Genomic DNA, 72,089 nt, shown 5'->3' on the forward strand with positions numbered 1-72,089 from the left:
CACAATATATGCCAGTGTTACTATTGTAAATCGCTTTCATGATGCTTTGCCACAGTAAATCATTTTGATGCTGTCACGCCCATAATACATGTCAGCAATGCACCTGTAATTCACTTACATGATGCTGTCCTCACAAGATGTGCCAGCACTGATCCTTTAAAACACTTTCATGAAGCAAAACTCAATGTATGTCACCAGGTAAATCACCTTCATGAAGCTTTGCTCACAATATATACCAGCCACTCCAGGGTAAATCACGTTCATGGAGCTGAAGTTTCGCCCTACAATATATGCCAGCTGTTAGGAAAGATTTCTGTAAGTGCAATTTTTCTTCCACATTATGCCCCCCCTCATCTTTTTGTTTTCGTTTGGCTGACCTAACCTGCCTTTTTACAGTGGAACACAGCCTTCAGCTGCGCTTCCCTGGGCTTTTTTTCATTTGTTATGGGGAAACAGAAACGTCCTTCAGACTGTCAGTAATGGGAAACTATGTTTCCCTTAGTCTTTGACTTTGTTGCCATTCTTTGGCTTTTTTCTGTGCGCCAAGTACCTAACTGTACCGCACACAGGGATCTTTTCATTTTAATGCCATAGACACACTCTGAGGAATTTATGGTAGTGAGACAACTAGGCCTTAGAAGAACTGGTGGCAGCAGTTTACTTTACTGGTATTTTTAGTTATTTTTATCGTACCGTACCGCGTTTATCGTGGTTGGTCCCTGACGGTGGCCAGTGCTGAAAATGGACATGCCATGAAGTCTTTTGTTCTGTCCTTTGACCATCTTGTCCCTTAACCTTCCCCCAGGACGAGCTGACCCGGGGCTTCCTTATTTGGGTATGCAGCCTCCCACGAAAACCAAATCTTTCGCAGGCTCCTGCATGTCATGTGTGCTAACGCCCATGAAGAGGGTTGGGACTGTCTGGTCCCAATCCACACTACTGGTGCCAGGATATCTGGTGTGCCTGAATAACTGAGAGCACTGTGGGCTGTGATTGATCCACGCCTGGTCTGCATGCAAGAGAGCAGAGCTTCCATTGACCGTCAAAATCCGAGCACGGCTCGAAATCTGGATAAGAGAAGGGGCTCTGCATCCGTTCCAGGTTGATCTACCGGAGTTCACACCAAACTACAAAAGGAGCCAAGTATCCTGTAAGCTGAAGCAGACCCCTGGACCCGGTGGGGATGTGTTGGAAGGTTTGCCACCCTGAGCCAGCTGCTGTCCCGTTCAACTTCTGCGTTGTTATAAATCTTAGAAGGCCTGAAAGAGCGCTTCGACCCTTTGGAGTAGTGGGAACAACTACGCTCAGCACCTTCTGATTTCCTCCCAAAAGAGTTTTCTCAGAAGTGTTCTTGGGCCGTCCAGTTAACTGGATACTGCATAGGTGCACCGCGATTCCGAGTTGCGACTCAGAACTTGGGGAATCGATAACTTGTGGTCCTCGCCGTCTCCCGCCAAATATCAAAAGTCTAGCTCCTCTGGGTCGCGAATTAGGAGAGTGTGTTACGCCGCAAACCTTTGTCGTCCCTGTGTCACTACGCTGTGGTGACGATCACTGTGGGTGTCTTACCTGTCTGCTTCCCTGAACCCTGAGTCCTGTGGCACAAGAATTTTCTTCATCCTCCCTTCATGAGCAGAGTAAAGGCTACTATCCCGTCACAGACGGCCATCCTGTCCCGCAGCCCATGAGAGCTGGAACGACAAGCAACTGCAAGGTTTGAACCTACCAGCGACCTTGACTGAACTGGCGAAGTTTGGTGCAGAATTTGCCAAGGGGTGTTGAGTACTGGCTTAATTTACCGGTGGCCCATGGCACATCCATTGTACTCTTACGCACAAGGATTCCTTAAAGATCCTCACTTTGGCAGGGATAGCCTGTGCTCCCTAACTATTGCCGAATCTCGAAAGTCACTCTGCCTGTAAGGGTAGACCCACCTCAAATATTAGGACTTTATTCTTCATCACCTCAAGCCCCTTCCTGAACTGCTACAGCCCCTCGGAAAGGTAGCATTTTCACTCCTTGCACATGACCGTGCATTGTAAACGGCCTGCTGTACTTTTGAGCACAAGGCTCCCCACTTCGTAGGGTTCGACTGCTTAAGATAAGGTTTGGACTCTGAAGTTTGCCCAATGCAATAATTGTGTTAACTCCCCTTCTGATACAGGTTGTGGAGGTGTTTTCCCCCATCTTGCATTAGGCTAAATGTGATTGTATATATGTTCAATAGTGATACGCTTGTGTGGTAACTGTTGCGCTAATACTGTGATTATTCGTGTTTGATTATAAGTCCTATAATAAATGTATATGTATTTTTATATACACCTGGCTGAGAGTATTCTGTGGCTCATTAATGTGTGTGCTCATTGGGGGCTTCTGATCACTCTCACCCCTCCTAAGACCTAGTCTTGACAGCCCGCCAAGCTACCTTGATTGATCTGGGTTGTCCAGAAGGTTCCCCTGTTCCACTAAACTAGGGTGGCTTCCTAGACCTCTGCCCACCAGGTCAGTTTTTAGAAATCCATCTTAGCACCAGCTATCTACATACTGTAAATCACTTTGGAGATGTTGCACAGGCAGTATATATTATGTTACTGGGATTTACACCATGCACAACTGCCATTTGTATGCTCTCCGTGTGTTTTAGTGAAACTAAAAGAGAGGGGGTTGGGTTTGGTTAGGCTGAGAGGGCAAAATGCAAAATAACATTGCTGGTGTGTAGATGCTGCAGGCCGAAGGTGCCCTGAGTTCTGCATGCAGGACTGGTTCTAGGTGTTTGTGTAAAGAGCACAGAGGCTTTTGTGTCAAGAGGTGAGCCTCATCTATCCTGGGATGCTAGGCAATGTCTGTGTTGTGCGCGTTGAATGTACAGGTAGGTGTAGCATTCTGTTTGATGTCTGTTGTGAGAGTTATTCAATTGCTGTGAGTGACTGGCTTAATTGATAAGCATATCGAGTATTTCAGTGTAGAGGTTGAAAGTGTTAGGTTAGTGAAGGAGAACCTGCACTTCCTATCCAGCCCAGCAATAAGGAATCCCCCTGCAGGTGTAAGGAACTCATGGTGGTGACAGTAAAGACAGACACAAGTGATCACAGTTCAAGGATGTTTATTACACTGTATAAATGGGTTTGAAAACTGCCTAATCTAAACCTAACTCTAAAATGGAAGCAAGCTATGACCATCAAATAATAATAAGACAGTCCTAGTGGCATCTTGTCAAATAAAAGGACCTATACAAAAATAATTCTATTGCCATTCCTTACAGCTCATTTCAAAAAGAGTGTCGGTTAATGATCACAGGAAAAGAAAGAAGGGTTCACCAAACCATAAGTCAAGAAGCTATGGCTAGGTCTCCCTTCCCCACGTTTTTAGCATGGTACAAGGCAGGACCTTTGAGCACAGCACACTCCTGGACCTCACCAACATTCGTTTACAGTTTGTTTCCAAAATATCAAAGCCTTCTGTGGCCAAGTCTCTTTCACACAAAGTCTCTTGCCTCAGAGGACCTGATATGCCATAAACAACAAACAAAACATTATTTCAATAAACCTTGACAGGGCGATTACTCTTCACCTTAGGATCCCCCTCAACCGGGCTCTGATCCTGCTTGCCACATGGTCCTCCCTCAGTCGGGTTCACTACAGCCTTCTTTGGACAATATCACCATTTGCAAGATTCTAGAGTCTTACGGGGTAATTCATAGAATAAATGTGCGCCGAAAAGGGGAGCGCAAGCATGAAAAGCTCAGCGCACGCATGCCAAAGCCGCGCACACAGCCGTTGATCGATTCATGGAATGAGCCTGGCTAGTAAAAGCTGGGATGTGCGCCAAATCTGTGGGTGGCGCATGCGGGCGCACACGTCACTAAACGGCGTGCGCTACGCGCACAGGCAAAGCGCACATAGCGTAGCGCACACAAGAAAAGTGGGCAGAACACGGGGCATAACACACGGAATAGGGAACAACTCGTGAAAATGTGGGCATTACGGGGGAAGTACAGGAGGTAAATGATCGCAACGCCCACACGCGCGCTAACAACACATATTCATGGAATCGAACAGGGGAAAGGCATGCGCCAAAAACAACGCGCTAATCCTGAAACACGTACGCCAGCAGGAAGCAGGCGTAAGCGGCCCGCGCAGCATAAAAGTGCACGCAAACAACAAACAAGCTCAGACGCTACGGTGAATATACCGTTCCTCGCAGCAGCGGTTGTGGGACACCGCAGGAGGTGGAGGATAGTCAGGCCCCACATTTTATTACCCAGGACCAGCTTTTTTGGGATGCCAGATGACCAGGTGTATGGGAGGTACAGGTTTCCACCACACATAATCCTAGACCTGGTGAGGGAGTGGGAGGATGACCTCACATCACCCACCCTGTGCTCGCAAGCACTGAGCTCCTTGGAAAAGGTGCTCAATGTACTGCACTTCTTGGCTACTGGTTCATTTCAGCAGACAAGTGCCATAGTGGGGGGTGTGTAGCAGGCCACGCAGTCACGCTGCCTACACCAGGTGTTGGCCATCATGACTGTACGCCCCTCAGTCCGCAGGCACATATACATGCCCAGAACACCTGCAGAAAGGCAGACTGTTGTCCAATAATTGTACGGGGTGGCACACTTCCCCAAAGTCCTAGGTGCCATTGATTGCACCCATGTGACTCTACGTCCACCCAGGGCCACTGAGCATATCTATTCGAACCGCAAGCACTGGTATTCCATCAACGTGCAGGTTGTATGTGATGCCAAGGGAATCATCACCTCAGTATATGCCAACTATCCAGGGTCCAGCCATGATAGTTTCATATTCAGAATGTCACCCCTAAACCGGGACCTAGAAGCTGGCCGGCATAGCGACACATGGCTAATTGGTGAGTATAAATGCATCTGCACATGCATGCATGTCACAAACTGAGAAATGGGAAAACCCCACTAATGACAACCATTATCACCTCCCCAGGGGACAGTGCCTACCCTCTGAGCACCTACATGATGACGCCATTCGGAACCCCACCACACCACCCGAGGTAAGATACAACACAGCCCATATTGCAACCCGGGGTATAGTGAAGCGCACATTCGGAGTGCTCAAGTCACGCATTCGCTCCCTTGACCACTCTGGTGGGCAGCTGCTATATGCGCCCCCAGTAGTGTGCAGGATCATAGTGGCAGCATGTGTCCTGCACAACGTTGCAACCCGGCGGGGCGTGCCAGTGGACATGGTGGTGCCCCCACGTCCCCAACCACATGCACGGCTGCTGCGCATGGGAGGTGAAAGGGCATGTGGTGAGGCAGCCCGGACCCAGCTTGTGGCAAATTACTTCACCTAAAATCCCACCCCTGTGGAGTGGACACAGGCCTGGCACATACCAGCTCACAATCAATGATGATGACAAAAGGGACAGTCAACTGTCACAACCATACCAGCCTGAGATTGTTCACCTGGAAGTGCTACATTGTGTGCATCCCTAGCTACTCAAAGACACCCAATGCTGTGTCACAAAAAGGCGCACATTAATTCAGCATGAAGGGCTACCTCCTTACAAAATATCACATCAAAATAGTGGCATGTCACCCAACACCTCCCCAACACACCATGGCATGCAAGCAATGTGAAAGCAACCAAATGAATGCACAACACATGACACAAGTGTCACAAAGTGCACTGTCCTAAATGGAAACAGGCCACAGACAATTTGCTCTCAATAATGAATAAAAAAACAACACACATGAACAAATACTTACCAGCAAGAGAAAACATCAGTACATGATCAAACAGTGGCAATACATTACAATAAAAAATAAAAGTAGTGCAAGTGTCACAACCTGACTAAGGCAGCACATCGACCCCTTCCAACTGCAGATTGTTACTGGAAGGCAAATGTATCAGTGAACTGCATACAACATGAACTGCATCTGCAAAGTAGATGGGCTTGTTAAGACATGAAGAAGGTACATGTATATAAAAAGTCAGGGATGTAGAACCATACATAAATCCACCATGCAGTGGAGATTTCTACAACAATACCCACTAGGGATGTATACACAGTTTTGACTACAGACTGTCCACACAATTTATGGGAGCCCAATGTCACTATGTAGGTTACTGTCACTTGGTCACACCCTTTGCAAGCCCATGGAAAGGGGAAGCAAGAGAGGTGTGTGTGTCAGGAACACAAGCATCTAACCCAAAGACAGGACAAGTCTGCTTGTGCCCAGCTGGAATACACAGTGGATGCCTCCGGGAGCCACACAAAGCAACACACTGTAAAAAAAAAATATTTTAAAAAAAAAGAAAAAATCAAAAATGGCGATGTGTGTACCAGGGGGGGGGCACCCAGGAGGGACGAGGTACAGAGTGCACCCCAACACCCACATGCGTGGATGTTGAGAAAAAACAAAAATACCTCCATGGGCTCATGGAGTGCACGGCTACGCTACAGTGGGAGAACTGCCGTCCCTGTCATCACCCTGTGGTGGTACATCAGAAGGTGGCCGTGATATGGGAGGCAGACCACGCAAAGCCCTGGCATGCTCCTCCATGGCAGCAAGCATGCGGGTGTGAAAGGTTTGGTTCTGCAGGATGATGGTACGGAAATCCCCATGCAGCACCTCACGGATAGCACGCATTTCTGTCTGCATGGCCTCGCGTGATGCCCGGATCTCCTGACGGGTTGCCTGGAGCAGCTGAGAGTATACGTGTCAGCTGCTCCAGCTGCTGTTCTGCCCTTGTACTCCGGGACACCTCAGGTTCACCCAGAGTATCTCTGACGGACCTGTGTTCTAACCTGAGGGCTTCCCTGTGGGCCTGTGACTCTACAGATATGGCTGTGCGCAGAGTCTCCAGTCCAGGCCGACGGTCCCTGTCGGATGCCTTACTGCTTGGTTGCCTCCCAACCATGGCAATGATGTTGTTGTGCATATGGGACTTGCAGTAAACAATTGTCCTGGGCAATTGGGGTGAAAGGGGTAGGGTACTAGATGGAATTCGTATCCTAGTGCTCTAGCAAGGCTGTCTGTGACCCCTGGGGGAAGATGACGGGTCACGCAACGTACAGGAACCCCGAAAACAATATTTAACGTGCACACAACCCCTGGTAGACCACGCACCTACCGCACTACGCTGTGGCACCCAGAAACACAAAAATAAGCGTACGTGTGGTACACGCAGCCTACAATTACCTCTGAATGGGTACGTGACCCACGGGGGCAACCACAGTTGGAAAATACATGTGCAACTCACCGTCTGCCTGGAAAAAGAATGTGAAAAAGACACGTGTGTGCACATTGGCAACACCCCCGCCAAAAGAAGAATTGAACGCCGTCTGAGTAAACAGGGAGTACGAACTGGAACCGTTGTGAAGTTATTGCGTGTGAACCGACAAGAAGTACAAGAATTACCCGCACGCTCTCCACAAAAAGCACGTACAAGAAAATGGCGTCCTACACGTACCTTTTAAGCCTTTTAAGCCAGCCCACACGTGCAACATCACTTACCCGCGTACGCGCTAAGGCCCTTTCCTCCAATGACATGCAGTGACACCCAGACATGCAGTTTTTGCACGTGTACCATCAACATGCACCCGTGTTGAGGGAAACGCCCTTGCGCATCACGTCACAGACGTGCTTATGCGCTAAGGGCCTTTCCTCGAATTACACGCAGACGTGCAGTTTTTCCATGTGCCAAATCACTCCCTATCAAGCTGGCCTTGCAACAACACATGGAAGACCACGCTCCTGCCCAGAAGGCCATTTTCCTGCCCCCAGATCCCCGAGCACGCTCCCACCTGCCATCTGCTGCTGCCTGCCCATGTGCCCTGCTGTATGGTGCCTGCACGTCACCCATCTGCAGGGGTGCAGTCGCTGTGACCACCCCTGCTGGAACAGAAGACTCCCGACTGGTATACCATTGCTCCACAGCCCAGCCCCAGGACCCAGTTGCCCACACACACCTGCCTCTGGGGTTGCCATGTCGTTCACAACACCATCTGGCACCACTGGCAACCCCCAGCCTGAGAGGCAGAGGGCTACCAGCTTCAGTGGCAGAGAAGTTGGTATCCTGGTGGAGCAAGTCCTGGGGCAGTATGAAGCCCTCTTTGGAAGTTTGCGCGCCAACAATGAAGGACGGAAGAGGATCAGGATGGACATCATGACTGCCATCAACGTGGAGCGGGTGGCAGTCCACGACATTCAACATGTCCGGAAGCGCCGGGAGGACTTCAGGTCCAGGACCCTCAACAAGGCCCGGTGCCTCTTGAAGCCAGCGGATGCCGAAGGGTGCTGGGTCCGCCTAACCAACAACCAGATGAGGGTCCTGGAACATATACGCCCAGTGCTCCACCTCCTGGTCCTTGAGAGGCAGACCCGTCTGGAGTCGAGCAATAAGTGTACATGGATACTGATTGGACGCTGTTCATGTTGAGGTGTGGCAGGAATGTGCAGGTTGTACATATGTCTGTGTAGGGCCATGTATGCATGTGTATGTACAGGAAAATGAGCCTGCCGCATGTGAGTCCTCTCATGTGTGAGACACATAGATGGTGTATGTGTTGGTAAGCATGCTGGCCAAATGCAGGTGTGTGTGCACACATTTTTACATTTCTGTGTATGTACAGTGGCATGGTTGTGGTGTCACACATGGATGGTGGTTCCACCTGCATGTATCTGCACTATGTACATGTGCATGTGTGTTTATTTGACAAGTGTGCAACTGTGATACACCATGGATGCATGTGACAGTGACATGTAGGAGGCTGATTGCCAGATGTGACATGGATGGCGATCTTATCACTGCGACAGGTGGTGGAGATGTACAGATCCATGTATGTCTGGTGGCATGTGTGCATGTGTTCTACACTCCCTGTGTTGCATGTGAGGTGAGGCTCACCTTCGGCTGCTCATGCTGTTTTTGTGCATGGATGCTGCTGCCTGGTGCAACATTCCTGTTGATGTGCTCATGTGTGTGAGTTCCAATGACATGTGTGTTGGGGAGTGTGATGCCATGCTGAAGTTTGACACTGCCACTCATGTACAACTGTGATGTGTTTATCAGACCATCGTACAGTGCCCTGATGCCTGTGTTCTATCTCTCCCTGTCTGCAGCGTCAACTGATGAAGAGGGCGGAGACGGTGCTGTGGAGAAAAACGGCAGGGATCGCACCGCCAGCCGGAGACGCAAGGCCCAGCCATCCTCCCATGTTGTCATCTCTTCGGGGAGTGAGGAGTCTGGTGCCGCGTCCGTGGCCGCAGCTGCCGATGGTAGGTCCAAGAGGCGGAGGTCATAGGTGGACTCCTCGACAGCAGAAGAGGCAGCTGAGACCCCACAGGGTCCGGTGGAGGAAGATGGCACGGAGTCATCCAGGTTGGTGGGGGGTTTGGTTGAGGAGGAGGCCGTGTAAGGGGCACACACAGGGTCTGGAGAGGGGATTCCACTGGTGCTAGTGGTGCAGTCCAGGGGCAGGGACAAGAGGCAGCACAGGCCGCCACAGAAGTGCCTGTGTGTAATCCTGTCCCCGATCCTGTTACTGCATCATCCAGCACCAGCAGGGATGCCTACGTCCAGACCCGTTTTCAGGGAGGGGATGAGTGCACGATAACTGTCCTTCCTCTCCCTGCGGACATGGCAATCCAGGACCGTGTTGAGCCTGTCCTGGCTGGGATGGTGTTGCGTCAACGGGGCATGCGAGATGACCTGTTGTGTTTTCGTGAAGACACTGCACGTCATCTTGGATGCCTCATTGACCGTGTCGACCTACTAGGACAGGTCACCAGTGCTGGATTCCTCCATATGCTGGACCTTATAACGACGCCCTCCTCACCTGAACCCCCTATGCGCCAGTTGTCCTCCATGCCATCTTCCGGCCCATGTATCACCTGGGGACCCTGTGGAGCTGCCTCTGACCCAGCAGCCAGGCTGGTGGAGGACACATCCCTGCCACAGTCGGGAGTCGGAGGTCCAGCAGGGGTGGCCACCCCAACAACTGCACCCCAGCAGGAGGAGGATGTGCAGGCATCAAGAGGCAGGGCACAGGCATGGCAGCAGCAGGCTCAAGGTAGGAGCGATGATGGCTCAGGGCCATCAACATCAGAGGGGCAGGCATCGGCCGGAGGCAGGAGGACCCTGGATTGGGAGTGTCTTCCGAGTGGCAGCGGTTGGGCTAGCACATAGATGCGGAGCGGCGGCGGGCCGAGTGCCTCGAGGCAATTCGCAGGGAGTTGGAGTTGGACATGGCGTTATCCCTGCAAAACCTCGGGGCCATGGAACAGGCCCGCCTCCAGGACATAGAACTGGAGTTCGATGAAGTCTGGCCCGGGAAATCGGCAAGTGAGCCGTAGGACTTGCCCGCCACCATTGTATATAGTTAGTTAGTGTTAGGTTTCATTTATGTTTTTCTTTCATTTGGGGCGCTTGGACTATGCCCCACCTTTTTGTAGATAGTTCTTTATTAGGTTGTTTTTTTTGTAGGTTTGATTTCAATGGTTGGGCTCATGGACCCTGGATTTGTTATTTGTGTAACAGTGCATTTATCATCATTTTTTTTTTTCACCATGGAGCAATGGATTTTACTTATTTCTTTCCCTTTGGATTTGCTTTGTTGGACGGAGACTTTGGACACATTTTCATTTGGATTTATTTGGATTCTGATTTCATATTTTTTTTCATTTTGGGACATGCTGCATTTTATTTCTTATTTCCTTTATTGTGTGTTTTCATTTGATTCCCTTCATTTTGTGTTGAATACATTTTTGTTTCATACTTCAATGTGTGTTATTCTCTCCTTGGTTTCATGCATGTCACGATGTGGGTTTTCACATTCACTGGCACCTATTGTGTGTGTGTGACGGACATGTGTTGATGTACATACATGCCATTTGGGTTGTATCATGTAATGGGCATTTCAATGTGGGGTGGATGTAATACTTGGTTGGTTATTTGGGCAGGGGTGGCGTGCAGTGGGATTTGGGTCGCCATGAGGGCCATGATTGTGGATCATGTTGACGTGTTGGGGGGGACATGTGTCGGGGCCTTCTGGCAGGTGCCCATCACTGCTGGGTGGGTGGGGGTGCAGGGGAACATGTGTCAGGGCCTGCTGGTAGGTGCCCGTCACTGCTGGGTGGGTGGGGGTGCAGGGGAACATGTGTCAGGGCCTGCTGGCAGGTGCCCGTCACTGCTGGGTGGGTGGGGGTGCAGGGGAACAGATGTCGGGGCCTGCTGGCAGGTGCCCGTCACTGCTGGGTTGGTGGGGTTGCAGGGGGACATGAGTCGGGGCCTGCTGCCAGGTGCCCGTCACTGCTGGGTAGGTCAGAGTACAGGGGGACATGTGTCGGGGCCTGCTGGCAGGTGCCCGTCACTGCTGGGTGGGTGGGGGTGCAGGGGAACATGAGTCGGAGCCTGCTGGCAGGTGCCCGTCATTGCTGGGTGAATGGGGGTGCAGGGGAACATATGTCGGGGCCTGCTGGCAGGTGCCCGTCACTGCTGGGTTGGTGGGGTTGCAGGGGGACATGAGTCGGGGCCTGCTCCCAGGTGCCCGTCACTGCTGGGTAGGTCGGAGAACAGGGGGACATGAGTCGGGGCCTGCTGGCAGGTGCCCATCACTGCTGGGTGGGTGGGGGTGCAGGGGAACATGTGTCGGGGCCTGCTGGCAGGTGCCCGTCACTGCTGGGTGGGTGGGGGTGCAGGGGAACATGTGTCAGGGCCTGCTGGCAGGTGCCCATCACTGCTGGGTGGGTGGGGGTGCAGGGGGACATGAGTCGTTGCTCACTGGTGCATGGTGACATGTGGGCTGGCTGGGGGGCATGCCCAAGGTGGATGGGCTGCCTGCGGGGCATGGCCAGGGGTGCAGGGTAGTCCTCTGTGGTGTGGGCTGCTTGCAGGGCCTGGGGAGGGGGAGAGGGCACACATGGGATGACCCACACTGCCAATTTGCATGTGACACTTCCTGCGCACCCCCAAGATACATGTACCCTGGTCGCACAAGGCCTATCACGTGTGATACTCCCCGCGCACCCCCGGTAATACACGTACCCCGCTTGCCCAGCAAAATCGCGTGTGAAACTCCCAGCGCACCCCCAAAAATACACATACCCCGGTCGCACAAGGCCTATCACGTGTGATACTCCCTGCGCACCACCAGTAATACACGTACCCCGCTCGCCCAGAAAAATCGCATGTGAAACTCCCCGCGCACCCCCAGAAATACACGTATCCCGGTCGCACAAGGCCTATCGCGTGTGATACACCCCGTGCACCCGCAGTAACCCCACTCGCCCAGCGAAACCGTGCATGAAACTCCCCGCGCACCCCCAGAAATACATGTACCCCGGTCTCACAAGGCCTATTGCGTGTGATACTCCCCGCGCACCACCAGTAATACACGTACCTCGCTCGCACAAGGCCTATCGCGTGTGAAACTTCCCGCGCACCTCCAAGATACATGTACCCCGCTCACCCAAGGCTTATCGCGTGTGAAACTTCCCGCGCACCCCCAAGATACACGTACCCCGCTCACACAAGGCCTATCGCATGTGATGCTCCCCGCGCAACCCCAGTAATACACGTACCCCACTCGACCAGCGAAATCACGTGTGAAACTGCATACGCACCCCAAAGTACACGTACCCCGCTCGCCCAAGGCCTATCGCATGTGAAACTTCCCACGCACCCCAATATACATGTACCCCGCTCGCACAAGGCCTATCGCGTGAGATACTCCCCGCGCACCCCCAGAATACACGTACCCCACTCGCACAAGGTCTATCCTATATGATACTCCCCGTGCACCCCTCAGAATACACGTACCCCACTCGCCCAAGGCCTATCGCGTGTGAAACTTCCCGCGCACCCCCCTAATGCACTGTACTGGCCCTGTGAACTGGTGCAGGGTTAGCACGGCCCTTTGCGCTGCATTGGGGATTTCAATGCCTTATCCTTGCGCAAGGGGCGTTCTTGGGGGCGTAACTGGCGCTGTGGGATGTTCTCTGCGCCAGCGCTCAAAATGGCTTTGATATTCAATTAATACGCAGTGCGCCAGAATGCTGTTTAGCGCACACGGCTGGCGCACGCTACGTCTCTGCGCTACTCACGTGCACTGCCTCTGCGCTGAAATCTATGAATTACCCAGTTAATGTCTTTTTAAACAATCATTCACTGTGGACATCCCTCGATCGGGTTCACCAACCGGAACCCTTGGGAGGTAATACCAGTTCTAGTGTACAAGTGACCACGGTATAGGCATAACCCACTCTGGTGGCTAAAATGTTTAGATAACAATTTTTAGCTCCGAATTATTAGTTTTGTAGATCTTACTGCATAGGTATCCTGCGAAACGTAACTTTGAGCATGCCAAGAATAATTACACTAAGGAGACGAGACTCTGATATGACAGAACCAGTGCTAGGTGGTGTCACAATTAGAGGTCGACTGTTATTTTATACATATGTTTTTCCCTTTCTTCCAGAAACCTTTATCCACTAAGAGGAAACCTGAACCATAACATGTGAAAGACAACTGAGCGCACCCTCCCTTTCTCCACACGATAAGCCTAATGTGGGTTAATTGTTTTGCCCCATAGGTGGGGCAGCAAAGAATTTAAGGCTTCATGCTGATTGCCGCCTCTTCTCTTTTTTCTCTCCACCTCCTCCCGTGTAGGTTTGGACCCGTAGCCTTACACTTTGACTCTGTCATTGCTCTAATATTATAGTGCCACTGACATAGGAAGGCATTTCTGACTGTTGACTGCCATCAAAACTGTGGTTGGTTCCCCTGAGGAAGTCCACGATGACAACCATTACCCAATTCTAGATGGATGAAACATGTTGGGTGAAATACACTGTAAAATGAGCAGTGTTGTTAAATAACATATTAGGTTGAGTGTTTATCCCCTTAAATTAGGGGGAGTCTTTTCTCTAACTAAGTCCAGTTAGGCATCCCCAAATTGAGGAGCCATTCTGGTTCTGTTAACCAGCGTGCTTTTTTTGCACAGTCTTGCATTTTGTAATTTGAACTTTATATTGTACTGTGTGGTTTTTTGATAAGACATCACTGTTGGTTTTTTGGATTTGTAGAGGTAGGGTGTTTTATTATTATTTTTTCTACATTCTTTCCACTAGGGTTGTATTTTTAGAAACAAAAATGTTGTACTGTCCAGGGGCCAGATTACAGAAAGGTTGCAACAAGGCAAGGGCAAAGTTGCACAGTATTAGCACTAGGGCAAAGTTTGCCCTATTTTTAAAAACAGTGGCACACACTAGAAAACTACTGCACCATGACAAGGGCAGTTTGGCATGTTAAAAGCACCAGGGAAAAAATTGCCCTAATACAAAAAAGATGCATTTCTACTGCATTTTTGCAGCAGGGCAAAGTTTGCCCTAGTGCTAATACGGAATGGTATTAGCACTAGGGCAAACTGTGCCCTGATGCAAAAATGCATCAAAAATGTATCTATTTTGCACTAGGGCAATTTTTGCCCTGGTGCTTTTAATATGCCAAACTGCCCTTGTCATGGTGCAGTAGTTTTCTAGTGTGTGCCACTGTTTGTAAATAAGGCAAACTTTGCCCTAGTGCTAATACCGGGCAACTTTGCACTTGCACTGGTGCAAAGTTTCTGTAATCTGACCCCAGGTGTTCTATATGTCAGTATTGTTTTTAACTCGTAGTTTGTGATGTATTTGTGAATATTTTTTCAAATAAAATCTATGTAGATGATGAAAATGTATGACTCAGTACCTATTTGGTGCATGGGCTGAGTGGTCTAAATCAAACAGGAAGGTGGTGAGAGACATTTGGATTCTTTAGTTGTTGATTGTCCCTCAACTTCATTTGGGCCGAATCCCGGTGTCAGTAATTGGCCCTCCTTTTCTCTTCTGGTTGTAGTTTTCTGACAATACATCAGGAAATGAGGCAACTACATCTGTTAGATCTTCTTGATGTTGGACAGATAGCTCGGGAGGAACAACATCAAAGTTATCTATCTCTTCAGGAACCAGACAGGCTAATACTTTGGCACAGGTGGATGGCGGGTTCTCTTTCCACTCTTTCAAGAGATTTATGTGATGAAAATGGACACATTTTGTAACATGAAATATTTGAAATATTTGTAATATCTGCAGTCCGGGTATTAGATAGTTGATAGGCCACGGGGCATCTTGCACCTCTAGATCTTAAGTATAGGATCACTGTGGAGTACCATGCACAGTACTGATAGAATATATTAAGTGTTACACTAGTATTTTTCACTACCGAATAACTAAATCAAATAATGAAAAAAGAAAAAAGGACTCTCTTTCCTCCCCCAATATGGCGCATGACTATGCACACATTGCAACATGCCGCTAGTAGCGAAAAACGCTGCATAGACATCCAGATACGAAAAACGCAGGAAGATACACGGCATCCACGTGACTTTGTAAAAAGCGAAACGTGGAAACTGATGCAGCTGCTGATGTAACACACTAGTAGAGAAACCGCCGACTGGACGAAGAAAAACTGGGGCAATGATCATAATCTCACTCAGGTAAGCCCCAATACAAAGCTATATAACAATGCACACATAATGATTCTGCTACCTATAATGCAGATCATATATATTTAAAAATAACCTGGTAATGAAGTAACATAGGTGCGCAAACCTGAAAGTTCTGGCTTTCTACGTTCTACGGTCATGTTGAGTCACCTTCCTGGGTGAAGTGAAAGATGTTGGAGAGGCCTGAAATCCAAAACAAGAAAATAAGCATAGGTTCACACATGAACCAGAGACTGATTAAGTGGACTAATTAAAATTGTTCAGAAGCGATCTCTAATATGGACAAAAGCAGTAATGTGCCGCTCGAGAAATACACATATGGAGATATGGCTAACACATGCTCATTTGTTTTGGAGCTGTGCCATACGGAGAGAAAACCTTTGTGAACAACACAAATGTAATTGGTCGAAATACAACCTGCAAGACCAGGTCAGTATTCAGCCTAAACATATAAATATAGAATGAAAGGTCATTGCCCACATGAGGCTGTAAAAAGTAACATTCTTTACTTATAAACAGATATCTGCGGAGTCAAAACAGAAGCATTTAGTCTTGACACGTTAGCCCGAGTCCAAAGGCATTGAAAATCAGGTCCCTATTCATCATAGCGAGATAACATTCTAAATAACAATCACAATACCGGTTTAAGTTGGTTTTAATACAATTATGGTTATTTGTCTGTTTACATTGCAGTGTAAAGACACAGAGAAATCTAATGGTGTCCCGTGATTGAGTCACGACACAAAAGAAATAGTTCTGTCGTGAGGAAGGCCCAATAAAATATAGTCAAAAAGTGTTAGAGATAACGCCTAATAGACACATGGGCTGAAACATATGTGGACCATTTTTTAGGCCTGACTCAAGTGCATTACTTACCTGGCGGCCAGACTGTAGGGGTCTCCACTGAAATAATTGGCATTATTACTTGTGTATTATTTTGTCTCCAAATGACACTATCTGTAAACAAGAAGTGTCTTTGAAGAATAGAGTTTCTTTGTCTGTTTTTGTTCTGTATGCCAGATTCAATAATCTATTATATATGTTATATAAGAATCTAAGTCACATACTTACCCCACCTAGAAAACGTTTCTCGGATGATAAGAAGCTGGACAGTACTTTCTTGGTTTAACATTTTATAAACAAAAGAATCTGTTTTTTACCTGTTTGTTTTAAGCATTGAATAACATTTTTTTTTGTAATAAATGTGCTTGTTGTTATACAGTGAAAAATTATAAATTCACAAAGTATAATTAGTGTTGGCCTAAACCAATCGAGCAGATGCAGGTAGGGGCAACCAGTACACTTTCACTTTTGTACATGTTTTGCAATCTTCCCGCAATTGTACTGGTCCCCCGATAGCAAAAACAGGGAAGTACCCAATCACAGACTACAGCAACAGTAAAGACAGACACAAGTGATCACAGTTCAAGGGTGTTTATCAAACTGTATAAATGGGCTGAAAAAATGCCTAATCTAAACCTAAATCTAAGATGGGAGCAAGCTACAACCATCAAATAAAGGCAGTCCTAGTGGCGTCTTGTCAAATAAAAGCGCCAAAACTAAAAAAAACTATAGCCAATCCTTACAGCTAATTTCAAAAAGAGTGTGGGATAATGTTCACAAGAAAAGAAAGGAGTGTTCACCAAATGGTAAATCAGGATGGTATGGCTGGGATTCCCTTCCCCACATTGTTAGCACGGGACATTGCAAGACCTTTGAGCACAGCACACTCCTGGACCTCGCTAACATGAGTTACAGTTTGTTTCCAAAATATCAGGGCCTTCTGTGGCCAAGTCTCTTTAAAACAAAGTCTCTTGCCTAAGACCTACTCCTCACCTTAGGGTCCCCGGGCTGTGATCCTTCTTGCCATGTGGGCCTCTCTCAGTCGGGTTCACTATGGCATTCTTTTCACAATATCACCATTTTCAAGATTCGAGATTCTTAATGTCTTTTTAAACAATCATTCACTGTGGACATCCCTCGATCGGGCTCACTCATGTCGACACAATGTTCACGGGTGTATTCCTATTTACCTTGATTCGCAGGTACCCCTCAGTCGGGTTCACGTTTGCCAAATATACATTTCACTTTGCTTCATCACTATACAGGATTCACTTTCCTTAGCTTCCCCTTGGCATCCATCCATCGGGTTCACATAGCCATTCTAACACAGTTCTGTTAACACACTTTACTTTGCTTTCCTTCTTGTCAATGTGTCAGAGACTTTCGATTGTCCAAGGGGTTTGCTTCAACCCTTGTAGACCCCTCTGCCTCCTCACACAGCCTCTCCTAGGTCCTTCTGGTAATTATAGTTTCAATAAAGGAGTCCAGCCAGAGTCCTTAGAATGAGCGCCCACATGGCGCCAGACCACTCTGCAGCTGGTCCTTCAGCAGACTGTCTTTCAAGCTTAAACACACACAAGGTCTTTGTTCACAAGTTCATACAATGTTGCCGTCCGCAACCTTGGGCTCAACACAGTCTGGTTTGCTTTCAGCTCTCTCCGCCTCACCGGCTGTGCTGAACCCGTTGGATTGTCTTGCCTCTGGAGTCAAGGATGGTACCACAGTAGCAAGCATGCCTCCCTGCCTGGGTTATCAATGAGGGAGGCCCCCGTGCAGCATTGACATCTGTGACACCACATGCCAACTATAAATCCTGGTCTTATGATTCTTTTCACAGAGGCTTTGCAGGTCTGCGTTGAAAAGGGCAAGGTATCCAATGGTGATGCCCATGTCCTGGCCAACTGGATGACAGAATCCCGGGGACTAGTCAGAGAGATACCTTTTGGTTTCTCACACAAGGTAAACTGTGGTCAGGATTGCCAGACAGGCTCGCTGCAAAACAGATTAGTGTGATGAATCCTGCAGAGTTCTCACAAAGACCCTACAAAAAGTTTCCTCCCAGATGGCCACGGAAAGGCAGATGCTTTATGATTCTGACCCTGGCTGTGGTGTTCTGCAGGAGGATCACGTGGGAGGAGAAAGGGCCTAGGGGAATAAGAGGACTTTGCTGGTCGGACGTGGTAGTTGTCTTCCCCTAGAGAAGAATTTCCTCAATGCTAAAATATGTAATGGCTTGTTGTCAGAACCATCTTTTAGCTCCCCAAATTGAACATCTTAATAAGAGCAAAATCATTCATCAACCCTTAGACACTGGGAGAAATGAAAACCCTTCTAAAACCATAGAGACTTGTAGAGCTCGAAGCCCCCTTAATTCCCAAAGTTACAGTGAAATGGAGTCTGTGAATAATAACAACTTCAACTCTAAACATCTGTATTTCTCCACAAAATCAAATCTTGTGATTCATCCTTATGATATTCCTGTAGAGAATATTATTGGTAACAGAAATGAACTTGACAATACAAATCAAGTTATAAAAACTGATTTTTGGATTATGGACTTCAAATCCCATAATCCCTGAAGTACTGGGATGAAGAAGAGGGATGAAGAGTAACACAACTGCAAAGTGCATCTTATTAATGGGAATGGCCCACATCTGATGGAGACTGCAAGGCTTAAAAAGTTCCCTCAGGTGCAGGCCATTAGAGAGAAGAAGGAGCAGAGCAGTAGTCGTAGGTGGGGAGTTGTGATCTCTCCCCGTTGCAGAAGAGGCAGAGACTGGAGGGGAAAAAAGATGCGGGGACCACTGTTGAGTGGCAAATAGTAGCTGATCCTGAAAAGGTCTTCAACCCCAGAAGCCTTAATTGCAGAGGTCGTCAGAGAGGGAAGCTTGCCCTCTGGAGACCTAAATTGCAGAGCCTGTACACAGGGACGTCATTTCACCAAAATGCCAGGGTTAGCGGAAGTGACATCACATGACCCTTGACCCTTTGATGACATCACAGGAAGTGATGTTGTTTGACCCCGCCTCCAAGTGACACCATGGGAAGTGATGTAATTTAACCCCAGCCCCAAGTGTCATCACAGGAAGTGATGGCACATGACCTTTCACCCCTTGAGAAAACAGTGTCATCACATAGCATTGTTCCTCAGAACACTAAGAAAAATATGGTTACGATATCACTGTAATATGATATACATTTGACACAAGAATTGATTACCATATGCAGCATTAATATCAGTGTGTATAGGCCTATTTTACCAAATTACAATACAAGCTGCTCCTGCTTGGTGTTGGTGTGCTTCCCATTTGCCTCAAACTCCAGTGCCTAAAATCCAATGATCGCAGTGTGTCAAAATGTTCAGGTTACAGAAGGCACCTGATATAAATGGTGCAAAGTCCTTCCTGCTTTTACTCACCCCTAGCCCCCAGCCCTCCCTTTACACGGACGACCAACGCTCGCTTCTCTCCTCCAGCTTCCCTGAGCTCTTCATTATCCCGGTAAGATGGATTCAGACACATAATGATATGTACTGCGTCCCAGCGACCTTGGAGACTTGGAAGCACAGCTTTCATTTATCTCTCCTGCCGGAGTTAAGGAGTACCGACACGGTCCCTGTTCTGCATAGAGTGCAAATTCCATACACGCACATTTGTTGCGTTAATACCTACACAGAGGGACAAACATCATGCATCTTCTACACACAGACATATCACCTCATATTCACACCCACATATTAAACATAAACCATGAAGCTAATACACTGAGTGCCCCATCTTCACAGCCACAGATCACCTCACACAAAGAGGACAGAATTATATGTGCAATTTACTACTGTCTATTGTGTATAGCGCTATGCATTTTTGGAAGTGTGTGCCCTTTCCCATCATATGTGAAGGAGAGGTACACAGGCTTGCACTGTTCTTGGACTTTACACTCACAGCACTGCACTGTACTTGAATTTACCTACCTGTAACCACCTAATGTGACACTCACAGCCCGGCGCTGTACTTGAATTTACCTATCTGTAACTACCAAGTGTGAACATGCACTTTCTGTAACTAGCGCTTAGATGCCTCTGGGCTTTGTGAGCTGAAATAAATGAAACAAATAAATAAATAAATATGCTGAGATTAAGGTCAGCACATTGACCACTAACCATCTCCTTACAGATAGTTTGCTTCGGCGGTTGTGAGCGTTTTTAAGGGTTCTGCTTTGTGTTATTGTGGCCATTGCTCGTGTGCTCACTTCTGAAGTGCAGAGCAGCACTAGCTCTGAGTGACTCCATTCCCTCGCCTGCTCAAAGATGTGTGACTACTTCCGGGTCTGAGTTTGTGCGATGGGCAACATCACCTCTAGCGCCTGCTGAGGGTTCCAGCGCCTTTGAGCAACAGAGTTGCCCAGCTCTGTACAGCATGTTGTGTAAGGTTCTCTGGCAAGGATGAAAACTCAGGAGATGGAGAGCTGTTGAAAAGCCAGAAAAAAGTAAAAGTATGACTAACAGTGTCAATAACCAATAAGCAGAAGTCTGTCCCTGTGTTCAGACCCGAGAAATGAACAGCACAAGCCACACTCAGAAGCTCTACTAATGTGTTATCTGAAGTGAAGAGAGCCAATACGATAAAAAAATGCCAGTTATGGTGACTACTGGGTACATAAAGTATGCTTACAACAAAAAATACCTATGGTTTCAAAAAAAAATTGATTTTTACTTGCATAAAAATACTGCATGCTAACATTTTTAATCTCTGAAAATTCCTCTCACTCCCAACTTCCAAATGTAGGGAGAAACCTATTCACGCCCCCAAAATCTTATCTGGATCACTATATCCAGCTTCGGGCTCCTTTCTGTCCCCATCCCACCCCTAGTTCCCTTCATAAGCTTCTGTTCGCACGTTTTTGTAGTTGAAATTATTTTTTTATTTTTGACAACTCATCGCATGTAGTCTACCACAGCACACCCGACAGCCCATGACTCCACCAAGGGTTAGTCTTCAACATGTAAAAAGTGCAAGTGTTTTATGAAACCCCTCAGTTTTTTCAGACTCTCATTGCTTCAAACAGGGTCCTGCCATTAAATAATGTTTCTTGTTATGTTCGCTTAATTGGACAATATGGTGTATTTAGACCGGTCAATATTGTCCATTTGATGGTCACTCTCCTTAGCGTTGAGTTCCAAGTATCAATCATTACAAACATAGCTTGCTGGTAGTTTCCGTTTGAGCTGCCTGTCGGCTCACATGCGTTACAGTATGTTTCATGTGTACATGGCATATAGTTGAGGTGCGACAGAAACATAGACTATTGTTAATAGTCCTCCATACAGAGGAACTCATCTAGCCTGCCGGAGAGAGCTTGTCGCTAGGCCCTGTTGATGCTCACACAAGCAAGCTGCGGCCAACATTTTAGGAAATGCTCTCCTGCAGTAGTGTCCAAAATGGCAGCACAATGATTTGCAACCTTAATGGATCAAGAGTTATATGAAATTCTAATACAAAAAGTTGCAAATAACACAATTTGCCGGTAAAACTGCTTTTAAAATTGTTATTGCATGCCTAGCTACCAAAGCAACTGCAACTCGAAGATGTTGAAACAAATTTACATCCAAACATCAACAATTTACTGTGCAACGTCTGTGAAGCAGTTATAAATGTGACGGGGAAACATAATTAAAAAAAGCCCTATTAACTGCAGTTTTGGTACATATTGGATTTATACTGATTCAGCAAAACACAACCACATCTGTAGAGCGATCGCGAGAGCCCCGCTCTCGCGAGACCTCGCTAGCAAACACGGCTCCGCCCCCGCGCGTTACGCGCGGATTACGGGACGAGCTCAAGACACAAGCAGAGGCGTCTCCCCGGCTCCTCCGAGCACGGGACTTTAAAGCCTCTTATTCATGTATCCTGAGGAATCCTTAACATCAGCAAGGTCAGGCCCGTTGGCCATTGTTGTTGCAGCTTAAGTTCGTTATTGCACTCCAGCATAAATAAACCACTGGTGCAATTCTATTACGGCTCCTGTCTTCACTTAAGGAGGGCAATATACAACAACATCCTCCGACGATCACCTCCGTGCTCGACGTTTGTCCAGATACCATTGCTCTCTGGCAAGGCTTTTAACCATGCTTCCCTGTGCCTGAGCCCAACCAGGGCTCTGTCTCTGATTCATTGTGTGTAATTCTAGTTATATGGCAGTGCAATGTTGAGTTTGTCTGGCATACCTTCTATATGTGAGGTGGTGTAAGTTCAACTAGGGGTGGTTTGTCATTCGAGCGCTGGAGGAAAGAAATTGTGTTGTATGCACAAATGACAGTTTTGCTGATAAGCTGGTATTGTTGCTGAGTGCACAAACAGTTCCACTGCAGACATATCTGGATAAGTGGCCACAAATATGCATCCTAGAAGCTCCACAAAACCTCTCATACTGACTCGGATAAATCGTAAACACCACTCAATTGTGAAACTGTGAAACGTGTTTCTAAGGTGCTTTGAGACCCAAGTTACAAAGTGCTGTATAACCAGCATAGTAGTATTTATTATTAGTATTATTATTGTTTTATTTTTATTATTTTTATAGTGATTTATATTTTGTTACCTTCTCCTATCCTAGGTCCATAACTTGCTCGGTCCCCAGTGCGAATCAGGCAGCATTAGAATGTATTCAATGAACTGTAATGCTGCACGATTTTATGGCATTTATTTAAGCCGTCACGAAATGTGTTGTAGGTTGTTTCAGACTTGTGAATGGTGGAGGAGGTCAGGCAAAGCTGACAACCTTCAAACTCTTCCCTTTGCCCCCCATGGCCAGGGTTCTTCCTAGATATAAACTTCATCCTCCCTACCTTTCAATTCAGTCTCCAGCTTAGTCCTTCTTCCTAAATTCCGAATGCACTGTGCCACTCTTCATACACAGCGACTGTTAGCTAGTGCCCCCACTTCCCCGACGAGAGGTGCTATGACGGCTGATACATTGGAGTGGGGAGGCCATGGGGAAGTCACCCTGCTGGGAAGCACTGTCAGGAAGCAGCGGCTGCTCCCACAGGCTCCTTCCTCTCCATCTGACCTTGCAGACAGTCTCTCTCTCACTTGCTTGTTTGCTTCCAATACCTGTGAATCTGCTGTGCTCCCCCGACTACAGCAGTGCTGGGTGCAGGAAAAAACGGACTCGTGCCTTCGAGTTCTTTAACTTTTCGTGATTGCTAAGCAACCACTGAAAAGTTAAAGAACTCTGAAAGCACAAGCCCCAGAGTGGCGCCATAGCCCAGGAAGCAGCCATGGATGGGAGATAGTCATGGAGCTTCGGTTCCATTTTTTATTTTTTCGTTTCATTTTCCCTGTTTTATTTTTTTGTTCCGTTTTAAAAAAAAATTGGGGGTCGCAGACGAGTCACAGAGGTAGCGGCCGAGATCACAGAGGTCGCAGCTGCGACCTCTGGCGACCCCCAAATGAGGTCCATGGCTGTACAGTGGGAACTGAAAGTTTGGAAAGCTTTCCCCCTACAAGGCTGTCTCTGGTGGCAGGCGAGCATTTGAGAGCCTTTGTACCAGAGGAAGCTCTGTGTGCAAGTGGCACAGGCAACGGCAGACCGAAAACAGCAGATTGCCGGACTGCGAGGAGCAGCTGAAGTGAAGGACCTGGGAGCAGTGAGGGAAACGGATGCTCACAATACTACTGGTGTGTTCACCAAGTGATTGTGACACCGTAGTGCTCTGTGACCGCTAGCATGCTCAAGGCAGGTACTTTTATGTGAGAAAACAATCACATAGAGAGAAAGATAAGAAAGAAGGCAATTTTGAATACCAAACTGGCAGAAAGCAGAGAAAGCAGTATTTCAAGCCAATTGCATGTGAGTGTAAGCATGTGAGTTTATTTAAAACCTAGCAACAAGATGAGTCAATACTTTTAGAAATGAATGCAAACTACCATTACTCAAACCAAAAGAAAGTAAAGACAAGGCAATTTAAAACCAACAAACCGTGCCAAAGCCAGAAGAGGGAAAATTAAAGTCCAAGAGTTTGTAAAGCTTAGTGCCCATGTTAGAAGAAGAAGATAACAGAAGCTGCTATGAACCCACATTGCCAAAGCCAAAGAAGGATCAGAATAAAACCATGTAATTGTCAGTATTTGGGTAATGAAAAAGTGAGAAAACAAAAGTCTCACGAAAGCTGCCCTTCTGATAAAGATTATTCAGAAGGAGAGGAGCCTAATTTACAGAGGTTTTGGAAATCACAAAGATATACAAAAGAGCACCAATGTGAATCTTGCCTTCCCTGAAGAATTGCTCTAAACCTGATGTTGTAAAACAAGAAGCATTACGAAGTTCTTGTATGCTGATGTTAACCACACTGGCACTTGTTGTTTGTATGTTGCTGACCTGGCAAGGGTGTATACCAGATCAGAGGTTGTGATAACACTTTATACTGTTCGGGCATGGGACTATACCCGAACAGGGAACTTTGAAGTAGTAGGCCTGGCATGGGAGTAAACCAGGTACAAGTTGATGAAGTGCTGTTAGCAAATCATCCTGACAAACATTCATTGTGGAAACAAGTGGTTGTTGAAGAAGCAGTAGTAGAGCTATTGATATAATGTGACATATTAGCAGATTATCCTGACAAACTTTCATTGCTGAAACAAGAACTGTATTAAATTGCTGCAGAAGTATTTAACATCTTCAAAACTGATATGTTGTTGCAGAAGAATCCTGACATAGACAATGGGCCTCATTACACGGTAGGCGCTAAAAAATGTGATTTACCGTCATGGCGCTATTAGCGTGTCCGCCATCGTAGGAGACCGCTAATAGCGTTACATTACGAGTTAGCGGACACGCGCATAGGGCCATGACGGTAAATGACCCCACCGCCATGGCGGAAAAGCACCTTACCGGCTCCGACCAAAGCGCTGATAGCACCTCCGCCCTCATGCTGCACGCTATTAGTGGTCACCGCTGTTAGCGGTCACTGCTATTAGCGGTCACTGCTATTAGCGGTCACCGTAAAACACCGGAACCGGAAATAGCGTCATCGCACCGGAACGGGAAAGAGCCCGGCGGCCATCTTTAAAAACACAATCCATTGCCATCCCCTGCACTCAGGACCTGCAGCAACACCACGACTGGCAAAACCACATCCCAGAAGAACAAACAATGCCCAAGGCCCTAAAGAAAGCCGATGCGCGCCAGCGCAAAGAACGCTTCTCAAACGAGGAATTGAAAATGCTGGCAGACACCCTGGCTGCAAATGCAGACGTAGTGTTCGCTAGCGACATGCGGCGCCCGGCACTCCTGAGAAAAAAGGAAATCTGGGCTGAGGTGGCGCAGAAAGTCAGTGCGGTGGGCTCCACCCCCCACACCGTAAAGGACGTGCGCAAGCGGTGGGATGATCTGCGCCTCCGTGTACGCAGCATTTTATCGGCCAACAGGAATCTGGCCATGGGCACAGGAGGCGGAGGTGGATCCCCGATGAAGATGCAGGAGTGGGAGGAGACATGTGCCAGCACCATTGGCATAGAATCCATCGAGGGAGTGGGCCGAATGGAGTGTGGTGTGGCAACAACGTCAGACGGAGGTGAGTGACCACGCAAGACACAGCAATGCCAAGCATGAGTCCCTCCCCCAAATGTGAATTGGGAATCAGCTAATGGATGGGGTCATCACACACACATGTACACAACCCTGCATATATGCCCTGCACATCCCCACACAACCACATGCATGCAGCACCTCACACACGTGTCACCCTGACACATGTCCGGATGACCCACCCATCTGGCCAACAACCTGCAGGCCCAAAGTAGATGTCCAAATCCAAAGAACTGCAGCAACAACAACATATGCATGATGCACGTTGACCCATCACTGATGTTATCCCTGTCTTGCTCCCCCACAGGGTCACAATCTGACAGTGAGGAGCTGGACTCTGCAACGCAGGCCCCACCACCCAAAAAGCAGGCCAAGGGAAAGGATGCAGGCACCAGGCCCAGTACATCGAGGGGCACTGGGATATCTGGAGTGGCCCAGCGTTCAAAAGCCACCCACGCAACGACCACACCAAGGGTCGAAATGCCATCTGACACTGTGGCAGCACCCCCACCACCCACCCCCACCACTCAGGAGCCAGTGCCAGAAGGCACGCCGTCCGCAGCCAATAGCTCCGTTGGGGAAGCAGCAGCCACGGCACCTATGAGTGATGTGGACGACCCATGTCCGACACCGGAAGGGCAGCGTACACCCAGCCCCCAGCTGTCCCCACTCCACAGCCCATGCAACACATCCAATGGCAGCATCCATGAGGTGCATGCCGGAGATGCAATGGATGGGTCATTCAGTCCCGTGGCGAGCTCACCTGATGTCGGCCACATGCAGCAAGCTGCGCCGAGGAGTAACAGGGGCAGGGCCGCAGACGACACCATGAGCCTGATACGCCAGCGCCAGGAGGAGCTCAATGCCCTGGTTGCCCGGCAAGTGAGCGAGGCTGCCTCGACCAGGGAGGAGATCCGGGTGTTGTCAAGGGACATGAAAGCTGCCATGGACAGCAACACGACGCGCCTATGTGACGAGATGGCCGCTGTGAGGCAGGTCCTAACGCGCATTGCTGAGGCGATGGAGAGCATGCGTCACTCACAGGGAGCAGATCAACCAGCCACGCCCTCGTCTACTAGCTCCGACCAGACAACCATCCTGCGCAGGTCCAGCCGGTCCTTGCGGCGGTCAGACTCACAACCCCCCAATGGTGGTAGTGGAGGAGGGAAGTAGGGCCAGCCTGTCCCTGTTGACACTTGGGAACTAATGCAGCACTGATGTGCACACCATGTTCGGTGGAGTTGTGGGGGGAGGGGGGTGAGGGTGTTCGGTGGAGTTGTGGGGGGAGGGGGGTGAGGGTGTTTGGGGGAGTTGTGGGGGGAGGGGGGTGAGGGTTGTTGGGGTGGAGGGTACATGCACGTTTGAATGTCATAATGCTCAATACAGACGTAATGGCATGGATAATCACATGACTGGACATAGATAATTGTGTATGTGTGCTTTATTGTTGAAGGGTGCACTGTGATTATGTCCTCCATACACCCCGTGCCCTGAGCTGAACACCAATTGCACCCTCCTAATCCATGTGCATCAGAAACAATGGTCTATCAGGTGCTGCCGCACAGCACGTCCCTCATGGGCATCGCCACCTGCATGACCTGCAGCCCCCTCTCCTCCATCCTCATCCCCGTCATCATCCTCAGACGGTGGTCGCAGTTCTATGTCAGGGGGCATTGGCACATTCCGTCTGATACACATATTGTGAAGCATGACACATGCCATGGTGATCTTGGCCACCTTCTCATGCCCGTACAGGAGTGCCCCGCCCGACCTGCTGAGGCACCGGAAGCGTTCCTTCAATAGGCCGAATGTCTGCTCGATCACCACGCGGGTACGGGTGTGTGCATGATTGTAGTCCTCTTCGTGCCTGTTCTGTGGGTTCCGCACAGGGGTAAGGAGCCACCTCTTCAGGGGATAACCTGCATCACCTGCATGGGTGCAACAATGGGTATGTGTAAGTGTCTACATAATGTGGAGCGTGCACATATCACACAAACAAACATTGCATATTCAACGACATCCACTGATCCAAGCACGCATGGCAATCAGGGTAACTGCAATGTGGGAAGGTGAGGTGGTCCTTGCAAGTGGACATGCACCATGCATGCATACAGCAGGGATTGCCATGTCCCGCCAGAGTTTAAGTGATTTGTGTTTCCTGGCCCTGGCAACGTTAGTGCCACACTGCTAGTACACTGCCATTCCTTAGTTGATGTCCCCATGCTGTTTGATGGCAATTCTCTGGTGGGGTACGGGTGTGCCTCACCACAATGGCTACAGGGGATCCATTTGTATGCACTCATGTGCGCGGACCATTTCTGATGTTGTTCAGCGTACATTTCAGTTGTGATTTTGATATGCATGTTGCTGATTTGTGTAATGGGGGAATGGTGTGTTGTGCGGTGTGCATGTTGTTTGGAATGGCCTGTTTGGCATAATGGATTGATATGTTTGCCGTGGCACTCACTTCCGGCATGTGGTTTTGTCTCTGGTCCATTGTGGGCTGCCTCACTGTACAGTGATGCAAATATGTATGTCCATTCTTCTCATGACACAAGTTCACGCCCAGTTGGAGTATGCATCTCCCCCCCCCATTCACGGCCAGTTGGAGTATGCATCTCCCCCCCCCCATTCACACCCAGTTGGAGTATGCATCTCCCCCCCCCACTCACAATCCACATCACACTGACATGTGGTCGGCCTGCTACTCACCAAGTAGCCACGAACGTTGTCCAGCATGTCGCTCCATGTATCGTGGTATTGTCGAGTTCCGCAGGACCATTGCATCATGGGTTGAACCGGGATATCGGGCACAGCAATGTGTGATGATCTTATTGGAGTCACATACCATTTGGACGTTGATGGAGTGGTATTGCTTTCTGTTACGGTACACTACCTCATTGGCATGTGGGACCACCAGTTCTACATGGGTACAGTCGATGGCCCCGATGCAACTTGGGATGCCTGCCAGTGAATGGAAGCCAACTTTGGTGTTGGAGATCTCCTGGGCAGTCCGTGGCATGTATATGTGTTGACTTGTGTGCTGCAGGAGGGCATCGAGCACCTGGTTCAGTGTGCGTGAGAATACTGGTTGTGATATGCCATGCATCTGACCTACCGTATGCTGGTAGGTGCCTGTGGCCAAGAAGTGGAGCACTGTTACTACCTTCAGTAGAGGGGGGATGGCAGTACGGATGTCAATGAGACTCACAATGTCGTTGTATATCATGTCTACTATGATGGTGATGGTATCCCAGTCCAGACGGTACAGGGTGTGTATCTGCTCAGGGGTTAGGTTGACTGGACTGGCTCTGATCCTGGGAATTGGTGGCTGCCTCTGTGGTATCACTAGGTGCACTGGTGGTGCTTGCTGCGCCTGTCTTGCCCTCCTCCTCCTCCTCCTGCGTCTCCTCTGTGCTGCCTGTTGTTGTAGCTGCTGCACAGCAATCATGTCCTCTAGCCCATGTAATGCTGCTAGTATTGCATCCATCTTGGTGTGGGAATGGGTGTGGGGAGGGGTGTGGTGTGCTCTTTTGTGCTGCCAGTCTCCATTGCCTCCACCTGTGCTGATTTTGTCCACCTGTGGCAGGTGGGAACTCTGCTGTGCTCTTTTAACGTGTGGTTCGCGATGCCGGTATTAGCGCCTTGCCGGTAAGGGTTCTTTGGGTCTACTACATGCCGGTATTGCCATGTACGCATGGCTCGTGATGCCGTGATATTAGCGCTATGCCGCTATTTCCGGTCTGAGGGGCCGCGCGCTCACGGACTTGCCGCTAATAGTGCCACCGTACTTTGCGGTGCCGCTAATAGCGGTATGTCCGGGTCGTGATTGGGGAGGGGATTTACCGATACCGGTAATCCCTTACCGGTAACGGTATGTCCCTACCGCCTACCGTGTAATGAGGCCCCATGTATGTTAATACTGAGGAACTAAGATTGCGCGAGTTCTTACTTTTACAAGTGGAAGAGAAAGAACCTTTGTTGAACAATTCTGAAGTGTTGTAACTTTTGTTGTCAAGTTGGAGTCACAAAGAACTGTGTTAGAACTTTGTTACAAAACACAATTTTCTTATGTCATTTGGAATTGTGGAACATAATCCTGCTTTTATCGGGGGAAGGTAAATTCACCCAGATCATAAGTAGACACTGTTATCACATTGGGAACTTAACTTACATGTGTTGCCTTTGAACTGCCATGCACTGCCTTGTCGAGTTATTGTATGAATAAGTGTGAGGGACAAAGACATTTTGTTACAGTGTTTCCTTTAGTTTGTTTTAGGCACGGAAATCCTCATCAGGGTAGGGATAGTGAGGCATTTAGCCACCCTTTTGAGTTAATAAAATGTCATCTTTTAAAAAACCTCCACAAAGTTGTCCCCCTCACATTTCTGATACCTCACAATAGGCTCTAAGGTCCACCACTTATTGTTCTTGTTAAAGATATACTGCAAGAAGCAAATCCTAAATTTTAGGGGGGCGTGGCCAACTGCGAGGCGATGCAGACGTGAGGCTCTTCAGCTCCCGCTGCCGCTTCACACATCCTGAAACTACAGCCTGATTTGTGATTGCTAATCGCACCAAAAGAGACCTGCAGAGAGCTAACCTGATTGGGCACAACTCTGCAAAGTTAGAGCGCCGTGGGCGCCCGCTGTACGGAACCCAGACGGTCTGAAGTTCGGGGACGTGAGCCGTGCCTCTGAAACAGGATGGCCGTTGAGTAACCTGCGCCCGCCACTGTGGCTGTGAGATCGGGTTGCTGGGGCGCCAGAGACGCAGTTGCGGCAGAGCGGTGAGGTGCGTCTGGGCGGGGAACTGCCCCTGGTGTTCGGCATCTGGCCTGGGACTCGAGCGACCCAAATGTACCGATAGTGACCTGACGCAGCCAGAGGGGCTCCGAGGAAGCTCCCCCACATGCGGCAAGGAAGTGGGATGGTGTTGACCGTGGCAGACAAGGAACGAAGCAAATCCAGGCAAGCATCGTCTCCGCCGAGACGGCACAACGGAGGAGGCCATCACCCTCTCGTGACCAGCGGCAGAGGTGATCCGCGGGCCCTGGTGACCTTGCAGGTCGGTCCAGAGTGCTGCGGCTGGCGAGGAGGCCGGTAAGGTGCTTTGGGGGAGAGGGGTGCGGTGTCCGTCCCCGCTCTGAGAGGCTGATCCCGTGAGGGACCGGGCAGCCTGAGCACTCTGCGGCTCTTCCAGCACCGGGAGTGGATCACTCCTGTGGGTGCTGCGTGGAGACATCAAAGGAAAGGACCATGGCACCGCGGAGGAGCGGAGGTCTCGGGGAGGAGCGCCTGCAATGCCCAGGCCCTGCCCAGGGAGCTGGAGAGCTGCTCAATACCCACAAGCAACACACAGCAGGGCCTCCCTGGGGCGGACTGACAGGCGCCCCGCTGAGCAGATCGGTTGGTGCCCAGAAGAGAAGCGGCCCATCAGACACAAGGTACGGTATGGTCCGGCCTGACCCCCTGGGGCCTCGGGCGAGGCGGAAAGCGGAGGTCTGCGGGAAAGAACTGAATCCTGGGAGGGCAGTGGGAAACACACGCCAGGCTGCTCTGGAGCCATCGCGGAGGGGGTAGGAAGCGGCCCCATAGGCATTAAGGGCAACCAGTCTTCAGATACCTTCTGCGACACTGCGGAACGGAGTGGGATGCGAGGACAGGGGAAGCACTGAGCAATTCCGAGGCTATACCTACTTGTACCCCACCTGTATCACGAAGGGGACTAAGCATCCTGACCCAACACAATGACCATCCCTCAAGATGCCCTGGTCAATAAAGTCATAGAAGGGGCCCCCACGAGCATTACCGGGGGACAAACAACCAGGAAACACCGAAACCCTGGTGGCGGGCAAGTATGCAATAAAGGAAGCATCTGCCTGCAGGGCGCTGGTTGCGGCTTGACCCAAAACCCGCAAGTATCCAGGGATCGACCACAAGTGACAAGTGATACTGCTGCCTCCTCCCGCCTCCACTCCGCTGGGACCACCCTGGTGGTTTGAAGCTGCACTGTGGAAAGAGGACTGACTCGGGCGGTATTTCGCGAGTCCACAAGGCAGAGATCCACCATAAGATCACATCTGCATGGGCAAGGGGCAACCATGGGCAAGGACAAAATGAAAAAACCTACCATGCAGAACAGGATCGAACAATACACTGCTCCTTCATCGCAATCTGCAGAGCCCCAGCCCCAGTTCTCTGGAGTCATGGAATCCGTGCAGACTCTTTCCCTAAAGGACGTCATGGCCGCCATAGCGGACGCTTATACATCCATGGAGCAGAAGATAGACCAAATAAGCGTGGATGTATCCCTCCTCAGGCGCAACCTACAGAAACTGTCTGCGCGCACTGGAGAAGCAGAGCAACGCATTTCAAATACAGAGGACGGGCTACAAAATGTGCACCAACAACTTCCAAGGGGTCTCGGCCAAGCTTAAAACGCTGGAAGCGAGGGTTGAGGAAGGTGAGGGACGGTCCAGGCGTAATAACGTTTGTATCCTCGGCATTCCAGAGAGAGAGGAGGGGCCCTACTAACAACTACTAACGGACCTCTTTGACCTGCACTCTCTATAGAAAGAGAACACTGAGTACCCACCGGTAGGCCGCTGCCTGGCGCCCCTCCACGAACTGTAATAGCAAAGTTTTTGAATTACCGGGACCAGGACGCCCTCTCCAAGGGCACGACAACCTTCAGCAGGTCCAGGTTGGCCTTTTTTCCAGACTATAAAAGGGAGGTACAGAAATCAAGGCAATCCTTTGGAAAGCTGAAAAGACAACTGCAATCATTAGGAGTCAAGTACAGCCTGCTCTTTCCTGCGCAGTTGAAAATATACCACAAGGGTACAACGGTCCACTTTGACGACCCCAGCGAGGCATGTCGGTGGGCAGAGCAACACATTGAAGGGGACTGGTCGAATCCCCGAAGTAACAGGAACAAAAACTCTGGACCGCCACCGGGGTGGCATCGGGAACCTGATCAGCAGCCACCACCGGACCTGCCGAGGGACGGGGAGACAGGGCCCCGCCTTGATTCCTGACGAAGGCTCGACCTCCTGCCTGCAGGCAACCAACGTATGGACAACACCACAATGGGCCTCTGTGGCCGACAGAAGGCATTCACATTCCCATATGGCGGTAAGCGGAGGACTGCTACCCTTGCACCTGGGGCATTAACACCCCCCCCAACCCTTTTTGTTAGTAGAACCACAGTAGGGACTATTAAAGCTGGCACCCTACCCTTTTTAATTGCCAGCAATGTTTGGGTGACAGGTACTTCGTGTTGGGGTGGAGTATGGGGAGGGGGAGGGTGGGTTTAGTTGGGAGGAGTTTTTAGTTACCCCAGGGCCAGTTAACTCCTGTAGGTTTCAGGGGATGATGTGGTTCCTGGTCAGTTGGGACCATAGCACGCTTGGACAGCATCTCAGTCACCAATCATTGATGATTCTACACCACACCGGCACACACCGGGATTCTACCCCCGTAGTTCATTTGCCTGCCCCTCTCACACTCTTGCTAGATGGCACCTGACCAATCTCAACTGCCTCTGACTACACGTCCCAGATCCCTTAGGGTGCTCACCTGGAATGTGAACAGGATGGGGTCCGCGATTAAGCGACGGTTAGTTAAGCAACTACTTAGTAGATACTTGCCCGATGTGGCCCTGCTTACCGAAACACACCTAGCGGGTTCACACTGTATTTTTTTCCAGCGGACCAACTACAGGGCAGCCTTTCATGCGGGGTATACCATGGGATCCAGGGGCACCCTTACTCTTATACATAAGCGCATCCCATTTGCCTTGCAGGAAGTGGTGAGGGACCCTGCGGGCCGTTATGTGCTTGTCCTGGGGACACTCGGGGTTGAGAGCTTTGGGTTTGTCTCAGTCTACTCCCCACTGGGTCTGGGGCAGGAACTCCTGGAGGAACTGACCACCCTGATGGGCAAGTATCAACCCGATAAGTGGTTTCTGGGTGGAGACTTTAATGATGTGATGTGTAACACCATGGACTGATCGCACCTTCGACACCGTACCCCGAATGCCCCTACGAGGCTGTCCAACTTTGTATCTGCCTTGGGTCTCTGTGATGTGTGGCGGGAACTGCACCAGGGGACCAGAGGGTACTCATTCCACTCTGGAGCCCATGGCTCCCTTTCTAGACTCGATCATCTATTTGTCCCGCATACAGAGCTCTTTAGAATAATCTCGGCAGACTTACTTCCCAGGGGAATTTCGGAACACTCGCCTCTGGTGGTGGAGACGCGGCTGAAGGGTACAACCCCCCTAGGATGTGGTGGCTTAATAACTATTATTTGGGCTGTCCGGAATTGGTGGATCGCCTTACGGAAATCTCGACTGAATAATTTGAGATTAACGACATTGGCGAAAACGACCCAATAGTGATATGCGAGGCTTATAAAACCGTGCTGCGAGGAGAAATAATCTCCTGGATGACAAATAGGAGAAGGGAGAGGCTTCAGAAGATAGGTGAGGCGGCGACGGAGGTAACACAACGGGAGAACGACCACATCCTGGATCCAACCCCTCAGACCCAAACATCTCTCACACGGGCCACTGAACGCCTCCGGAACCTTATGTTGGACAATGCCAAACAAGCCCACTGGGAATCCAGAGCAAGGATATATGAGGTTGGGGACAAATCCGGGAAACTGTTGGACTGGCTAGAGAGGCGAGATGAGGGACAGCGATGTGTCTGGGAGATCCTTACTCCAAGGGGAGAGAGATGCCAGTCAGACACTGACACAGCAGAAGCCTTTGCCCAATTCTATGCTGCATTATATCAGGCCCCGACTGGGTCACTTGACCCAGCCCTCCTGGATGACATAGAAATCCCTACCCTGCCGGAGCAACAGAAGGAGGTATTGGACTCCGAGCTCACGGAAGCCGAAATAGTAGAAGCCCCAGCACAACTGCAACCGGGGAAAACCCCGGGTCCTAATGGGTTCCCGATCGAAATCTGGCAGAAACTAGGAAGTAATAACATAGCGCCTCCCCTGCATCATATGCTGTTGAGCGCCCGAGACCAGAGTTCCCTCCCACAGGACCTATGTAATGCTACTATTGGAGTTATCCCCAAACCGGACAAACCCCTAGAGAAATGTGCCTCTTACAGGCCGATCTCGTTAATTAATGGTGAAGCCAAAGTCCTGGCCAAACTCCTAGCCAACCGGCTCCAGCCGGTTGCGGACACCTTGATACACCCAGACCAATGTGGCTTCATGCCTCATAAATCAACCAGAATGAATCTGCGCCGGCTCCATCTGGCGTTAGAAAGGGCTCCTATCCTTGACACTCCACTGGCCCTGTTGGCAATTGATTTTGAAAAGGCATTCGATTCAATACGGTGAGACAGCCTTTGGGAAATTATGGCACGTATGGGGTTTGGAGAAGGTTTTCTGGGATGGGTAAAACTGTTATATACAAATATACAGGCAGAGGTCAGGGTGAACGGGTGGACTTCCCGATCCTTCCCCCTGGGTAGGGGTACGCGAAAGGGGTGTCCTCTGTCCCCCCTCCTTTTTGCCCTCGCGATTGAACCGTTGGCCCTGTGGCTTCGGCAGAGCGGGGCATGGATGGGGTTTAGATGGCCTGAGGGACACGAAGACTGAATATCCCTGTATGCCGATGACCTTCTGTCATACCTGGATGAACCGACTCGGAACTGCCCTCTGGTAACGCAGATGCTTGTGGATTACGGGGAGGTTAGCGGATTGAAAATTAACTGGAAGAAATCCGTACTCTACCCGGTGAAGGGGGAGAGCAGGCCAACCCACCGGACTGCCCGTACCAGGTGGAGAGGCAGGGCTTTAAGTACTTGGGAATCTGGATAACGAGTCATTTTACTACATACGCAAAGCACAATCTCCAACCGATTATAGACCGGTTTGTTACTGACGTCCGTCATTGGAGACTTCTCCCCCTGACTCTCATGGGCAGAGCATCACTCTTTAAAATGATGGCACTTCCACGATTCCTCTATGTTCTGCAGAATGCCCCGCTCATGATCCCCACCTCTGAATTCAACCGTATAGAAACCCTTCTCAGGGAACTCATCTGGGGAGGTGGCCAGTCACGTATAGCTTTGAGCACTTTGCAGAGGTCTATCTGGGAGGGTGGGATAGGAGTACCCCACCTCCAAACCTATTACTGGGCATCACAACTCATAGTGGTCAACGACCTGCTTCACAGAGACTGGGCACTGCCTCACATCAAGGCTGAGGTGGATGCCATGCAAAGTACAGACCCCATACACCTACTATACCAATCTCCAAAGCGGCCCTCTCTCCCGACAATTGGGTCCCATACCACCACCATCTGGAGACAGGCACACATGTTTGTTGGGTGGGGGAACAAGATTACCTCAGCGCAACCCCTATGGCAAAATAGCAATTTAAAAGAAATAGAGAATTTTGAACCGTGCCCGCGCTGGGTGAGGGCGGGAATTCTGAGGGTAGAAGATATCCTGAGAGACGGGAAGTTAATCTCGTTTGAAGATTTGCAGGACAAATTCCAACTCCCAAATACCGAGCGGTACCACTTCATACAAATGACCCATGCCCTGAGAACCCACATACCTCTGGAGGAGGCGATCCCCGACTATACACCTATTGAACGTAATATACTGCCAGCATACATCCCCGCCAAATGCACGTCCATCCTCTATAACGCCATCCCATCCTTTGCTACTCTCGAGCTATCACGACTAAAGTCCAAATGGGAAAGGGATGTGGGGGAAATAGATCCAGAGGACTGGGTACAGGTCTAAATGCACCCACGGGAAGTGGCCATCTCTTCCAGGTTGAGGCTGGTTCAGCTTAAGATCCTGCATAGGGTGTGCTATCCCAGGACCACTCTATATGGCTGGAAGAGGGCAACAAACTCGAACTGTCTCCGATGTGGGGGGGAAGAAGGAACTTTCTTTCATATTCTTTGGTCATGCCCCCAGATCCGCACCTTCTGGAACGATTGCTGTACAGAACTGTCCAGGGCGCTCACTCGCTCTATCGAACTGGACCCGAAGTTCCTACTCTTAGGGGTGCCTGATGAATCCGATTCCAATAAACGGGGAAAACTGCTTTTCAATACCGCTACGGCCTTAATGAAACGTAACATTGCACAAAAGTGGGGAGTGCCGGACCCCCCGACACTGGAGCAGTGGGTACTGCATATGGACTCATGTGCCATGATGAAACGACGGATCTATGGTACGAGAGGATGCCCAGCCAAAGCATCTAAAATATGGGGGAAATGGGAAGAGTGTGGGCCGTGAAGGCCGGACGCTGTTAATCATGGTGTGACTGGGAATGCTGTTCTGAAATGCCTTTGCTGTCCTTTTCTTCTGGTTTTTGTTTTTTTGTTCTGTGGTTGTTTCGACCATGTTATGAAAAACAATAAAATGTTTTATTTAAAAAATCCTGAATCTTATAACTGGGGCTGGCCACTGAGACCTCAGAAGCCACTGCTGGGAACGGCTCCTCCACCAAACCTCAGACACCACAAAGATCCTTGCAGCCAAGAGCCATAGCAGATGAAGGACTTTCAAAGACTGGAAACGAGAATTTGGAGGAATCAGTATCTCCCACAGAATGGAAAGGCTCCAAATAACTAGACTGTTTAGCAGTGCACTAATGAATGGAATCCTGTGATATGGAGAGAGGACAAGTTCCAACTTAGAGGAGTAAACAAGTGAGCCCAACCTGTCCAGATTCTCGAGCAACACACCAGCTTTTTCCAGCAATTCATCTAAATGGAGACAGAATGAAGGGCACAGCTTCAACCCCCAGCAGAATATGTCATTTCTAAAGACAGCTGGGTCCTGCCTACACAATGCATTGCAGGTACCCTTGGTGAGTGGCACGGAGAGCAATATTGAAACAGGCATCCCAAGCTGACCTTTCCCTCAGAGTTTAATTCAATTGTCTAGTCTTTTAAATAGCAGAGTAACACCAGCTGAGAGCAAACTATATCCCACGTAATAGCCTCGCTGTTAGTAAAAATGAAACACAACCAACAAGTGATGTTGAATGGTCAATTAAGAATGGCAACTCATTGTTCGAGTGTAATATGTATATTAATAACCCAAGGTATTTTAATTTTTTAACAGTGCGGATAATTCCGATTCGGGAGGTTGGGATGCACTCCAACTTCAGAAAGAAATGTTCCAGTTGACAGGCGGCGCTCTGTCTCCACTGCACTTGACAGGAATCAGGAAGCTCTCACTGCTTCCTGTTTCCTTGTTCCTGTCAGCGTTGTGGAGACTGGAGTGTGGGAGCCGGCTGCTGTAGGCCTTTCTGGAGAGGAGTCCCTTGGGGAAGATGAATTTGGAAAAAGCAGGTAAGAAAAATAAAGATGTTTTGTAAGTGTGTACGTTCGTGCATGCAAGGGTAGTGCATACTTAAGATGTGTATATGTTAAATATGTAAAAGGCGTGTTATGTATTATGTAATGTTTGAGTGAATGAGTGTGATGCATGGATGGCTAGGCGCACAGGTGAATGAGCGAGTGTACGTGTGTCTGTGAGAATGAGCGAGTGAATGGCGTGAGTAAAGGGTGAATGCGGTGTTTGTGCGGACCCTGCTGCTGAGGAGCTGATTTTGGCAGTGGGGTGAGGGGTCGGGTGGTGGCCTACTTTCCCATTTTTTATGGGCATCCATTCATGATAATGCAACTAGGTATGTGTTCATATGCGGCTTGAATGTCATGTGGATGCAGCCAGTCTAGCAATTTCTCACTGTGACATGGCTTTTTTTACTGAGCATCTATGATGAAGTAAACATGATAAGTGTTATCATGTTGCTAGACAGGCATGTTGGTGCAGCCAGTTTAGACATGTTTTTTTATTGTGCCATGGCACTGTTTATGACAAAGCAAACAGGAGTATGTCTCTGTGGGGATACTGACATATATTGCCAGTATATGCCATGTTTTCACCACCATCTTATTCCACATTTGCCCTTTAAAAGTGGTGTTTTTCCACTGTGTGTTGTGTGTTTGGGGTATGGGATTGGGAGTGGTGGGTGGCAGGGTGAGTTGGTGGGTGGACAGATAGGGTAAAGGGGGAGGCCCTCCATTTAATAAGAAAATCTGCAAAATCGTATGCAACGAAAACACCATGTTTAAAAGGCAAACATGGAATCAGCTGGGGTGACAGCACGTGGGTGGGACCATTGGCAGAGCCAACCTGGCGATGTTTTCTTATAGTATTCCGGGTATTTTGTGTAAATGATTGCTGCTGGCACTCTTGTTCAGCCTTGTCTAGCATTTCAGTGCTGTACTGCCAGATTGATATGCAAATGGGTTTTTCTCCTCTGTGAATGGTCAGTGATATAAAACGTGGTTGTAGACCCTCCTGATTGGAAGAAATCCCATAGAACAGGTTATTATAACCATTTTCGCTCTGAGTAGAGGGGCTCCCATGCTCTTGGTAATTATGTGCAAAGAAAACATGAGTATGTTCTTATATAGAACCAGCATGACAATGATTTTATACTAGAATATATTATGGGCAAAGCATCATGGAAATGCTCCCGTGCACCGTTGGTGAGTTTCATCTATATGATATCTGGACTGCAGTTACCCATCAAAACCAAGTGCAAACTGTCTGTCTTTTTACCCAATTCTAATGCACCATATTCACCAATTATTCAAACACATTTCTTGGGGGGAGGGGGGGCACTCCCCAAACCACCATTGGTTTCTTTGGGCATCTTTGCTATGCTTTGCTCTGTTACTCTGGCCTATTTGTGGGAAACGTTTACACCCTTCCAATTAAAACATTCTCCAGATGCCACTAGGTGAGTGGCGAGTGAGTGAATGGGTATGAATGTAACCTTGCAAGACTGGGGCCAAAGCAAGGGCCATTAGAGCATGGATGTTTTCTTACATGATTTACTGGTATTTTTGAGCAAAGCCAACTTGGTGAATGTTATTAAATGGAGGAGGGTTTGGGGTGGGGCTTAATAGCACAATGGGGCAGGTAGACTGTGCATTTTATTTCTGTGATATAGCATTTTTTCTCACATAAGGGCTAAGTTCAATACGATGGGCCTCATTACGAGTTTGGAGGCAGCCATACCCTTAATAAGGACATGGCTACCTCCAAACTCGGGTCCGGGTACGTGGTCCCTGAATGGGGAAATACCGGGCCATTCTTACTTTGGAGAGCCCGGTATTTCCCCATTCAGGGAACCCGGACCCAGACAATCCCCATTCCCATTTGAGCCCCCATAGGGCTCAATGAGAATGGGGAGCATGCTAACATTGGGCCCGTTAATGACGGGCCCGTTGTTAGCATGCTGGTCCCCTCGCGGGACCCGCAAAGGACATCTGGTCTGACCGGACGTCCAGAGCGGGTCCCGTGAGGGAACCTCATAATGAGGCAGTACGGGGTTAACGGCGCCGGCACCTCTACCAGTGCCGTTAACCCCTTACCGCCTCAGTTGTAATGAGGCCCGATGTGTTGCTTACATGTGGAGAGTGGGGGCACTTGTGCAGTCAGCATGTACATGTTTTCTTGCTGTGGCATGGCATGTTCTACTGGTGTTAAAGGCAAAATCAACATGATGAGTGTACGGACATGGTTAGCAGAAGCAGTTGTACAGCCAAACAAGGAAATGGTTCCTTAAGACGCATTGCATGATTTACAGCCATTAAGGGCAAAGTCAACAGGAGCGTTGTTACATTGTGGTCTGGGGAGAGAGTTGGGGAAGCATTTGTGTAGCAGCAATAACATTTTTTCTTCCTGTGGCAGGAGATTTTTACAGGCATTAAGGGCAAAGCCAATGAGAATGTTAATACATGGGGATATAGCATATGCTGACAGTGCCAGAATGAACATGTTTTCCTATGGTATTGTTACTGTGCTTGACATTACTGGCCATGCACAAAGCTGGCTGGTTAATTTGGGTGACAGGACTCAGGAACAAGGCACAGCGGCCATGTTTCTACACTAGGTGAAAGATGTAGGGTTTGATTAAAACACATACTCCCATCTTTCACCTAGTGCAGATCACGGCATACAACTGCAGCAGCATGGTCATCAGGCGTATGCGTTGTGGACCAGGCCGACACAGAGTGTGTCGCAGCCCGTGCTTTCTTGCTGAGCTTGTTGGGGGCCCGCAGTATGGCTGGCAGGGAGGCCCCACATTTTGTGTTACGCCACTGTCTGGAGGTTATCAACAGGACCCACCAATGGCACAGGCAGTTAGTGAACTGAACCAAGCAATCCTATAATCTAAAGAGGACATCTTAAAGTGCTTGGAGAAGCGCGAGTTATGCCTCTAAGATTTTAAGCTATCGCATACATGTTTTTTCATTAAAATATATAAAGGTAGGTCACTTCTCATTCAATAACTCAATTTCATGAACTAATTGGATGTGAGTGTTTGGTGTCCTGCCCACTTGGAATAGAAGTGTTTTTTAAAAAAAATGAGGTGGGCAACGTCCTAAGTAGGGAGGAAGACTGGCCCCAATGAAACATTGTTCACCACACAGGTGCAAATAAAAGCTCTACAAAAAGTCCACATCTTTTGAAGTTAGAGCTTCAACCACCTGCTCTTAGTATCGGCACATGTCTTCCCCCGAGACAGTCCAGACACTGACTCTGAATTGGAAAGTCAAGACCAGAAGTGGCCGGGAACCAAAAGAGGGCATGGAAATATTGTTCAAAATGGCCCCATTTTACACAGTGTGAGCAAGCCCAGCCCCTTTCCCATAAGAACATGTGGAAATAAAACAGGTAAGCGCACAAAAAGGCCCATGATGAAGAAAGCCGCAGGGAAATCTCCAGGGTTCCATTTAGGCCAGTCCACCCCTCGTCAAGACCAGTCATTGCCCTCTCCTGCAGTGATCGTCTACTTAAGACCAAAAATCAACCCCAATCGAGGAGCACTAGGGAAAGTAAACCAGTATACCCTTAAGAAAAGCAGCTTAGTGCAAACTTTATTCTAAATAATAGACTAGCTTAAAGTAACCATCAGACCCAGTCAGGTGGTGTCGAATGGTCAATTTGTAAAGGCAACTCATTTCACAATAGTGAAATGTAAAGTAACGTCTGCATACTTGAGGAATTCACTAGAGATAAAACACTGTGGAGAATATCACAAAACATTGGGCCAAAAGAGAACAACATGAATGATACATATATCTGAAAGTTAGCCAAATTATCCAAAGCTAAGCCCCTGCTTCTTACCCATGTAGCAACATAATAGGCCAGTCCTTGTTGAGACTTTCCATCAAAGTCTGGCTAATTAAGCCAAACAACAGAATGCAACAATAATGAGGTGGCAGTAACTTGCACAGAAGCTGTGTTGGTGCAAACACGTAACAGCAGATCATTTCATCAGTGTTTCATTTGTAAAAAGTGAAATGCCAGGGCCCACATTTTTTCTAGTATGCTTGCAACACTTTGGGGAGGGCAGCTTCCCGCCAGTTTTGCCACCAACCACGGTTGTTCCCAACAGTGTCAACGTATTTGTGGTTAAACCTGCGACCCACACAGGATCATTGGGGCTGATGGATGCACTGACTATGGCAGATATGCGACCTACAAATACAAATCAACATAACACAAAATAACATAACATAAGAATTGTGTCTTGAAACGAGACACATGTTTCTTTAAACACATAATCATTGTTACATTTTAGCTTTGGTTCTTTAGTTGGCAAGTGGAGCGTATTGACAATCTAGCCAAAGAAAACTGAGCCAACATGCTTTCTTAAGGCAAATTAACAGACAAATGCAAGCACAATTATTACTGAACATATGAGCTCTCCTGTTAAACACAGAGGTAAGGTCTTTTGTCGGTTGGCACTCAGGACAAGCACTCCTCCTCTGCAAGGGTTGTTACTCTGGTGTTGCTCCATTGTTGGTGCTGTTGGCTGCCATCTTGTTGTCAACCCACCCAGGTGTGGCAGTGCTTCCGGTTATTGTAATAGCAAACCTGCACCAATATCAAGCAGAATGACTGAAGCAGTGTGCAGGCATGACTAGTACGGGTGCCCAGCATTGCCACCTCCCAACTCATTGTTATTCATTACAATGTATAGCTAGCACTGCCACGTCAGTGTGGGCCATCAGGCTGCTCATGAATGACAATGAGCCAGCGCAGGATGCAGGGACGCGTTGCCAGTGCACACTGTTGCGGCTGTTGTGTGGCCACTACTGACTGTCAAAATAATTTTAGCTGCCAAAACACATCATAACCAAACTGAGTCTGAGAAAATGAGTGCCAGGGCTCAAAAATAAGTGCCAGGTCTCGGCCCTGTCAAACAACCCCCACAAATTAAAGACTGCCTTTCATGATTCTTTCCCTGTCCGAATTGTATCCACTTCCCTATTGACATCAATTGGTTTATCACGGAAGTCGTTTACTCCCAAAGCAAGAAATTATTTTGACTTAAAGAAAACAATGGACGACTCCAAAATTTTAGGGATGCATGCATTATTTAAATTGTAACGCAGCGTGAAAGGAAAGGCGGGAGGGCGATATCTCTACTGCCTAAGGTGAGTACCTCCAGTGCAGCCGTTTACCCTATTCATTATTCGTGGCGCCAATTACACTGATGTGAGTGAGCACGTTCTTACAAGTATTGTTCAAAGCTAGTAGTTCTTGCCAGATTACTGTGCCACCTGCATTGTGATTGGCTCTTCTACAATGAGTATGCTTTGTGGATTTGCTTGGCATGTTTACATCACTCTGCTTGGCAACATTCAGAAACAACCGAGAAACAGTAGGTAACTGTATTTGGAGGCAGTAGGCTGCCATCTACTGGTTGAACTGTGTATTCGCGCCCAAATAAGAAACGAGTACATTCTAAACATTTCGAACTGTCCCCGTTGAAGAAACTTGGCGAAGTTGGATAATACAAAGTTTTCGAATTGTCATCCTACTGAACTGTAAAATCGTGCACTCTAAATTGATGAGGATGGACGGGACATGATAAATTAACCTTTTTTCACCTTTTGGATGTGGCTGTGGAATTCGATGTTTCAAACTGAATTCTATGTCAAGACACAGAGGCTCATATTATGCTTCTCAATCTTTACTTAAAACTCGCGCAGCATAAATCAAACAAATTTATCATAAAAAAATAAACACATCCAAAACTACATTTCCCACAATGTCCTTTGTGTGACAGTTTCATTCTTTTGATGTCCATGAATAACAAGTCACGTGATTCCTTTCCCCAATCATCACACACCATGTCCTGTATACTCTTTAGCACTCTCAAGTCCTTTGTTTGTTTGTTTGTTTTATTCGTATTTATATAGCGCACAACAGCCCGAGGACATTGTGGCACTTGTTACAGTACAAAGCTTAGTTACTTAGTTACATGCATTAGCAATATATATACAGGTTGCAATATAGTTACATAGTCATTAGCAGTTTATACACAGGTTACAATATAGTTATATTACATTTGTTTTATATTACAATATACATGGCAGAAGTGGAGGAGGCAGTCAACCACTTGCTAGTTGAGGAGAGTGGTCTTGAGGTTGTTGCGGAAGACAGAGATGGAAGTTTCAGCTCTAAGGGTGGCAGCGAGTGAGTTCCAGAGTTTCGGTGCAATATAGGAGAAGCCTAGACCTCCCGCTGTGGCTCTCTTTATGCGTGGTATGTGTAGCTAGTTGGTGTACTGAGCTCTGGTGAGGCGAGTGGATGTGGTCCTTGATATTGCTTCAGATATGTATGCTGGAGCGGTTTTGTTGATGCACCTATGAGTGATGGTGAGGATTTGCAGAGTAATACGGTCTTTGACCTGGAGCCACCGGGCTTCACGTCTGGCGTGGGATATATGGTCTCTTCTAGGGATACTCATGGCGGCTCTGAGGGCATTGTTTTGTGTGGTTTGCAGTCTGTGAATGTTTTTGGCGGAGGTGCCAGCTAGAAGGGCGTTGCAATAATCGAGTTTAGCTCCTATAGTTGCTCTAGCTATAGCCAAGCAGTTAGAGGTGGATAAGTAGGGTTTAATGGCATTGATGAGTTTGGTGCTGAACGCTGATGCAGAGGCTATGGCGCTGACTTGTTTGGTCATCGATAGATTTGCATCAATGTGAACACCTAGAGTCTTGACAGAGGATGATACGGAGATGGTTGAGTTGTCTATGTTGAAGTTGTATTGGGGGCTTAGTTTAGATAATGTGTTTGACTGGCCCAGGATGAGAATTTCAGTCTTCTCCCCGTTAAGACAGAGGCCTTCCTCTTTCTTTGCTGCTCGGGCAGCCAGTTAAGTACCTAGCGTTATATTAATTCAAAGCTTATGGTGTAATGTTTAAGACAACTTGTTATAAGAATGGACATATAAGCACGCGCGCAGCGTTTGACAGGCTTGGCAGAGCATATCTGCAAGAGGGTAATAGAGAAGGATTTCATACACAGACGCGATGGGACAATTGTTCCGGAGATTGTGTGAGGAATAGGGGGCACTGCTGTCATGGACGTTAGAGGAGCATGACAGTGACTCTTCAAGGTTCCGGTGCTCCTCTTCAGTTACTTCCTTACGAGTGACAGTTAGCCTGAATAGTTTGAACAGGAGAAAGCGAATAGGTTTCACAGAGAAAGATAGATCAAAGGAGGATTTCAAAGCAGATCTATGGGAGACTGCATTGAGATAAGTAGGTCTTGTCAGACCTGCAAAGGAACGTATTAACGGTACGCTATCACCACCTGGTGGCCAAATAAAACAAACTAGTCTTTTAGAGAAGGAAAGGAGCTTTACATCACACAAATAAGAAATATTATCTGCCCTAAAAGCATATTAAGATGGTTACAAGCCCAAGACTCCTGGAATTACAGACAGTGGCATTACTGTCCCTTATCTTGGTCATGTCTAGCTCAAGCGAGGAAAGCAGGGCTCAAGTGAGTCAGAAAAGGCTGCAGCCTGGCATGGGAGAGGTGCTACAACAGGCACTGGGTCAATCCATGGGGCACAGTTCCCAACATCTGGCAGTCATGGAGGACAGGCTCAAGTTCTCCAGAGGTATGGAGGAGCTGAAGAGGATAAGAGGTACAGGAAAGAATAAAGGGGGAATGAAGAAAGACTGCAAGGCCGAAAAAGGCAAGACCGCCCCAGGCTCGCCACGAAAGTGTAGGGCAAGAGCAAGGCTACAAGCTGAAAAAGAAAAGAACAAAAATGGCATGATGACACTTCTGATACCTCAGAGGGGTATGACGAAGAAGATTGGGATAGCCCATCATCAGAGGAAGTGGAAGTTATATCTTCGGAAGAAGAAAAAGAGAGAGCTCCTAAGAAAAAGAGAACAGAGAGCAAAGAGGCAGACAGAGACGAATTAGATCCAGACACACTCATTCACCCGAGGTCCTCAGAATGGGAACCGCCATCCAAGATTGCAGCGTATATAAAAAAGAGGTTAAGAACACCGCTGGCAAGAGAAGCCAGGAAAAAATTGAGGGCCGAGTGCCCAAGGTCACACCTGCCAGAAAGGATAGCAGAGACCCCCGACATCGATGACCACATGGTCACGTTCATGGGGACATATGCTAAGGATATAAAGAAAGGATTAGACAGATCCTGGCGATCATGTCAGGACAGAATGTTGGGTGTGGTAGGACCACTTGCTAAGATAATGGAGATGGCAGAAGAGGGGAAAGAGAAGAGTGAACCTATCAACCCAACCATTTTATCAGGCTGGGCCCACAGGACTATATGCTGACTGGGTAATGCCAACAGCACAATCATGGCAGAAAGGCGAAGGTCGATTCTAGTAAAAATGGACCCCAAATTGAGTGAGTTAGCCACATCTGAAGTAGCAGCTTCAGCGATGGGGAAGCTCTTTGGAGACACATTTATTAAAGAGCTAACAAAATTCCTCAACTCTTATGTGGCGATGGACAAAGCCCAAGCCTCCCTGAAGAGGGTATTCGGTAGACGGGTTTTCAACAGGGCTGGAAGAGGCAGGGTCTGCTCCACCAGCCGTTTCTACAGTAACAGGTTCCAAAGTGACAGGGATCACTGGAAACAGGACGAGAGAAAACATAACCCATTCTTTCCATCAAGAGGAAGAGGGAGAGGGTGGAGACACCCTGGGAACCAACACCAGCATAACATAGGTGAGAAGAATTGCGCAGGCGCAAGAGACACAATCACAAATTCCCACAGTAGGGGGAGAGTAGCGAAATGCCTAGAGAATTGGAGATTAATCTCTTCAGATGCTTGGGTTATAGGCACCGTACAGGGTTTCCACATAGTTTAGATAAGTTTACCAAAACAGGAGAAATGGCCGAAGTTGATAAGGCTCAGCACAGCAGACGAAGAGTTACTAGATACAGAAATACAAGAGTTAGCACAGAAAGATGTTATAGAACAAGTAGCAAACATAGGAGAGAGCTTCATAAGCAACATGTTTATAATGATAGGCCGTTACAAGACAAGGCTGATACTAAACTTAAGGGAACTAAACACGTTCATAGTCTACAAACGTTTCAAAATGGAGGGCATTCACTTGCTGAGAGATATTTTGCAAAAGGGGGATTGGCTTGCAAGAATAGATCTCAAAGACGCTTATCTGCCCATACCTATGGCAGCAGAACAACTGAGGTTTCTGAGGATTCGCTGGCGAGGACAAGTGTGGGAATTCACCTGCCTAACATTCGGACTAGCATCAGCCCCATGGTGCTTCACAAAGGTGATGAAACCGGTTGTGACTTTCCTCAGAGAGAGAGGGATCAGACTAATCATTTACCTAGATGACATCTGTATAATGTGCCAGGACAAGGAACTGATCAAGGAACAGGTAGATATTACGATAGATCTGTTACAACAACTGGGATTCCTAATGAACTGGGAGAAGTCGAACCTACAGGCAGACCATAATATGGAATTCCTGGGTTTCAGATTAGATACAGTACAGGGAACCTTGAACCTCCCTCTGAACAAGGTGAACGACATAAAGAAAGAGATACGGGTCAGGCTAACTTCAGAGACGATATCCCTGAGAGAGTTTGCAAGAATAGTGGGATGCCTAGTTTCGTCAATACAAGCGATATTCCTGGGACCCCTGCGTTACAGGGCCCTACAGAGACTGAAAATACAACATCTCAGGAAGGGAGCATCCTACAATCAAAGGATACCCCTGCCTATGGAGGTCAAAGAGGAACTGCAATGATGGTTACAGCACATGGATGCCTGGAATGGAAGGTCAATATATGGCTCATCCCCGGACCTAGTGATAGAATCGGATGCAAGCAGGTGGGGATGGGGAGCCAGATGCAGATATCTGTCAACAGGGGGCAGATGGTTGAGAGAAGAAATAAATCGCCACATAAATTGCCAGGAGCTTCTAGCTAGCAGGATCCTTTGCGGTGAAATGCTGGACTCAGGAGAGGGCATGATGTTACATACTCCTCAAGATGGACAATGTGTCAGCAGTTTGTTATATAAACAGACCGAGAGGCACAAAGTCAAGAATGCTAGCGATGCTAGGGAAAGAATTTTGGCATCTGTGTCTACAGAGAGGGATATCAGTAACGGTAGAATATCTGCCTGGCCATCAGAACGAGGTAGCATACTGGAACTCCAGATTCCTCAGGGATGCCAGCGACTGGAAGTTGGACGAGAGCGTGTTCTGGGCACTGATGCAGAGATAGGGTCCATGCAGGACAGACCTCTTTGCGTAGAGGTTGAACAAGCAACTTGTCCGGTTTTTCAGCTGGAGACCAGACCCGGAGACAGAAGCGATAGGCGCTTTTCTACAACAGTGGGGTCCGAACAAAGAATACGCCTTTCCTCCCTTCGCGACGATTGCAAGGATGCTAGCGCAGGTGAGGAGACAGCGGGTATCCATGATACTGATTAGCCCGGACTGGAGGGGTCAAGCATGATTTCCGGACCTGCTAGAGATGGCCTACGACAATCCGATAGCATTGCCGAGATTAGATCTTATAGTGAGAGATCCCGCAGGGGAAGGTCACCCTCTAGTGAAGTCAGGCAGTCTCAACTACATTGCATGGGCAATTTCAGGAGAGCCTGGTCTAGGCAAGGATTATCGGAAGAAGCTGAACAGATTATCGACGAGGCTTGGGCACCTGGGACCAAGAAGGCATATGGAACAGCCTGGTCAGGTTGGCACAGTTGGTGTGTGGCAAGGGACATACATTCCTATAGAACAGATGTAGTACATGTAGTGAATTTTTTGGCGCAATTAGCAGCCCATGGTAAGGCTTACATGACAATTAATACAGCCCAATCAGCTATTTCTGCGGGTCACCCAAGAATTGAAGGGTTAGCCGGGGGGAACATCCTTTAGTTTGCAAACTAGTAAAAAGGGTTAGAATAATTAGACCTCAGAAATATAAATATGATCAGGTATGGGATGTAGACAAGGTCTTAAAGATGTTCTTGTCATGGCCAGACAATGATGAGCTATCAGCCAAAATGATTATGTTATTATGCTTACTGTCATGCAAGAGGGTCTCAGATGTAAAAGCTTTAGAGATCAATAGGTAGACATTATCTCCTCAGGGCATAACCTTTGATATAGTGAAGAGAACTAAGACGTGGTTGAGATCTATTTCATACCAGGTATTCCCAGGACAACCAAAATGATGTCCAGTGAGATGCATTACAGAATATGAGTCCATGACTAGGGGAAGGGGGCCCCCAGGGGTAAATCAGTTGCTAATAGCTATAAGGAAACCATTTGGGGCAGAAGCGACGGCCACGCTAGCGAGATGGATTAGATGGGTGATGGCACAGGCTGAAGTAGACACAGATGCATATGGGGCTCACTCAGTGTGAGGAGCAATGGCTTCTAAGGCGTTCCTATCAAGAGCCACACTAGATGACATCATGAAGGCAGCAGACTGGTCAAATGAATCAACATTTAAGACCTTTTATTTTAAGCCAGTGGAAAAAATAGCTACATTAGTAAGTAAGCTTTAAACAAGCATAATACGAACCTCTGTGTCTTGACATAGAATTCTGATTTCCCACACATTCATTACAGAAAGTCACAATTCTATTAAAGACACGGAGGTGAAGGATTATCCCACCCAATAATCGATGTTGTAAATGTGAATGTACTGCATTCTGTGATGAAATGTTATAAAAGATGATATTGTTGTCAAAGTATATATGGAAAGGTTTTTTCATGTCGATTACCCACCCTGGGGGCATTAGACTGAAATATGTTTCTGTTTCTGGTGCTATTGTGGAGAACAAACCGAACGGTTCATGAGATCATGGTTGATTGGAAGCAGGAGGATTAAAAGGTTGTGGTTTACAGCGTTTACCGGTTGGAACGCAAGGTTGTTTTAAAATTCGACAAAGAAAGAGGAAGGACTTGAGAGTGTTAAAGAGTATAAAAGACATGGTGTGTGATGATTGGGGAAAGGAATCTTGTTATTCATGAACATCAAAAGAATGAAACTGTCACACAAAAGACATTGTGAGAAATGTAGTTTTGGATGTGTTTATTTTTGGATGATAAGTTTGTTTGATTTATGCTGCCTGAGTTTTAAGTAAAGATTGAGAAGCATAATCCTTCACCTACATGTCTTTAATAGAATTATGACTTTCTGTAATGAATGTGTGGAAAATCTGAATTCTGATCCATTGTGACAGGAATCCATATTTAACTTATTCGGGTGCCACCCACAAAAATGCCCAATATCCTGCAATCCCTCAGGGACCCACGTTCGCTGATGGGTTGACTGCTCCTATACTGCACTGTACTGTATTGTTTATTTGTTTCAATAGCCCTTACTCCTACGAACTTTACAATCATAAAGGAACTGGTACGGTTCAAGAAATGATAACAATATACAACAGAGGACAGAAAAGACAAAGCAAGAACAAAAGAAGCAAAACGAGAAGGAAAATGCAACAGTGATTCATAATTACAAATTAGTGAAAGTCCAGGAAACCTACACTTTACAGGAACAAATAAATTCGCCCATCCACACAACATGCAATAGAACAGCATGAGTGGGAGGCAAAGACTAAAAGTCTGAAAAAGTAAATAAGGTGGAAAATAGAAACAAGAAAAAACAGAACTGTAAACCTATCACTTCATTGCTGCTGGGCTGTAGGGGAGCAACTTTTCAGATTATATCATCCCCCTCTGATAATGCTGGCAAAGGCTCGCTAAGAGGTTGGAGACCTGAGGGGAGAGGTCCACAGGTTGAGAGTAGCACAATGCATTACTAAAAGTGCTTCTTCCCATGGGACCTGCTGGGGGAACTCTGTGCAGTAACAGATGGAGCCACTATGGATCTCCAGGCTGCAGAAGCACCGATTCGTATGGCTCAGCAAGACCAGGTAGCAAGGGGCAGATCAACTCTCGGATTGGTGCAGGAGGTCTGACCTCTGTGATCTTGAATTTCATTTATGATGCACATGAGCATGTGTATAATCACATCAAAGGCTGGCATTTCAATCAGTATAATTGGGATCGACATATGCGGCTCTACAGCACATGGTGATCCCGGCTTAGGCAAATCCCCTAAATGGTGATCCTCTGATAGGAGAGGGGTGCCGCATTTTGTTGGCCTTTTGGAAATGGGGAAGTTGCATGCTATTCTCACACTGAGCTAGGCGTCAGTTCATTACGTGAATGTTTTGATCTGCTTCCAGGATGTGCACGCTGGTGTTCTGAAGGTCAGGATCCTCATGATGTATATTATAAAACTCTCTGCAGTATTATGCTGAAACTTTGGGATGATTGGCTTTTTGCAGGCACTGGACAGAATGCATCCCTGTTCCTAGGCCCAGGGTGAGAATAAAACTGAATGCAGTTTTTGTTCAAAATGTTCAGGGGGTTGCCTCGGAACTCACAGGTAAAAATTACAAAAGTAATCAAAAAAGGAGTGTATGCCAGGCAAGAAGTAACGCACTTTTATTCGGGGCCCCATACGCAGCTGGGACAGCAATAATCAAACAGAACGTTGAAAATGAAAAGGCGCCTTCAAAGTAACACCACTAAATCAAAAGCTTTTATAATCATCTAAACTAATTAACATCAATCACTTTGCAACATTAAAATGTCTCCCCACAAAAAGCTGATTGGTGAAAACATTTTATACCCCTATAGAAGGCCATACATTATATTCTATGATCCGGTCCCGCAAACCTTAGCACACCACCCATAGCTTCCCATTGGGATGTCACAATCCAACCCCCAAATCCCACATCATAGTGCCAATTCATTGAAACATTAGCGATGATCAACAGATCTTTATTCACCTGTCCCAGTGATCTCATCTACGTTCTCATAAGAACGTTTTCTACCATGACATTGTCAGAACCTTGAACCAAGAACAAGTTACTGTGTTATTGTTGCACATTAGGAACTCTTTGACCTTCTTCCCAGGCAGAAATATACTCAGGGGCAATTTGAAACCACCATGGGCTTTCAGAGGCTTGGTAAATTAATATGCTGAATATCAAAGGATTTGAAATTCATTGCCTTTCCGCATGTCAGGATTAGCCCGAGACAGCAGCAATCTCTGCATACCCCGAGACAGCGCCCTTCCTCTCTTAAGCAACCTAGAATCGCTCATTTGAGCGTTGCGCAACGTGCAGTACCTCCCTTCAGCCTTCATCGCTTCGGAACTCACTCTGCCATGTTACCATGGCGACTGTGGTGTCTTCTCCACAAGCGCAACGCTATCGCGTTTTCAGAGAGGAGGAGCCAAGTGAGGTCGCGGATACCCATTCCTTGTTTCCGTTTTCCCCATTCCCTTTCCTGCCTGACATTGCCTCCCCTGATACCGACCACAGCCTGCATTATTGACCTGCCTTGTCTTCTGATTGCCAAACCTTTGCACTGCCTGCATGCTGCTGACTCCGGAACGTTATTGACCTGCCTCTTCTTCTGATTGTCAAAGCTTTGCACTGCCCACATGCTGCTGACTCCAGAACGTTTATTGACCTGCCTTGTCTTCTGATTGCCGAACATTTACACTGCCCGCATGCTGCTGACCCAGGAACGTTTCCAGTCCACTGCTTCAGCCCTTCATACACAGCTGGTCTACACATTGGGGGAGCTTCTGTCAGACCCAAAGGTATACCTGCACTCTTCACCAGCTTGGCATTTCACCTGGAACTCAGGTCTAACTACCATACCCCCACTACCTTGAGTGAACCTGCATTACCTGAACTCCAAAGCGCCCGAACTAGAGACTGTTATTATTGGCGCTCAGGTTGATAGGTGTCCTCGTTTTGTCGGGTTAGTGCTTGGACTAGAGACTGCAGGTTTTCTGCATAGGTATCCTTGTGTCGTCGGGTCTAAGGGATAGATTGGGTTGTGCAGAGTTCCTTGGTAGCATCTCCCTTGCGCCCCACAGTGGTAAGTCATATCCATGTTCATTCATTGCTTCTTGTTGATGTAGCAATTCCTGTCACTATTTCTTGTTCCTTGTTATGCATAGTTCTTGTTCTTGGAAGGTCTTTTTTTTTTTTAAATACGGCGTTTTCCTTTTCTGCAGTCAACGGTGTCCGTGTCCTCCAACAGCTGATGCAGTGATCTCATCTTTCGGCTAATTGATTCCTTTGTAGTTTTCCTTAGAAATACAAAGGGATACGTTGGTAGGAAGAACTCAACGACTACACTTTGAGTACTTCTACCGGATTACCTGTTCAGGACCTGGCATATCCTGATACCGCGGCACCCATGAGCTCTGATTTATGACCTCGAAAGTAACAAAGATTGTTTGCTTCCTACCATGCGATCCTGGTATTGTGGGATTTGCAATGTGATTCCAGACACTGTAGCTTCTAAGCACATTAATGAAATTAGCACTTGATTCTGAAAAGCATGCTTTGAGGCCTATTTTCCATGCCTCAGCCTCGTCGCTTGGAAAGACGCTGGCTTACAATTTGATCTCTGTCTAATCACTCTGCCTATTTTTCTTATCACACCCTTTACGATAACTGCTTAAACTCTACTAAATGCATCTATTTCTCAGATCTTCTTCATACTTAATCTGCTCATCCTTGGTGTCTTTTCCAAACTTTAACCTGCCTTCTCTCTCTCCTCCTTCCCCTGTCCCTTCTGTTAATTATACCCTTTCTGCTTTTGATTTTGCTTCCTTTTTTCCCCTCTAAAGTCCATTCTCTACGTCAGGACATTGTTAACACATCCTCCTCGAATACTGCATTTTCTCCTCCGCCTGAACCCCTAGCTTTCCTCTTGGACTTTGATCCTGCTTCTAATTCTGATGTAACACTCCTGCTGGCCAAAGTCCATCCTACAACAGCTACTGTGAATCCTGTACCATCTGCTCTTATTCCCAAAATCTATCCTTCCTTTGTACCACTCCTTGTCTCATTCTTTAACATTTGTCTCTCTAAATCTACCTTTCCTGCAGCTTTCACAAATGCTACCATTATTCCCATTCTAAAAATAACCATCTGCAAATCCTCTCATCATTTCTAATGTTCTCTCTGCTACCCTATTTATGTAAGCTTCTGGAGCACCTCATCTATTCTCAGATTTCCTCCTTTGTTTATGATCTATCTCTTCTTCCACGTTTTCAGTCTGGGTTTTGTCCTCGTCACTCCACCGAGACTTCTTTAATCTGTGTACTTAACTCTCTTCTGTCAGCTCGTCACTCCAAACACTCTTCTTTTCTTATTCTTCTCGATCTATCAGCAGCTTTCAGCACTGTTGACCAGTCTTTGCTTTTGGATACTTTCTCTTCATTTGGTTTCAGGGGTTCTGTCCTTTCTTGGATCTCTTCCTATCTTTCTAACAGAACGTTTTCTGTCTCTTGGGGTGGAAAGACTTCCTCACCTTTCCCTCTTGAGCACGGTGTTCCCCAAGGTTCAGTCTTGGGCCAGTTTATAAATAGGGGGAAAACAGAGGTCCTATTCTTCCCTGCTAACACAATTCCCCCTGGCCCCCACCACTGTCTATCTCCTTTCCTCCTTCTACTCGTTCTATGTTCCATACTGCATGCAGTTTTGGTCTTTATCTGGACTGTAATTTTTCTTTTACTCATCATATCTCCCTCACGTCCTGTTTTTTTTGCCGCTTTCATCTTTATAATATTCATAGAGTTTGCTCCTCTCTTACTTTCCATGTGACTAAACTTCTTATTTCTTCTCTTATTTTTTCTCGACTCTTCTATTGTTCTGTCACACTCTTTGGTCTCCCTTCCTCTTGCCTTGCTCTGTTGAAATCAATCTACCACTCCTCTGTTCGTGTACTCTGTCTTCTCTCCTACCGTAATTCTATCTCAGCATCACTTGCATTTCTTGGATGATTACCTTTCCATTACCAACTTAAATTTCATTTTCTGTGCTTAGTCTATAAATATCTTTAAGGACTAGCCCCAGACTATCTTGCTGCTCTTCTGTCCTTTTATACTCCTTCTTGCTCCCTTTGCTCTTCCTGTCTTTTTAAGTTGACCGTCCTCCATCCCCCTTTTGCCCAGTCCCGTTTTAGTTCCTTCCAGCTTCTTGCTCCTCTAACTCCCAAGACATCCCCCAACCCTAATCCTAACCCAACTCTAATACTAAACCTAATTCTAATCCTTGCCCTATCCCTTACCCTAACCCTAATTCTATCCCTTGCCCTACCCTTTACCCTAACCTTAAATCTAACCCTTGCTCTACCCCTTACCCTAACCATTGCCCTAACCCTTGCCCTACCCCTTACCCTAACCGTAACCCTAATTCTAACCCTTGCCCTACCGCTTACCCTAAATCTAACCCTTGCCCTACCTCTTAAACTTACCCTAACCCTTGCCCTAACCCTTTCCCTAACCCTTACCCTTGCTCCTCTTCATTGGAACACTTTTCCCCCATTGTTTCGGTCTACCACGGTCTACTACTTCTTTCGGGTCTCTTTGAAAAATCATCTTCTTCACTGTCCATGATTGTTTGCTTTCAGAATTGATTTTTGATTTATTTTACAGTTCATTATTTTTGTACCGCTGGTTTTAACTTTGTGCAGCGCTTTGGACAAAAGCGCTATATAAGATTCAATAAAATACAAATGGTGCTAAACCTTATATACTTGCCTGTGACCCATCTTAATTATCTATGTTTCTTTAACATGAGATACTGTTATTTAGGTATTCCCCAGTCTAGTTCAAATTACTGTGTGGCTATCAAGGAAGCCCCCATCCCATTCCCCTCCCCATTCAGAGTGCTACTCCTGCAGCTGATAAGTTTGCATCTTTTTACCGCAATGTACTTTCATTTTTACCACAAAGCCATAATTGGTAACCTAATCAGATTTATTTCTTTACAGCTGCAGAGAAAAGGGTAGGTACACTCGCAGAGTGTCCCCATGCTCAAAAAACGGGCCCCAGACGACAGATTTGATTGGGTTTTGATAGCGGTTTACGCATTGAAATCATGCATTGGGTAGTAGGATACATTTACTTGGTTACATTTAAACAGTGCCCATCTGAAGCAGACCTCCCCATTGGCTGGCTGGGCAGCAGCACCACATCTCCCGCTTGTACAATTGAATTTCACTACCATGTGACACTGCCCCCGCTAGTGGACCACTATACATAAGCAGACACTGCTGGTAACGGATGTCCCACATGGAATTTTTCTGTGGTTCTTAGGCAATACTGAGCCACACCAAATGTGTGTTGTGCCACTTAGCGTACCTCACTAGGCCTGACTTTGTTCTGATTAGGGACCAATGTCACAGATGCACAGCCTTTTGGCCTTTTGTGATTTGTGCCAACCAACTAGAACTTCTGAAGGCTCAGCCGCGTCCTTTCACTAATCATAGCTGCGATGCTGCCCTGTTCCAGACAAGCTGCACACTCAGTGATCATAGGAACACACAAACTATTTACAGCTTTTACAGTTCCCTTCTTTTTGTGTTTACAACACAATCTATCACATTGTTACTTCTTTCTCTGTGTTGCAATTACATATATTAGAAGGTTGTGTCCCTCTGCAGACCCTTAAAAGAGCAGGCATGTCATGTCACTACTAATATAGAGACATTCTAAGTTCAGAACTCTAACGCAATTTGTGTTCCTTTTATTATTGTAATGCTCTCAATTAGAATAGGGAGCATTCACTCCATGGGTATGTGTAATGTCTTATTGTGGCACCCATACCAAAAGAACCAACAGGAGAAAATAAGAATAAGTGTGGCTATTATTGTGGCTATGTACATTTCCCACATGTAGTGTCAGGAATGCTTTGGTGACATAGCACAATGTGTCTTTTGTGGTACAGACGGTGGACATTCCATGCGCCAAATTAAAAGTATTTTCCAAATTTTCACACGTTCATTTAGTTTTTGATGTCCTCAATCTTTCATTCTTAGCTCAGCAAATCTATAATTATTCTGGCACTAAGGAAGACGAGTCAAATCTAATCACATATGAACAATGTATTTGGATGTTTAATTCTGCAGGCCAGTTTATATGATATCTCTCGGTAGGTTGTAGCCCACGGTACTCTGATTTGCCCATAAGCAGAGAAGGAATCCTGCACCCAACCTGGACCTGGCACTGGCATCCAGTGAACTTCCACAGGTTCTGCCAGGGCCAAAGTGTAGATGGCATTCCTGAAGCTTCATTCATCACGTCAGGCCAGGAATGGTGAACAATGTTGCAGATGGCTTCCAGGTGCTCGCTCAGCTGTTACTGGATTTTATGCATTTGATACCTCATTCGACCGTTCACCTACAGAGTGTTATGAGACTTTTAGCACAACTTCCGTTATGCGGCTTAAGCCCTCAATTACGTGCAGCTCTCCCATGCTCACACCTATATTTGAGAGGTGAGCGCCGCTGTCACGCCTGTGACCTTACCCAAGTGTAACAGTTTATCCCGTTTATGGTCTTTCCATCGATGGAAATGCATCGAATGCCAATCCATCGAAATGCTATCTTTTACATGTAAAAGTGCATATACATCGAAACCTCTCCATCGAATATAGAAATGGACAAGTTTCGATGGATATGGACTTTTAAATGTAAGAAATAGCATTTGGATGTATGTTTTTGTAACGTTAAAACGTTACATGGAGCTGTCCAGTGCTGAAATCTTCAAAAGGTTTTGGCACTGGCCAGCTTCATGCAATGTTTAATTGTTTTTGTTTTTGGGGGGGGTTACCACCCAACCCCTCTAACTCCCAACACATCCCCCAACCCTAGCCCTAACCCAACTCTAACTCTAAGCCTAATTCTAATCCTTGCCCTCCCCCTTACCCTAACCCTAATTCTAGCCCTTGCCCTACCCCTTACCCTAACCCTAAATCTAACCCTTGCTCTACCCCTTACCCTAACCATTGCCCTAACCCTAATCCTTGCCCTACCCCTTACCCTAATTCTAACCCTTACCTTTGGGCTGAGAACGTACACAGTACAATCCTACCCCTGCATTTCCCTGTGTGGCCTTCATTCACAGCGTTTCTACAGTTTGTTTACATGTCCATGGGGGTCATTACGAGTTTGGAGGCAGCCATGGCGCTATTAGCGCCATGGCTGCCTCCAAACCCGGGTCCGGGTCCGTTCTGACAGAATGGGGTCTTACCGGGTCATTCCGACCATGGAGGACCTGGTAAGTCCCCATTCTGTAGACCATACCCCATTCCCATTTGAGCCCCCATAGAGCTCAATGGGAATGGGGAAGGCACTAATTACGGGCCCGCAATAGCGTGCCCGTTATTAGATCCAAGGTCCCTTAATGGGACCCACAGCGAACGGCTGGTCAGACCAGACGTTCCTGCTGGGACCCGCTAAGGGACCTCGGAATTGGGCACTAAGGATTTAACGGCACCAGTCTCCTTACCGGTGACCGTTCACCCTTACCGCCCAACTCAGAATGAGGGCCCTTGTCTTTCCCCTTCGGAGGTGCCCCATCCCCTCGTCCCTACTCCCGTAGGCGGTAGGTGCCTCCCGCCATCTGGTGCTGAATTAGCTGGCTACTTCAATACAGTACATTGGCTCGGAATTTGTGACCGCATCCAATTCAAAGCCCTGACACTAACCTACAAATGCCTGTCAAATACTGCCCGTAGATACTTATCGAGTACATTCAAGAAAACACAAACTAACAGACCTAGTAGGGGCTCCCACCTTCTATCCATCCCCAGATTTAAACTGCAGAAATGAGGGAGCCGCAGCTTCCCTGTGGTGGCCGCAAAGCACTGGAACGCCCTTCCGCTTCATCTAAGATCAGAAACATCCTTTTGGGCCTTCCGCAAAGTCCTCAAAACCTGGCTCTTTACACAAGACGTATAACCTAATACCTACCCACTCCTGGTGCACTGCACTACTAAGGATACTAAGCCTTAACTGCTTGTATGATTCTGTGACCACACTACTGTTAAATGTCTAAATGCCTCCACACAACTGAGATTTCTGTTTAATGTGCTCTACAAATGACAAAATAAATAAATAAATATTGACTGTCTTGGTGTAGAGAAGAAAACATAACATAAATCTACAACAGTGAAACACATTGCCGTGGGTGGAATTAATGAAAGCATAGTTGCTGGATTGTGTACCAAAGGAAATGTAGGCAAATCCACTGGTTTACAGCTCGAAGATCCGCCACTAAACAATATTTCTCCTTGTCGGCTGTTTTCATCCGGAGGATTGGTGTGTTACAGGGAATGATATTTGGGATAATATTGCCTTAGTTTAGCAAGGATTCAATTATCACTGTAATGCCTTTTTCCATTTCAGGTTTCAAAGGACACTGGGGCTTTCTTGGAAGGTGTTTGGAAGAATTGACATAGATACAAACAGACTGCATTTCAAAGCAAGTCTACTTTTTTGCGTTTGGAGACCTCAAACACTCATGTACTTTAGGTGCATCTGGTAGTTCCTCCTGCAGTGTTGTTAATACAATATCTTCATTTTCATTGGGAATATCAAAGAAGACACTTTGTGGCGTGCAGTGGATCATATATATGTAGATTTAATGAATAGGTCACGCTCCAACAAATTCACTGTAGAAGATAGGATTCATAAAAATGCATGCTGATCCAAAATCGAACTGAACATGAGAGTGTGAGGAACTGTAACAGGGTGTAACATGGGGTTATTAGAGACATAAACAGCTTTCCCTGTGGTAGAGTAGGGAAATCTGTGGACCTCATCACGCAACGATTTGCTCCCGTATCTAGCAAGCAAGGTACAGTTTTATCTCCAATTTCACAATCAACAAAACGCCCTACTAAGGTTATTGGTGTTTGCATGACCATTTTGCTTTTCCCCTGGCTTTCCTAACCTTCAGTTTGCATTACCTGTGGATGGAAAGTCTGTCCATTCGTATTGTGGGCTGGGGGCATAGGAACCTGGGTGTGTGGCTATTTTTGACACTCAAATGTCCAATGCCCCTACTGCTTACAGTGATAGGTGGTATTACTTGACAAAAACACTTTGAAAACTTGGCATACTCTGAGGTTCAGAGGCCTACCTCTCTGTCCTCTTCCTCTACCCCACCAATGACTTGGACCTCTGGCATTTGCATTTAACCTTGCATTTATATCCGTACCTCTGCCTTGCACTCTTGCATTCTGTAATTACGGCAACAATAATTTGCATTCATTAATTTCACATTTATATTAATGACAAAACACACATAGATTTACAACTACACACATACATTCTTTAATTATTGTTAAAGCCTGACCATTAGCTTTTGAACGAACATTGCGGCCACAGCTTCCTGGACAGTTTTTAATAGTCTGCTAACCCCTCAATTCTCTATGAACACAACTTTCAAATGTTCAAGGTAATCTCCTGGACACTCATTATTTTGTTTTGTTTGCAATTATCACAGCCTTTCTAACCAATAGATTTGCTCTAGCTTGCTCTAACTTGCACCCTATTCTGGGACTTGTTTGGGCCACCGACTCTCTTGTGTGAGTCGCTGACACAGGTGGACATAATTACCTTCATTAACGGATTAATGTCTGGACAAGATGGATCATAACACTGTACTGCAGTTCTTAAGTCCTAGGTAAACATCTTGATTCCTTCTTAATATATACAAAAAGAATTGTACCATGCACCCATGACTTGCTCTATCGGTGGCAACCTCTGGTAATTGCAGTAAATAGGCTTGTAAATGAGAATTGGTGGAACCATACACAGCAGCTGTCCTGTATGGGACGGGCTAAGGGTCAATCTAAGAGCGCTTGCTGTGTCCTAAGGCTATTTGCTGGTGCGGGTTGCTGATGTGATTGCATTCTTGAATCAAATGTGGTCTGTGGTTGAGTAGCGAGCTGCGGTGCAGCTGCTTGGGAATGTGAGGCTTCTGCTGAAACTGACACAGTTCTTGGACAAGCATTTGCAGAAATCAAGAAATCTGTAATATCCTCTCCTCCCCCCTCTTTGCCCCCTTTCCTACAATAGATACTGTAACCCGTTGCTGGTACAGGAACATAACGGCAACCATTTGGGTAGGAGGACCTGATCCTGAGCTCTTCTTTCATATATGTTTCAATGTCTGCACTGGGAGAGTGATATGGGTGGGCAGAAATTGGAGGGGTGGCACTTCAGCACAAGCACATAGCTTTCTCCCTGTGTTATGAGGACCTGCAAATATCAAGCAGGTAATCTGTATGGATATCATATATTCCCGCATTCTTTTTCCGGTGAATGGTCCCTTCTCCGTTCTAACGACTAGGAAGACTCTGCAATGGTAAGCAATACCGGATTTATTTATTTACAGCTGTAGAGAAATGGGCAGGTAAACAGGCAGAGAATCACCATACTGGGGAATTGCCCTAAAGCACAGATTTATCTGGGTTTTTATAGGATTTTACCAAAAGGAAATCATACATTGGGCAGTAGGATACATTTAGCGGGTTACAATGATGGTGATCTACACCCCATCGGAAGGGCAGGAGTACAACTTTAGGACCTGGGATGGAAATATTGCTGCGTTGTATCGTTCATTGTTACATCACTGCTCCTCCACACACTCTTTTCCATCCCTAGTTTTGGGGGCATGATCAGGGTGATGTCTAGGAGGCCTTCAGCGGGTTCAAATCCACCTGCACAGCTTTGCAGAAGTGGTACATCTCTGATCTGTGTTTCGAGAAAAGTAAAAGGCACATTTAACCCTTTGTTTAGAGGTATCAGCTTTCAACGCGATGCTACGAATTGTAGTCTGGTATTTGCATCGGCCCCAGATTTTGCATAGCTCTTGCGTGGAGGCGATGTAAGGGCGGGACGTCATGAGAAGGTTACCTGTCCTTTGCAGTAGGACAATAAAGCAGGACAGGTGCTGAGGCCACAAAATGTACTCTTATGAAAAGCCATTAATTATGCTTTCATTAATTCGTTTTTTATCTTTTCACATCTGAGTGTTTCCCCACTTGTTCTACTGACTCTTGGAATGCTTTACTCGGTACGACGTCATTTCATCGCGGGATGTTTTTTCGCAGGGTTTTTTAACGTGGATTTTTTTTTAAAAAAATCATCGAATTTTTTGTGGGCGGTTAAAAAAATTATATAAATTTGGTGTGGGTGTACAGGGATATAAAAAATATTAAAGGGGATGGGGAGTTTGGGGGGTAATCCCCCCAAAAATAAAAAAATAAAAAATTCAATGAGTTTTTTTCAAAACAAAATCCGCGGTAAAAAAAACCCTGTGAAAAAACATCCCATGATGAAATGACATGGAACCCTTTACTCATACTGTTCACTGAAATCTAAGTGTTTTTTCACATGTATGTTTGACTCTCAAATCTAGGTGTTTTTTTCTTTTCACATATATGTTTGACTGTCAAATCTAGGTGTTTTTTAACACATATGTTTGACTCTAAAATGTAGGTGTTTTTCACATGTATGATTGACTCAAATCTAGGTCTTTTTTCACATGCATGCTTGACTCTCAAATCTAGGTGTGCCTTACATGTATTTTTGAATCTCAAACCTACTCAACATTCACTGTTGCCTGTTTTGCACATCATTCTGGTTTGGCCGCCTAGTGAACTCTATCATGCCCTGTGCTTTTCCTTCCCTCCGCCTTTGTCACCATGGTGCTATCCGCCTCTCCCATCTATTCTAACTGTTTCTCCATCACTTATCCTCCCTCTCTTTCAAAGTCTGTAAGAAAGAAATGTAAGAAGGCCTTCCGTATCTCTAACCCTGGTCTGTCCATTGCCGACACCTACATAAATGCTTCCTCCAGAGCGACTATCACTGACATTCTCTTTGTTGTTCCTTCTGCTCACTTATGGACTCCCCACACCATCATGGCCCAGGGCTCTCAGCCCAATCTCCTCCTTCTCTACAGACATCTTCAACTCCCCCCGCCCCTTCTACCCCACCTTTCCCCATTCCCCCTTCTTCCCACCCCTCATTGGTGGTCCCACGCCCCTATGCCCCCCCACAGAAAACATTTAAAGGTGGCCATCAGCTTCACTTACCTACCCTCAATTTTCACTCTGCTGTCAAACACTCCTTTGATATTGGCGATTCCTGGAAGAGGTCTTCTAGTCTTTTAGCTGGTTTCTGCCACCCATGAGGTTTTTATGTTTTTTGTTTGTATGTCCTTTTGGTGCCCTTAAGCCTTTGGGTCCATGGATAGAGCTGTATAAATTACTAAAGTAAAGTTGACCTTGACGTCCTTGCACTCACTGAGACGTGGTTCAAGGCCAGCTCTGTCACCTGCTTTTGACACTCTTATCCCCGAGTGCTACAAGATCCTGTCAAATCCCAGGTCCTCCTGGTCTGGTGATGGAGTGGCACTGACTTTTCCTGAGCCGGTTCCCGCCACCATCATCCCCACTCAATCCTACTCCTCCTTCGATTGCCTCGTATGTAGGCTGTCTGTCTCTCCTACACTCTCCCTCACTCTCGCCACCATTTACAGGCCCCCAGGACCCACACCCATCTTCCTCTCAGAATGGGCAGATCTCGCCTTCTCTCTCCTGGCCTCCTCCCCCAACCTTCTCTTCCTTACGGACTTCAACATCCACCTGGACTCTCTGGATTTGGCTACTGTACTCTTTCGCAACCTCTGTGACTTTTTCACACTATTCTTCCCTCTGGCCCAACCCTCTCTGCCGGGCACATCTTGGATGCTCTAACCTCTATGGACATCCCTCTCTCCAAACTTCTTACTACCCCCTCTCCTGGTCTAACCACTATCTACTTTGCTCCCACCTTGAACTCCCCTGTCCACTGTTGCTGCCTCTGGCCACACTGCCAGTCTGCTTCACTGTCATTCAACCGATGAATCATGTGTCAGTCGCTGCATTTGCCTCTACCTTCATCCCTCCTCCCTCCCCTGCCTTCAACTGTCCCTCTGACTCTGCCCTGGCCATCCTTCATCTCTCCATCCAAACACTGTGGACATCCTAGCCCCTGTCATTAGGATCCGCATGAAGCTTGCCTCCAAATGCAACTCTTGGTATGACTCTGACTTGACAGCTTTGTAACGCAAGTGCAAAGCTGCTGAGTGCAAGTGGCAGGCATCTAACTCATCCTCTGACAAACTGGCCTGCCGCCTACTACAAAGGGAATATCGTCTAGCCATGTGCTCCAAGAAGAGGGTTTATGTCCAGGCCCGAATCAAAGGAGCCACCAATTACACGCTGGAACTTTTTAAAGTCTTCAAGAAACTTGCCAATCCTATTGCAGTCTCCTCCTCTCCTCCTCCCTCCCAGGCCCTCTGCACTGCTCTGGCCGCCCACTTCTCTTCCAAAACGCTGGACATCCTATACTCACTGCCATCTGCTTCCCTCCTCACACCACCATTCTCTTGCCTCCTGTGGCCCTCCTCTCCCCCAATACTCTCCTTCTTCTCTCCCACTGCACCAGACAAGGTCTCTAGAGTGTTCCCCTATATGAAAGTCTCTACTAAACAGGTGCTTCCCACCTCCTCCAGAACCATCAAGGGCAATATTGCCTCTATCAGCCCAGCCCTGGCTGACCTCTGCAATCATTTATTTGCCATGGGCTCCTTCACACAACCGCTCAAGCACTCTCTTGTGCATCTTCTCCTAAAGAAGCCATCTGCTGACCCTTCTTGCCAGGCTAAATATTGCCCTATCTCTATCACCCCTTTCTTGGGCAAACTCATGGAGAAGCTGGTCATCTACCAACTAACCCTCCACACTGAATTGGCTGGATGCCTCCATGACCAACAGTCTGGTTTTAGGGCATCCAGAGGCACGGAAACCGCTCTCCTGGAGACCCATGAAGACCTTCTCCTACACCTGTACTCCAACACTCCCTCTATTCTGGTCCCACTCGATCTTTCTTCCGCCTTTGACACAGTCAACTGCTCCATCCTCTTAAATCGTCTCCTTGATATCCTTAGCATCACAGCCCAGGCACTGGCGTGGCTGACCTCCTTCCTTTCAAACAGATCCTCCCAAGTGCAGAGGGGTCCTTTCCTATCCCCCTCCTCCCTCTCTCTACCTGTAGCGTCCTTCAGGGCTCTATCCTATCGCCATGGCTTTTCAACATCTTCCTAGCCTCTCTGGTCCACTTCATCTCCACTTTCACCCCTCATTTTCAGTGTTATGCAAGTTACACACAGCTCTCCTTTAAGCTGCCATCCTCCACCTCTTCTGCTTCCTCTCGCATCCCTGGCTGCCTGGCTGGTATTCAGGCAATGTGCTCTGCCAATGACCTATGCCTTAATGCCAGCAAGACAGAGATCCTTCTCATTGGGACACCTGCTCCTTGCCTGCCCCCCACTCTCTGGCCACCCTCCTTGGGCCCCCTTCGACTCCTCTCTCTCTTTCTCTCCACACAGCACGGACCTTGCCAAGAAGTCCAACTTTCAGCTTCACCTACTTAGAGGCATTCTACCTTTTCTCACCTTCCCCCAGAAGCTCAACATCTCCAGAGCCCTGGTCCTCTCTAGGCTGGACCACTGCAACAGCCTCTTCCTCAATCTACCTCTTTCCTCCCTTTGCCCCCTTCAACTAAGGGAGAATAGGACTGCGAGACTTATCCTTGGCCTTACGCCCAACAACCACATCTTTCCATCCCTAAAGTCTCTCCACTGGCTCCTGGTGACTGCAAAGATCAAATTCAAGACCCGCTGCATCATCCACAAGGCTGTCTGGGGCCGGGGACCTCCCTACATGCAGCTTTACCTCTCTAAATAACTCCCTGCTAGAGTTCTTTGATACTCTAGCTCCAACTCTCTGCCGAACAAACTTTTCTCCAAGCTTAGGGTGGGGGGTAGACCCCCTCTCCTCAGCAGGTTCCTCACTCTGGAACAGCCGCCCTGCCTCCCTCAAACTTGAGCAAGATCTTCTTAAGTTCTGGAAGACTTTCCTTTTCTCCTCATCCTTCCTTCTACCCCTCCCGTGCTAGCGTCCCTCTGCCACTGCTAATGGGGCCCGGTACCTTCTGAGTCATACAGGGGCCAGACCACCCCCTACCAGTCCTCCAGCATCCCTTGCCAGCACTTGCCCTTGGGCACCCCACTCCTGCACTTCTCCCTCTCCTCCCCCCGCACTTAAAACCCTTGTCTTTTGCACTTGCACAGTAGTATAGTAACAAGGCCAATATAACCTTTATTGTTTTTATTGTTGTTGTCATTGCAGTCCCCTGCCGCCCCTCCCCCACCCCCATTTCTGTCTTGTGGCGCCTGGAAACACTTGTTTATAGGCGCCATACAAATGCCCAATAAATAAATATGAAAATAATATGTGGGGCTTATCCTATTGGAAGGTCTGTCCATTACTGATTCTCCCTTGCTCCTTTTTCTGCAGGGGGTTGGGCTCTGTTTTCGTACTGTGATCCATTTGGATCCATTTGGAACTGATGCTCCCTGCATCGTGTCTTCACCTCCTATCTATTTTGAAACAATATGTTGGCTGTGCTGCACTGGGTTTCCACTAGTGCTATAGATTCCTATGCTGATTATGTCTCACATACAGCCTGCAGGACAAGTATTTCCTTGACTTATATTTTTTGGGCTATTTTAGAATTGTCTTGCTGCGTTGTTCCTTATAGAAATTCTCTAGCTCAGGATTCTCCAGGTCACTGTTCACATGCTCCGTTTGACACGGATGTTCCTGGTGTCATGTGTTCTCCTCCTGTTTCTGTGTTTGAGTATCATTTTGGCCTGATTCTCTAATGAATGGCTTTCCAGTGGCTTATTGTCACCTCTGTGGATCTGTTTTTATTCTTGCACTGGCACGCGCTGTAAGCTGGGGTGTCCACTTCTACGGACTTACTTTGGGGTGGTATGCTGCTAGATACTGGGTGGTATTGGTAGTCTGCTCATAAGCCCTCCCCATCTGTGTCTTTGGTATGCTTAAAAAAAAAAGAAGTGGGATGAAGTAGAGGGATGTGGGGGCAATGCTACGATTGCTTATCAGTACTCTTCATTACTCTTATTCCTAGTCTTCATCCTCAGTTACTAAAAAGCTATCCGGAAAGTGATGATTATCCACAATAAAAAATGGCATCATTTGTATGTAATCCTTTCTTATCGGCAACCATGTTGCTATGGGAAGACACATTTGGCCTCATTACGACTCAGGCGGTAAATTACCGCCTGGGTCGTACCCTTACCACCATGGTGTAAATTATGTTTACACCATGGTGGATGGCGGATTTACCGCCCCATTCCAAGGTGAGTGGGGCGGTAAATCCCCATTTCCCATTTTACCCTTCCCCATTCCCATTTTTGCCCCATGGGCATAATGGGAGTGGGGAAGGCGCTAATTACGCCACCGTAAATTACGGTGGCGTAATTAGCACCATGGTCCCTTAGCGCCATGGATTTTAACGCCTGCAAAAAAGCAGGCGTTAAAATCACCATGGCGCTAAGGGACCTTGTAATCAGGCGTTAAGGGTCGGCGCCGTTTACGGTGCCGTTAACCCCTTAACGCCTGACTCATAATGAGGCCCATTGAAAACAAAGGTTTTGGGAGATTGTAGCAATGTTTATGAATCTTTACGATTCTTCGAAGCAAAATCAGAATTCCAATACCAGCAAAACCAAGGGAAGAGGACAACGTTTCATTCTTTGCAAGGACAACTGTAACATCATAGTGGGTTATTTTATCCATCTGCGTTTCACAATGGATTTAGTGGTGCATTGCTGTGATGGTAACTGCCTGTGGGCAAACGGCAGTTTGTGGGTCCATTATCATCACCAACAGTGGTCATCAGGAAGGAATGTCACTGAATGATTCCTGAATAAGCATTCAGTGGCAGAGTCAGACTGTAGCACACATTAGTCTGCCAGCAGAATTTGTTGAAGATAATCACACGACAGCATTTAGCCCATTTAACTTCTCCTTGCCCCAACCCCTTAACAATTTAGACATATTGCTTAGCCGTATGTTAGCTGCATAAGTGTTATGTGTATAGCTCGACACAGTCCAGGTTTTCTCATTGCATGCTGGGACTTGTACACCAAGATTTACAACGTAAAAAAAACTATAAGTACCAGAATGCAATATTAAAGAACAGGACGTGCTAATGGAGTCATACATTTTAAATAACTACTGGGCTGCTGACTATATAGTGTACACTAAACTGTTTTCTATTACAGATTTGTCTAACACTGCTTACCTTTAAAAGCAATCTGGTCATGCAATACATTGACATGCGATACAACATTTTCTGTATTCAAACAGCACTTATTGCCTCCATCTCTCTTGACATTCGGTAATTTCACGTATCCTTCCCTGGTGCAGCAAAAAGATGTTTTATATCCAACTAGTTGTGCAGTTCTCTTGTCTATTGCTATCCCAGGGTCATGGCCAATATAGAGAACTCCCCTTTTTCATCATTGTATCATCTTTTTTGCAACCACAAATGTCAACTGCAATTCACCAGCTAGAGATTCACACATGCCTCATTATACCTTTTTGTAGTGCAGGAAAAGTGCAGGTAAAAGTAGCAGTAATTCCGTCACCTCCACTTTCCCGCAACGCAAAGCTACAAATTTGCCAGTGGGGGTCACTGACCTGTGACGGAAATACCGGCAATCCTTGAAATGGGTATTTAATGCCCTTACCGGCACCCGTAATATCCTGGAAATTCCGGGGCATCAGGAACGGTAACAGTAGCTCAGTTTGCCGGTATCTCACCGGAATTACCAGCGGGATACAAGCAAACTTATGATGTGGGAGATAGTCTGTTAGTATTTTTAACATTTTTAAGCTATGCAAAAACGAAGCTAGCAATGCTCTGTTTTAGCAGTGATTTGCCGTTGATACTACAATCCAAAGCAGTAACAGAGTGCCAACCCCTTAAAACCTCTGTGAAAGGTTGCTTGCTGAAGTGAACCAAAAGGGTGCCTGGAAATTTTTTTCAAACAGGCCATCTATTCCGCTCTGTCAATGAATGATTAGACAAATTATGCAACACATTTTCAGTCAATGCATCCAAGCGTTCTCTACTTATACTGTGGTATGTGTACCTTTGTCGCTATACACCACCCTCCCCGCACTATAGTCCTTGTCAACGCCCCATTCCCCCTGTACACTCCCCGAGTCCCTACTGCACACTTCCAGGCCTCTGCCTCATCCGAAAGCGCTGGGGGGCCTAGGACGATTGTCGCCCCTTTCTAACATTTGGACATGCATATAAAAATACAAGATATGTTATGTTTGGTAAATTGTTTACAGGCATGGATTTTGGATAAAGGTTTCTATTCAAGATTTACTTGTTCATGTTAACTATGTTTTTCACAGGTCAGGAAGTCTATCAATTGCTGCACATTTTGTAATACACACTGTACGCCATTTCACACATGCAGGTATAAATTGCCACTCAGAAAACTCTGGGAACAATTTATTAGGCTACTGTCAGAGAATAATATGTCCTGCACAATCATACATTCGGGGTATACTATTTTAAATATACTTCCACAAAATTTCCCTTGCAGTTTCAGTGCCCATTTAGAGCAAATGTTGTAAAGGATCCCCCAAGAGACTTTCAATTGCTATTAGCTGTTTAACTTGTTTTTTCTGACATGTATTTAAATGCACAGAGGTTATTGTCCTCACTTTTCATTTGTCTATTACAGATCCAGGAAAAGTAGGAACATCAATCAATGTTCTCATTGGACGAGGCCTTTGATAGGTTCTCTTCGAAAATTGACCCTTCCATTAGCCACCCATTTTTGTTGTAATTGGTCAAATATATTTTGCCATGTGAAAACAGGAATGTGTTCTCTCCTCACATCCAGAGTTATGATCACAGTGGACTGAAATCAGTTTTCTTTCATAATTTCTTGTGTGCATCTACACTATTATTGAGGCCATTATAGTTGAAATTGCAATATAATTCCGAATGTGTTGACATCCTTCATGTTCCAATAACTGGTGATATGATAATGTTTTTGAAATATAAAAATGTATAAATAATTTGCACATATAAATATATAGTGTGTATAAGTGTGTTATGTGGGGCAGGTTGCTGAATTCAAATCTGTTTGCAGTTTCTAAATCAAGTAAAACATTCAAACGTTATAGTGGATAACATGATTTCATGTTGGTGCACTCCAAATTATTCCTATTCACGTTGTTTTCAAAAGCTGTGCATTGCATATTTTAGGGAGGTTCATCATTAACAGAAAGCAGACCAAATGCCGCTGAGACCGCAGGCCATGAAGTAGTTGCACAATAGAGATAATGGTTTATTGCTATGCCTCAGATCAAAGGTGTCAGGATTGTATGGAGATCTGATCTTTTGAAGCATTGTTTTACAAAGGAGCATGCCAATGACCTTTTGACCCACTGCTTTTCTTAAACTGTGAAGCTCCAAAAAAGTGGGGATTTTTCATTTCTTATAATTTTTAAGGTGGGCCATATCCTCTGAATTCCCACAACTGTGTCTATTCAGCTCAGGTAGATCAGTTACTGATTAATGGTGTGTTTGTTCTGGTCAGAGTTACAAGACTTCAGCTGCATTGACAATTTAAAGTAGTGTGCAAATAGAAAACAGTTGTCATGTTATCATTTTCTTCAAGTACCATAGGTGCCTATTCTGATCCTGGTTGCGCCAATTCTTGAAATTGTGCAATTTTATAATTTTCTCTTAATAAAAAGTTAATACTGTATGCCTTATCAACAAATTGAACTCAATGTGCATAAAACATTGCATATATTAATGAACTTGTCATGTTCTAGCAGAATGTCAAAATATGCTTAATGGCTCATTTCTGTAGCATGGCTGCACAAGCAAACACTTTTCACATCAAACATTTGCTTAGAAGATTTTTGTGGGTGTAACATTGTAAGTACGACATGCTATGCACAATGCTCCTTATTAAGTAAATGTTTTACAGTTACATTAAATAAACTTGATGGCATGAAGGAATAACGGGCCTCTTTCCAAGTTGGTAGGTGGATCGGTGGACCGGCACTACCGGATACCAGCACTTTACCGGACTGCCCACCTACAGGTTTTTCGGTGGTGGTAATGACGGAATATCCCCTCATGGAGTCATATGGGACTCCATGAATGGGGATTTATACCGTCACGCGGGCACTCGTAATCTGCCGGACCTAATGCTGGTAAAGGTAAGTACCCAATGCCACCAGGATACCGGCATACTTGGAATTAGGTCCAATGTTAGGTTAGAAAATGTGGATTGTGCTTTTTCTGTATTTCTACCTTTACAAGTCTTATGAATTTTCATATTCAACTGCTACATGCATTTTACTGTTCTGTACCAGAAGCAGAAAAGAGGACATGCATATACATATATTTTGCCTGGACCTAATTTTTCTTTCATGTTTACGCTGTCCATTAAATGAATACTGCTTTGTTAGGTAATACTATCTTGCATTATTTATGACGTTATGAAGCAATTGGTACTGTGAAGGCATGATTAAGTACGACACAGACAACAGACTTCAAATTTAAACAAATGATGGTTATTTAACTGAAATGTCAGGATGGTTGAAGGCCTAACATGGCCTATGCTAATGTGGGTTTTCCCTACTGGAATGAAACTAAGGAAAGTCTGTGTCAAAGAGTTCAACTTAAAGGTCTGTCTGTGTCCAAAAGCTATACTTGCCCTCAAAACTATAGTAAACCAATGTGTAGGTATGTCAAACTCAAAGGAAACAGTGTTTAACTCAAAAGTCTGAGCTTCATCCAGCTCACAGCTTTCTCTCAGCCCCCTTTCCCCAAGCATAAGAAAGTTCCATGAAAGAAAAGTCTCAAAGGTTACCTTCTCAGTTCAAGGCAATACAATTCAAGACCAAACCTTG

The sequence above is a fragment of the Ambystoma mexicanum genome, chromosome 6p, assembly GCF_040938575.1.
Source record: "Ambystoma mexicanum isolate Mex_15411 chromosome 6p, UKY_AmexF1_1, whole genome shotgun sequence".
In the NCBI taxonomy this organism is placed as follows: Eukaryota; Metazoa; Chordata; class Amphibia; order Caudata; family Ambystomatidae; genus Ambystoma; species Ambystoma mexicanum.